This window comes from Lathyrus oleraceus, chromosome 4, assembly GCF_024323335.1.
Source record: "Lathyrus oleraceus cultivar Zhongwan6 chromosome 4, CAAS_Psat_ZW6_1.0, whole genome shotgun sequence".
Classification (NCBI taxonomy): Eukaryota; Viridiplantae; Streptophyta; class Magnoliopsida; order Fabales; family Fabaceae; genus Lathyrus; species Lathyrus oleraceus.
This window is the reverse complement of record NC_066582.1, coordinates 24,316,906-24,388,994: the sequence shown is the minus strand read 5'-3', so window position 1 is coordinate 24,388,994 and position 72,089 is coordinate 24,316,906. Positions and strand designations below refer to the sequence as shown.

At 34.9% G+C, this 72,089-nt stretch overlaps 2 protein-coding genes and 1 long non-coding RNA gene across 3 annotated transcripts; 2 read left to right on the top strand and 1 right to left on the bottom strand.

Moving 5' to 3' along the window:
* The first annotated feature begins 25,257 nt into the window (after positions 1-25,257).
* On the top strand, positions 25,258-27,183 carry LOC127138529 (flavonoid 3-O-glucosyltransferase). The gene is made up of 2 exons (XM_051064998.1): positions 25,258-25,933; positions 26,188-27,183. The coding sequence occupies exons 1-2, from the start codon at positions 25,423-25,425 to the stop codon at positions 27,042-27,044; spliced, it is 1,368 nt and encodes a 455-aa protein (XP_050920955.1). The 5' UTR covers positions 25,258-25,422; the 3' UTR covers positions 27,045-27,183.
* An 11,152-nt stretch (positions 27,184-38,335) lies between these two features.
* Positions 38,336-38,953, top strand: LOC127135111 (uncharacterized). The gene is made up of 2 exons (XR_007808423.1): positions 38,336-38,492; positions 38,575-38,953. It is a non-coding gene; the product is annotated as an uncharacterized LOC127135111 (long non-coding RNA).
* A 2-nt stretch (positions 38,954-38,955) lies between these two features.
* On the bottom strand, positions 38,956-40,902 carry LOC127135110 (flavonoid 3-O-glucosyltransferase). Its single transcript, XM_051061917.1, has 2 exons — positions 40,202-40,902; positions 38,956-39,906 (listed from the first exon to the last, which is right to left on the bottom strand). The coding sequence occupies exons 1-2, from the start codon at positions 40,749-40,751 to the stop codon at positions 39,047-39,049; spliced, it is 1,410 nt and encodes a 469-aa protein (XP_050917874.1). The 5' UTR covers positions 40,752-40,902; the 3' UTR covers positions 38,956-39,046.
* Positions 40,903-72,089: the final 31,187 nt, after the last annotated feature.

The window sequence follows — 72,089 nt, the reverse complement described above, 5'->3', positions numbered from 1 at the left end:
GCCTGCCGGATTCCCGTGGGGAATGCCTCCGAACTTCGTGCCTGAAGGCTTTGCGCCTACATTTACTTCTATGCCGGCATCTAGCCCGGTCATGTTTGTGCCACCGCCCATCATGCATATCTTACCTCATGTGGAGGACACCATTTATCATTCTGAGCCGTCTGAGGCCCCGGATGTATATGAGAAAATGGATGAAATGAAAGATCAATTTCTTGAGCTGCGCAAGGAGTTAAAGACTTTGATAGGTATGGAGTTGTTTGGAGAGAGTGTTGCTGAATTGTGTCTGGTGCCGAATGTGAAGATTCCGGTGAAATTCAAAGTGTCTGACTTTGAAAAATACAAAGGGAACACATGTCCGCTCAGTCATTTGGTGATGTATGCCCGTAAAATGTCTACCCAAACAGATAAAGATCAACTGTTGATCCACTACTTTCAAGACAGTCTGACCGGCGCTGCGCTAAGATGGTATATGGGATTGGATAGTGCAAGCATTTGCACTTTTAATGACTTGGGGGAAGCATTTATAAAGCAGTACAAGTACAACGTTGATATGGCTCCCGACCGAGATCAGTTGAGATCACTATCTCAGAAGGACAAAGAGACGTTTAAGGAGTATGCGCAGAGGTGGAGAGAACTCGCTGCTCAGATCAACCCTCCTTTAGAGGAAAAGGAGATGACCAAGATTTTCCTGAAGACCCTTAGCTCATTTTATCATAAGAAGATGATCGCCAGTGCCCCCAGTGACTTTACCGAAATGGTAAATATGGGGATGAGGCTAGAAGAAGGTGTCAGAGAAGGATGGTTGTCTAAGGAGGAAGTATCGTCCAGCAAGAGATACAGCAGCAGTTTTGGTAAGAAGAAGGACAGTGAAACCAATGCAATTTTCAGTGGGAGGCAGAGGAGGCCTCAGATTAGAAGAATTCAACCATCTCATCAACATCATCATCAAGTATCATCAGTAAGTCCTATATTTTCAGCAAATCAGTCAACACCAGTTCAACAACAACAACGTTAACAATAACAACCACAGCAACAAACAAACACCTACAACAACAATAAGACCAACAATCATCAACAACAAAATTTTGAGAGGAAGAAGGTCTCTTTCGACCCGATTCCGATGACATGTGCAGAGCTTTACCCATCGTTGGTTCTCAAGAACCTACTCCAACCAAGAAATCCTCCGCAAATACCTGAACCACTTCCATGGTGGTACAAACCAGATCTCCGTTGTGCTTTTCACCAAGGAGCACCCGGACATGATATTAAAAACTGTTATCCACTCAAATATGAAGTTCAGAAGCTAGTGAAAAATGGAATGGTGTCCTTTGAGGACCGCGCACCCAACGTGAAAGAAAACCCACTACCAGCCCATGGAAATTCATCTGCCAATATGGTGGACGGTTGTCCAGGGAAGTTCAAGGTGTTCGAAGTCCGTTTCATTCGAAGGTCCTTGGTAATGATGCATAGGGACATTTTCTTGGTTAGTCATTGTGAGCATGACCATGGTGGTTGTGCTATATGCAGTGTTAATTCAATGGGTTGTGAGATTGTGAAAAGAGACATCCAACGGTTGATGGATGAGGGTATGATTCAGATTGTTCAATCCCGACACATAGATAACGATGTCAATGTGATTGTTCTCGTGTTCAAGAATCCCGAGAGAGTAGTAATCCAGTATGATAGTAGCAACAGTAACAGTATCAACCAAAGATCGGTATCGCCGTTGGTTATACGGTTGGAGGGTCGAGTCCCGTACGCATCCAATAAGGTTGTTCCTTATCAATATAATGCAACTATGGTGAAGGATGGTGAAGAGGTTCCATTACCTACGACCAATTATGTTGAGAGCATTGCTGATGTTACCAAGGTGACCCGCAGTGGTCGAGTGTTTGGGTCGGTGTTCCCAAAATATATGGAAGATTCAACAGGTTGTAAGAAGGTGGAAGTGCCCGCAGTAGATCCAGTTAGTACTTCAAAGCGTTAGTCTGGTGAATCCAGCAATTTGAAGACTATCGATGATGATGAAATGCTTAGGCTGATAAAGAAGAGTGAGTTCAATATGGTGGAGCAGCTGCTCCAAACCCTCTCAAAGATTTCAGTATTGTCTTTGCTTATGAATTCTGAAGCGCACAGAGAAGCACTGCAAAGAGTTATAGAGCAAGCGTTTGTGGAACATGATGTTACGGTGGATCAATTTGATCATATTGTAGCTAACATCACTTCCTACAACAATCCCAGTTTCTGTGATGAAGAACTTCCTGAGAAGGGTAGGAATCATAACTTGGCTTTGCATATCTCCATGAATTGCAAAGATGATGCTTTATCCAATGTACTTTTTGACACCGGATCCTCGTTGAATGTGCTGCCAAAGTCAACATTATTAAAGTTGTCATATCAAGGAGTGCCTATGAGATATAGTGGTGTAATCGTCAAAGCTTTCGACGGTTCGCGCAAGACAGTGATAGGTGAAGTGGACCTTCCGGTGAAGATAGGTTGGAGTGATTTTCAAATTACTTTTCAAGTAATGGATATCCACCTGGCCTATAGTTGTCTGTTGGGAAGGCCATGGATCCACGAGGCAGGAGCTGTTACCTCCACGTTGCATCAGAAGCTCAAATTTGTGAAGAATGGCAAGCTTGTCATTGTTGGTGGGGAGAAGGCACTGTTGGTTAGCCACTTGTCATCTTTCTCTTATGTTGAAGTTGAGGATGAGGTTGGAACTCCGTTCTAAGCCTTCTCTATTTCTACTGAGAAGAGAGTTGGGGCACCCATGTCCTCATTAAAAGATGCAAGGAAGATTGTTGAAGAAGGAATTGTTGACCAGTGGGGGCGACTGTTAGAGGTCGCCGATAACAAGAGTAGGAATGGTCTGGGTTTTCAGCAAGATTCGTCAGCTGTTTGATCAGAGGATATGCTACCCAATTTCCATAGCGAAGGGTTCATTCATGTAAATGAACAACACTTAGCTGCTGTGCTAGAGGACGACGAAGAGGAAGACTACACCAATTTTGTGACGCATGGAAAGGCTTGCAACAATTGGACTGTTGTTGATATTCCTGTTATTATGCATCGATCTAAGTAATTGCTTTTATTTGTTTTCAAAAATCCTTCTCCTATGCCAAAGGGAGAAGTGAACATTGTTTGGTATTTTCAAATTTGATCATCAATAAAATATAATTTTATTCATCCAAATCTATGATGTTTTGTTTTTACTTTTTGCTTTATTCTGAAAATGGTAATCACAAAAAACATAAATAAACAATATAATTGTCCATCTGCATAATATTTGGTCACAATTCACTTCTCTAAAATCAAAATATCAAATCATTATGCAGGTTGGTTTCTAACCCCATTGAATACAATGATCCTTCTCCTTCTCCAAATTTTGAATTCCCTATGTTTGAGACTGAGGAGGAAAGTGATGAAGAAGTGAGTGATGAATTGTCTCGTCTTCTTGAGCATGAAGGAAAAGCCATTCAGCCATTAGAAGAGCAGATTGAGCTAGTCAACTTGGTTTCCGAAGATGATGTGAAGGAAGTCAAGATTGGGTCTCGACTGTGTCCAGATGTTAAGAAGGGGTTGATTGATCTTCTTCGAGAGTATTCAGATGTGTTTGCTTGGTCCTATCAAGACATGCCTGGTTTGGACTCTGAGATAGTGGATCATAGATTGCCATTGAAGCCAGAATGCCCGCCAGTCAAGCAGAAGTTGAGAAGAACGCATTCTGATATGAAAGTGAAGATCAAAGAAAAAGTGCAAAAGCAGATTGACGCCGGTTTCCTTGTGACCGCTGAGTAACCGCAATGGGTGGCCAATATTTTTCATGTGCCAAAGAAGGATGGAAAAGTCCGCATGTGTGTTTATTATAGAGATTTGAATAAAGCCAGCCCGAAAGATGATTTCCCTCTGCCACACATTGATATGTTGGTAGCCAATACTGCTAAATTCAAAGTCTTTTCGTTTATGGATGGATTTTACGGATATAATAAGATCAAGATGGCACCCGAAGATATGGAGAAGACCATATTCATTACACCCTAGGGAACATTCTGTTATAGAGTGATGCCTTTCGGTTTGAAGAATGCTGGTGCAACTTACTAGAGAGCAATGACTACTCTTTTTCATGATATGATGCATAAAGAGATTGAAGTATATGTTGATGATATGATTGCTAAATCTATTGATGAAGAGGAACATGTTGAGCATTTGTTGAAGCTATTCCAGCGTTTGAGGAAGTATAAACTCCACTTGAATCCCAATAAATGTACTTTTGGTGTTCGTTCTGGTAAGTTGTTGGGCTTTATTATCAGTAAGAAGGGTATTGAAGTTGATCCTGTCAAGGTCAAAGCAATACAAGAGATGCATGCGCCCAAAACTGAGAAGCAAGTCAGAGGTTTTCTCGGCCGCTTGAATTATATCTCAAGATTCATTTCACACATGACTGCCACATGTGCACCTATATTCAAGCTTCTTTGGAAAGATCAGTCTTGTGATTGGACCGAAGATTTCCATAAAGCTTTTGACAGTATCAAAGAATATCTGCTTGAACCACCGATTTTGTCTCTACCTATTGAAGGAAGACCGTTGATCATGTATTTGACTGTGCTTGAAGACAGTATGGGTTGTGTTCTAGGTCAGCAAGATGAGACTGGAAAGAAAGAATTTGCAATTTACTACCTCAGTAAGAAATTCACCGACTGTGAGACTCAGTATTCTACACTAGAGAAGACTTGTTGCGCATTGGCTCAGGCTACTAAGCGTCTGTGTCAATATATGTTGAATCACACCACTTGGTTGATATCCAAAATGGATCCAATCAAGTATATTTTTGAGAAGCCTGTTTTAACTGGGAGGATTTCCCGTTGGCAGATGTTGTTATCAGAGTATGATATTGAATACCGATCTCAGAAAGCAATCAAAGGTAGTATCTTGGCTGACCATTTGGCTCACCAACCGATTGAAGATTACCAGTCAGTGCAATATGATTTTCCTGATGAAGAGATCTTGTACTTGAAAATGAAAGATTGTGATGAACCATTGCTTGAAGAAGGGCCAGAACCTGGTTCCACTTGGGGCATCGTATTTGATGGAGCTGTTAATCAGTATGGTAATGGCATTGGGGCAGTGATTATTACTCCTCAAGGCACGCATTTTCCGTTTACAACTAGATTGACTTTCAAATGTACAAACAATATGGAAAAATATGAAGCTTGCATTATGGGGCTTGAAGAGGCCATTGATCTCAGAATCAAACATTTAGATGTCTTTGGAGATTCAGCTTTGGTTGTGAATCAGATCAAAGGTGAATGGGAGACGAATCAACCCGGTTTGATACCATATAGAGATTACGCGAGGAGGATTTCAACTTTCTTTACAAAGGTTGAGTTTCATCATATCCCTCGAGATGAAAACCGGATGGCAAACGCTCTTGCAACATTGGCATCAATGATTGTAGTGAAATATTGGAATGAGGTTCCCAATTTGACTGTGATGTGTCTTGATAGGCAACCTCATGTGTTTGCTGTTGAAGAGGTCAAAGATGAGAAGTTATGGGATTATGACATCAAGTGTTTCCTCCAAAGTCAGATTTACCCGTCTGGGGCATCTTTAAAAGATAAGAAAACTTTGAGGAGATTAGCCGACAATTTCTACCTGAATGGTGATGTGTTGTATAAAAGAAACTTCGATATGGTGATGCGTGGATAGACACGAAGCAGACCTATTGATGACTGAAGTCCATGAAGGTTCCTTTGGTACTCATTCCAATGGACATGCAATGGCAAGGAAGATGTTGTGAGCAGGTTACTATTGACTGACAATTGAATCTGACTGTTGCAAGCTTGTGAAGAAATGCCACAAGTGTCAAATATATGCAGATAAGATTCATGTTCCTCCGACACTGTTGAACGTCATTTCCTCCCTATGGCCCTTCTCCATGTGGGGAATTGATATGATTGGCATGATTGAGCCCAAAGCTTCGAACGAGCATCGTTTCATTTTTGTGGCAATTGATTACTTCACAAAATGGGTTGAAGCGGCATCATATGCGAATGTAACTAAGCAAGTTGTTGTAAGGTTTATCAAGAATCAGATTATATGTCGTTATGTTGTGCCAAGTAAGATCATTACTGATAATGGATCGAACTTGAATAATAATATAGTGGAAGCTCTTTGCAAAGACTTCAAGATTGCACATCATAATTCTTCTCCCTACAGACCAAAGATGAATGGGGTTGTTGAAGCTGCAAACAAGAACATCAAGAAGATTATTCAGAAGATAGTTGTAACATATAAAGATTGGCATGAGATGCTCCCATTTTCTTTGCATGGGTATCGTACATCCATCCGCACTTCAACAGGGGCAACCCCTTTCTCACTTGTCTATGGCATGGAAACAGTACTCCCCGTAGAGGTTGAGATCCCTTTGTTGTGTGTGCTCATGGAAGCCAAGTTGACTGAGGCTGAATGGTGTCAAACCAGGTTTAATCAGCTGAATTTGATAGAGGAGAAGAGGTTAACTTCCATGTGTCATAGTTAGTTATATCAGCAGAGAATGAAGAAAGATTTTGACAAGAAGGTCAGACCTCGCATGTTCAAAGAAGGTGACCTTGTGCTCAAGAAGATTTTGTCTTCAAACCAGATTCTAGGGGAAAATGGACTCCTAATTATGAAGGCCCATATATTGTCAAGAGAGAATTTTCAGGAGGTGCATTGATTCTTACAACTATGGATGATGAAGAGTTCACTCGTCCTGTGAACGCAGATGCAGTCAAGAAATACTTCGCCTAAAAAGAAAAGAATAGCTCGCTAAGTTGAAAACCCGAAAGGGAGGCTTAGGCAAAAATGAGCATCTCGGTGGATTGAAAACCTGAAAGGGCGATCCAGACAAAAGTTAGAGACATAAAACAGAAAAGAGTTATCCTGATAAATTGAGTACCCCATCTTGGGGCAATTTATGCAAAAATTAGGGATTATGGCAAGTAACTATATCCTGCTGATCTTCAGATTTTGAGATTTTGTTGAGCATAACGGTCGACGGTGATGCATTATCCCCAGTAGCGGCCAAAAGCACAGTGGACATCAAGAGTTGGTAGAAGGGTTAGTGGTCATATGTATTCAATGTACCATTTTTCCATGTAAATTACCATTTTCAACTTTGTAAAGATCTATGGAGTCTTGTCATTTACAGGCTACCATTCTATTAAATAAAGTTGAGCTTTTACCTAATTGTTTCTACTCTTATTTATTTCAGGCAAATAGTTTTAAATTTTATTATGATCATTTTTGAAAATTAAAGTTTTAATCGAAATCATTTTTCTTAAACATATAAAAGCATGAATTTTAAGCAATCGATTTCATTTTAAAAAAATATATCAACAGTGGTTCGAAAGCAGTAAGCCCTAAGTGTGGAGCATTGTCTATCTCCCAAAGCAGTAGGCGCAATTTTTCTTTCATCCCCGTCTGCATGATCAGCACCCGGTGTTTGGACGAGTGATTCTCCGTTATCCCCAACCGAATTTATTCCCAGATGAGTATGGACATTTCGTTATGGCAGTTTGCATGATTTCAACAGAATGTTGGTTTCCACGTCAGTCGCCATCAAATTTGCTCCCAGTCAGAGTTTCCTCCTGGTTTTTGAGCAGTTGTTTATGTTTATCCTCTGGATGGTTGTCTCCCATTTGATATGGTGTTGACCTAAAATTCCCCGCAGACTCGATAATAGTGTTTCCTCAGCAGATATCCTCTTTTCTTCCCCAACTACAGTTGAGTCTTTGTGATATTGATCTCTCTTTTCTTCAGCAGTTATCTCCCTCTTTTGTGGATTGACCGAGAATTGTATCGATGATTCAATTCTACGACACCCTTGTATGCTTTGCAATTTTTTGTCAGCATAATCATATATATATATATATATATATATATATATACATATACACTCATATAATTTCATGGTTGCATCATCCCACTTGTTGACTCATTCTTGTGCTTCTTATTCTCTGTTATGGCGGTACTTTATCCCCATACGAGTTTGGCGTCTGTTCTCCCTCAAATATAGAGTGTCATCCCTCAAGCAGAAATATTTTAACCTTTCTCCTTTCCCCACTGAGTTGTTTCCTCGTGGATGATTAGTATTTCAGTTTCCTCCCCAGTTGATTATCTGGATGGAACCACTCCCCTTGAGTTATATCCTCATTGGGTCGAGTCTCGATTGACCGTTTCTTTCTAGATATTACCTAGACAGATGTTTTGGGTCCCCTAAGAGTTTATTATCCAGTAACTGGTAATATTCTTCTTAGTTTGCAGTTTGTTACTTTTTGTCCAATACCCGACAAAAATACCCCTATTTTCTCCCCATTGGAGTCCCCAGCAAAATCATTTTATGTTTCCCTAGGAAATTTATCCTTGATAGGTTCATCCTAACCGATGACATATATTTTCTTCCCCTGTTTGAGTTTATCCTTGATATGTTCATCCTAACCGATGACGGATACTCTCATCTTTGGTATTCTACCCAGTAAAAAGGTAGTAGTAATCCCTATTTTGTTCCTCAGAGAGTTAATCCTTGATATGTCCATCCTAACCGATGACGGGTTTCCTTCTCTTTGTGGTATTCTACCCAGTAAAACGGTAGTTGTAAATCCTGCTTTTTCTTTCCCCTTGCAGAGCCTATCCTTGATATGTTCACTTTAACTAGTGACAGATATTCTCTCCTACGGTACTCTATCCAGTAACTGATAGATGTAATTCCTATTTTCTCCTCCTAGAGTCTATCCTTGATATGTTCATCCTAACAAATGGCAAATTTTCTCTTTGATGGTATTCTATCTAGCGTTCGATAGATGTAATTCCTACTTTTTGTTCAGTTGGTTTATCCTTGATATGTTCATCCTAACCGATGACGGATATCCTCCTTGGCATCCTTAGTTAAGTCTATCCTTGATATGTTCATCTTAACCGATGATGGATTTTCTTTCCTTTGAGTCTATCCTTGATATGTTCACTTTAATCGGTGACGGATATTCTCTCCGTTTGGTCTTCTTCCCAGTAACTGGTAGTTGTAAATCCTATTTCCGCAGTTTTTCCTCAGCAAGGCTATTCTTACCCAGTAACCGGTAATGAATACACCCTCCTGGTGGCCCACAGTGAGTCATCCTTGATATGCTCATCCTAACCGATGACAGGTGTCCTCTCTGTCAGATCTTTATTATCTCCTTACCCAGTAACAAGTAGTGGATAATAGATTTTTTCTCCTCCTGTGCTGAAGTTTATTTCTTCCCCAGTTGAGTTGAGTGTGTATTTCTTTAGTGAAATCACTTTTCCTGCATGATTCGAGTACTTCAGTTTTATTCTGATCTATTTGTTTCCCCTGCAGAGTTTCTATTGTTTTCCCGACTAAGTCTTTCCATTTTTTATGGAATTCCTCTAGTCCCCCAGCAATTTTAAGTCGTAGAATGGCATACACACAACCTTTCTTACCTCCCTTAGAGTCTCTGTCTCCCCAGTGAGTTTTCCTTACGTTATGCTCCTGCGGACCTTCGGTCTCTCTGATTTCTTTTCCTCTGTGGCAACATTTCCCCACAGAGAATTTGATTTTACATTCATAACATATGCATCATGAGGTCTCTTAGGGACCAAAATTTGTTTCTATATGTTGTTATTTAAGCCCATTCTACTGAGTCGATACGAAGACTTTAACCTTCACCTCCTCAGTTAGAATGTCCTTAAATAGGGGTAGCTGTAGGACCCCAATTTTGACCCTAAGATCCCTCATGCTATTTCATCATATGCATTAGCATTGGGATCATACCTTGGTATCCTCCTTACCCCTCTCTCATTGGGTTTGTTTTGGGAGAGATCACCAAGCACCATGTGATTGTATCATACTTGTATATTATCATTTTACTAACCAAAATACCAAAAATATGTCTTTGCATTTGCCTAACTCTTTTGTAGGTAAGGCATGATCACCATTGATCCATCATGTTCACATCTAGGACTTGAAAACCTCATTGCTAAGAGCACAACCAAGGAGTGATCCACAATGCCCCTAAGCATCATATATGAGTCCCAATGATCTCTACATGTTATTTTGATCAAGTATTCTTCAAGAGTTTGGAATTGGTTTGCCTTGCAAACCCTAGTTCATCTGGGTATCTTGAGTAACTTCTTCAACAAGCTTCTTCACTAATTGATCAAAATTCCTTAAGGGACACTTCAAATTTCATCATTTTTTTCATATGTGATCACCCATGAGCCTTAAAAGTCAAGATAATTGCAATTTATCAAGTTGGTTGATGGTGGTTAGCCAAATGAATTCATCTGATCAAAACTGGGTCTCCCTAGACCCTATCTCCTACAATTTTCATCATATGAAAATGATCCCAAGAGAAACGTTACTCTAAAGGACATTCCAAACAACTTTCATGTTGAGTTCTAGAGCTAAGTTTGCTTGGAAAGTCATTTTCTATGTTGAAACATTATAGGTCATTTTGTCTAAACCCTAATTTGAAAGTCAACTTCCCAAGGCAATAACTTGCTCAATTTTTATGAGATAAAAGATTTCTAAGTTGAACAATAAAATTCAAGATGTCTACTTAAAATTTTATGTTTTGAGGAGATCTAAATCAACTTTTATGAGCATATTATATGAGGATACATTATAGGTCATTTTGGACCAATACCATTGAACAAGTGATTTTCCTCAACTTCAAAAATGCATAACTCTATCATTATAAATCGAAATGATGTCAAATTGGTGACCATTTTGAAGGTCTTTGAAAGAGATAAAACTTTGATGAAGGCACGTTTCTCATTTGGAGCTCACATAAAACGTTTAGTAAGGTGGAACATTGAAGTATATCACTTGACACTTAGAAACATTTTCAACATGTTGAAATTTCCAAACTTCCACCTCAAAATTCACCATGATCCAAGTTCCAAATGGAAAAGTGTTCAACATAAGAGTTGTTCCTCTTGATCTAAGCTTTCCAAAGAGTCCTAATTCATTCTTTTGGATCAAGTTTGTTAGGCCTGCGCATGGTGTTAACAGGCCTGCATCAATTGGTAAAATCAAAACTTCAAATGATCATTTCACATTGCCTTGCCAATCAAGCTTAATTCATACCTTATTTTAGTTGATTTTGGACCTTAGTGCATTGCTTCATTGGCATGTACACGCCCATGCAAGCTTGAACATGACATTGTCAAATTTGGAAGAAATTGCAAGTGTGCAAATAACACTTGAATTTGCTATAAATATAGACCCTCTGAGCCCATTTCAAAGAACCCTTGCGCGTCAACTTTGCCTCCACTCTTCAAATCCTCACAATTCAAAGGAAAACCTGATAATTTTCACTTGAAAATTGAGTTTGAATCTCATTGTTTGGAGATTCAAAAACTCCGGGATCCAAAGCTTTGTACCAATCCTAATCCACTTCTGCAAGCTATTGGAGCAAGATCAAACAAGAATTGAAGCAAGAAGGATCAAGTTCTACACATCATTGAAGGTATTTTCCAGATTTTTTCTTCTCTTCGATTGTCACTCAATTCTCATCAATTCTCTTGGATCTTTGGTTGTTTGAAGTCCTACCAATGTAGGCAAGAAGATTGAGTTGCTTTGAGGTCAAATCTAAGCAACTCAGTTGACACGCCTCAAGATTCAACTCATCATATCTTTCTATATATTCGGAGTTAGTTAAAATTGAGGTCAGATTCGTGCTCTACGGCATTTTTTCTTTCAGATCATGACCTCTTTTTTCATTTTAATCATGGTGATGATTGAACCAGTCCGGCGAGGTTCGCCTGAGAAGGTGACCGACCTTTGACTCCGGCAGTGATGTGGCATGGTTCAGAGCCATTGATTTTATTTAAAATGTTTTAATCACAGGCGTTGATTTTGATTACCATTTGTGTGACGCGCTGACTCAGTTCCATCATGGAACGCACGTTTGTGTCCACTTGATCTGCCACCTCAATTAATGAGGGAGATCAAGTGGTCCACGTTTTTTTGTATTTTCTGATTTTCATTTTATTCCTTTGATTTTCATTAATTCATATTAATTTTAATATTGATCCAAAAAATATGAGAGTTTCACCAAAAAAATTTAAATAAAATCCTCTTTCATATTCTGAATTAAAATTATTTTTTGGATCATTATTAATATTTTTCATTATTTAATTGATTTTGTGATTATTTTTAATTGTTTAAAAATACTTTTAAGTTTCCAAAAATTCTGAAATTTTTTCTCCAAGGTCCTTTGACCTTGTTTGACTTATGATAAATCTCATGGTCATTTCTTTGGTGTTTTGATGAGGTTTTAGTAATTTGACCAACCATATTTAAATTAATGCATTATTTTTAGTATTTTTAATTGAATAAATACCAAATAATTGTGTTGAGCCATTTTGATTGACTTTGTAAGTTTGACTTGTGTTGTTGAGCCTTGGTCAAGGTTGATTTGACTTTGCTAGGTTAAGATCATTGGATTTAGGGGATTGACGGAATGTACATTCCATCTCCCAAAGTGAATGAATGATCTTAATTTGGTAAAAGTCCTCCTTGTGTAATTAAAGTGCATAGAAGAAAAAATTTTAGAGACTAGAGGAATTGTGTTTATCGATCGGAATTAACACAGAGAACCTTAAAATCTCACAATGCAACCAAGATTGATAATCAAATTAAACCAAGGAGACAAACTAGCTTTGCATTGAACAATATTTTAATTACACAAGGAGTGTTATTGTATGATTACCAATACCAATACGATTCTACAACCATGGTTTTAAGCTTAATCGACACTAAGACAAAGTTGAATTACTAATACTAACAAAACCTACAACTTATGTAATAAATCGCTACCAATAGAATCCTACCAGCATGCTATTTCTAGAAAGCATTAGAAAATAACTTAATTATGAAATTAACTACAAAATTAAGAGAGAGAGGGAGAGAGAGAGAGAGAGAGAGAGAGAGAGAGAGAGAGAAGATAGTACGTTGAGATTTATAATGGTTTAGCATGTCCTCGTTTCTTTGTGCCATATCCACCAAATGAAAAATCGTTGGTCTTCCAATATGATTTGTAATAAAATTACAAGCGTTCATACAATCACAAGTCTAAAATAAATCTCTTCTTTTTGGATATTTGACTTGTACGCAACTCCACATATTGAACTCTATGTGAAATTGATACTCGAAATCGCCTCTTTAATTTTCCAGTCCTAACAACATGCTCTTAAGTCTCCTTTTATGGAAATATTTACTCGAACCTACTGGTATCTTAAGCGTTGGTATGTCTGGATATTGAAAAGAACTACTTATTTGTCATTATCCTTCCACACAGTACTATCAAGGTCAACCTGGAGAGAAGAAGCTATTTCTTTTTCACTAGAATTGTCATAACTAGTCACAATATCACACACATTTGCAAGCCTTTGAAATCTTAATAAAATCTTCAAAGAACCGTTAAATTCAAAATGAATCTCCTTAATTAATCACAAAACTTCAAAGATAAAATTCAAATCCATGCAACAATGGAAAAACAATGAGATAGAAGATGAAAGAAATCATTTGCAAGTGTTCAAGAAAGATTCAAAACTCTTTTGAAAAGTGAAAGAACAAGTGGTTTGTCAGTTTTCAAATCATCAATGGAAGTGTATGTTTTCTAACATTGTGAATGATTTTGTAAGAAAATGATTTATAGGTGTTGGAGATGAAGCACAAAAAGTAGTGGCAAATCATGGTTGATTCGAGTCATGAACACTTAGGTGATTTGATTCAAGTGGGGAAGTAATTTGGAACAAGATCTACACTTTATATGAAACCCATTTTGCTATGATTTGAGTCCATTATATATTGTGATCAACTCATGCAAGTTGTGATTCAAGTCATGAAGAATTCATGATTCAACTCAAACTTAGTAGAGGTTGACAAGAGGTTCATGATTCAAGCCACAGAGTTACAGGATTTGAATCATGTGTAGCTTGTGATTCGACTCATAGCATCGCAAACTTCTTGTTTCCCCCTGTTTAGTTTGGTTTGACACACAAGGTTGTGTGATTCAAATCACAGACTCAAATATGGTTCTTGTTCCAAAAACTCGACTAATTGATTTAAAACATACAGTTCATACTCAAACATAAACAATTTTACTTATGCATGCTCAAAGTATATCAATCTAAAACTTGATCCTTAAAGATGCATAATTGAAGCAGATACTTAATGATGTAAGACTAAAAGAGAAATAAAGCTTAAGATACAAGCAACAAAATATTATAGAGACATATAGTCCCTCTTAATATATTAGAGACATGCAACTTCAGTCTCCCCCTTTTTGATCTTTGGCAAGCTTTCACTTGGAATTGAGTTGACTTTAAGCAAAGGAAAAATGTGATCATTGCTTTCCTTCAATTGCTTCTGCTCCCCCTAAAACATTGCACAATACATAACAACATAAAAAGCATGAAACAAATCTAGACTCACATTACAACTTATCCCCCTTTGACAAGATCAAAAAGAGATAGATGTTTAATGATCCTAAACGCAAACATAAACAACAACGTAAACGATATTCTAGAGAGAGAAAATGAGTCAAACATAGCTAAGAAGAATATACAACATCAAAGATTGAATACATAATATGAAGATAAACATGCTAAATGCAACAAATACACAATTATACATGCAACTACAAAACAAAACACAATTACATGATAAAAAATTATATGAATGACCAGTTAAATAATGCATGAACAAATATAATAATGTTCAACTTCACATAATAAATAATTCGCAATTAAAAAGATTTTAAATTTAACAAATAAACAATCATATATCGACTTATGGATGAATGAATGAAATAAGGAATGTAAGAAGTAAACAAATGAACATATAATAAAAAAAATACAAACAATGATATAAAAGAATATGAGAGTTGTTGAAACATACCAATAGGCTTGGTTAAAGTAAATTCGTACAATAAAATGTTAGTTTTTAACATAATACAAATAGCAAACGAAATGAAATATGAAACCAAATCTATTTAAAGCACAAAGAATCTAGGATTCCCAACTACCTATGTATCTTGTGAAAAGGTTGAGAGGATAACAATTTTGTAAAAATATCAACAAGCTGGTTTTTTGTATCCACATATTAAAAAATAACACCACCCTTTTCCACATGATCCCTAAGGAAATTGTGCGTGAGTTCTATATGTTTAGTACACAAATGAATTATAGGATTCTTAGTGAGGCTTATTGTGTTAATGTTATTGCATTTAATTGGAATGCAACCGAGTTTTAAATCATAACCCAATAATTGTTGCTTTAGCCATAAGACTTGTGCACAACAATCACCAACGACTACATATTCAGCCTCAGAGATAGAAAGAGGAACGTTATATTTCTTTTTACTATGCTAAGAAACCATTTTTTCCAAAGAAATGACAAGTACCACTAGTTCATTTTCTATCTGACTTACGACAAGCAAAAACATAATTAAAAAAACCTACTCAGAGACATTCGCTTCCTTTGGAAAACCAAAGATCGTGATGTTGTTGGGTGAGAATATTGATACAAAAAGGTCTATAGGGGGGGTTGAATAGACCTATCCCCAAAAATACAATTTCAAAAATATTTTATCCCCCATAAACGAAATCAGATATTTTAATATACGCGGAAGTAAAATACAACACTAAGAAAGCTTGGAAGCATCTCAATAAATTAAACCACCTTAATTATTACAAGATATCACCAAGAACTTGATTACTTATAATGCAAGTCAATTACAATATAACAAAAATCTCTTTAAACAAAGCGATTTAAAAACACTTTACATAGATGTTCATTCAATACATAATTAAATTTAAGATGATTCAACATGTTTGACGTATCACAGACCTAAGCTTACACATTAAATCGCTATAAGAAAGATCCAACCTACATGACATATAAGCGATGCAATAATGCACTAATGAATAGAAATATTAATGAATGCTGGAAAATAAAAGGAGGTGAGAGAAGATAGATAATATATATATATATATATATATAATATATATATATATATATATATATATATATATATATATATATATATATATATATATATATATATATATAATATATATATATATTGGTTCGGTGTTCGTCCTCGCTTTGCATACTCCACTCTTCAATGGTGTTAAAACCATCGGAAAATAACCACGATCTTCCACTATTTTGACAAGTTTGATACAAGCATTTTGATTACAATGATATATCACAGGATAATTCCCTTTGTTGATGCAAATACTCAAACTGCTAACAAAAATAAGACCCCCAAAGATCTTGATCCAATAACCTTACTATCCACAATAGCCTGCTCAAAGTATTCGTGTGTGGCAATCCATCTTATCCAACCAATTTCTTGTCTGAGCGATTGCCATTAGCTAACCGTTGATTGGATAAATCCCAAATTTGTCTATGAACAGTCTTTACATAACTTAATGCACGTGAATATCGATAATATCTCGATACTTCTCCCCTTTGACAAATATCAAAAAAGCGAAAAGAGAAAGATAAAAAAAATGCAAGTACTAAATCCATGATATTATAAAATCCAAAAATAGAAATGTCATACTAGCGAACTAAACATAAACCACATAAATCACATACGATACCAACTACCACAAATAACACAATTTCAGAAAAGTTATCAAGATAAAGATGGTATATGAAAATCATAGAGACACCACAAAAAATACGTGACTGAAACTCGTCATATGGTATAAAACTAAAAACATAGTGTAAATATCACAAAATAGAAATAACCAATCTAAAATGACAATAATTATCCAAATGAAAATCTCATGAAATGTAATGCATGAAAAAGAAAGAGATCATGGAAGGTCGGTTGCAAGATCAGTAGGAGGGGAAGAAATTGTAGAATCAGATGCAAGATTAGTAGGATCTAGATGAACAACTGAAGGATCAACAACAAAAACAAAAATGGAACTGCGAATAAATTCAACAACACCTTTGACAGTTTCCACTCCAGCCACGACTCGAGCTTCACTTGCTTTTATCTCGACTTTGATTTCTTCCTTCATCTTCTCCCAATCCTCTTCAGCTTCCTTGGCTATAGCTTCAATGTGGCTCATGATCCGGTCTTCTCGAACCTGATTATCTTCCATGATTTTCCCAAACAACTCATTAAAGTAAGCTCTAGCATTTGCAGACAACACACCAGCATCAAATGAACCAGTCTCACTAGTAGAACTTTTCTCTAGCTCCACAATCTAATCAACATAAACTTTCCTGCCTGATTTCTCCAAATAGTAATATACAATGTCCTTATCATGGTAATATGTCATCATAGAAACTCCAAACTCCTCAATAATCTTTGGAGCTTCCAATAAATCATCTTCCTTAGATACAATGCCATTGAGCTCTAGAATCAGTTGAACAAAGGATGTGAAAAATAAGGAATTGTTTGGATTCTCCTTGCAATGAAACATTCTTTCAATGATGAACTTTACCTAATTAAATCCTTTACCGGAAAGAAGTGCCCACATTTAATAAAGGTCAAAATCATCAGCCCAAAACCAATTTTTTGGTTTCCTATAGAATACTTTAACAATAATCCAACGTAGAATCTGCATATAAAACTTAACTTGGCTAGTGTGGAAATTTGCCATGTCAAGATGATCAAATACCGACTTAGAAATGAATTGTAATTAATGTTTCAAGAAATAATCAAATAATGACAAAGACAAGTGAAAACGGTGAAAAATAGCAAAAACAATGTAAAATAACACAAAATAGCCTGTCATGACGGTCACCTAGAAGTCATGACGACCGTCATGAGGAAAAAGGACATGCTCGCCAACCAAAAGTCAAAGAAACAAAGAAAATGAGTCACGGCACCATGACTGGCAGACTATCAGGTCAATTGACTCTCGTTAAGGCCCACGATCTAGAAGCCCCCTAAGAAAAGTCATGACAGGAAGGCTGTCAGCCTAGTTGATGCCCGTCATGACGTCATCGTCCATAATTGTTTCCTAATATTTATAGTTGGTTTTCCCACTTCCCTCACTCGCTTTGCACGATTCAATCACTTATAGTACGAATCTCAGCCTATAAATAGACCCTTAGAATCAGATTTTTAGGAAGAAAAGCTTAATTCGAGCATAACTTCACTTGTAAAAAGAAATAATTTCTCACATTGAATGATTATTAAAACTTTAGTTTCTAAGCTTGGAGCACTTTACTTTAATTTCCAACAGCTATTTCCTGCACTTTTACTATATAATTTCAAGCTTTCTGCAATTGATTTCAAGTCAAAGTTGTACAGGATCAAAAGTCTCCCTTCATAGAAATTATCTATTCAAATTCTCATCATTTATGTTATTTCCAGGTTCTTTTTATTTTATGGATTTTATTATGTCTTCCTTGAATATATGCATGTTATTTACTATTTTCTAATATGTCTGAGTAAACATATTGGGTCCAGAACATGAGGACCATTGTCGCATCTCAAAAAAATGAGAACATGACTTAGCGAAGCGCAATCGCACGCACGCATGATGGGCTAAACAGAGTCGCCACCGAAATTTATTTATTCCTAAAAAGTAAAAGGGAAATATCGATAAAACTCAAGAAAGAACGACAATGATTATGGTTGTCGCAACCAAATCAGGGTTCAGAAGTCGATTACGAAATGGGAAGGTATTAACACCTCTCACGTCCGTTGTACTCAACGGAAACCATTAGGTTAATTGTGCGTGTCAGTGTTAGCTTAGAAATGTTAGGCTTTTCCAGTTATTATGAAGGAAAGAATAACAGGATCAAAAGAAAAGAGAAGGTGTTTTTGGATTTTTTGCAACGAATGGGACTAAACCTAAGTTTTTTGTTAATAGGTCTGACAAGATTTACAAATTCTGCTCATACGTATTTCCGATTGCAATAGTGAACTCAAGGATTACGTAGTTCTGGATAGAAAATATTTGTTTATTGGTCGATTTTAGTAAAAGATATCTTCTATTAATCGATGAGAAACATTGTTTTACCAAAAATAGGTGAGGAGTGGGCATATGCATCACATCGAATACATTTACAAATCAACATTCGGAAAAACGTCATTTATCTCAACTCAATCATTATGGACGAAGCATTGCTTTGCATCATCTTAAGACAAAATGTCTTTCATTTAAGAATGGTTTTTCCTGACCAATCGCACGGAGGCGAAAAAAGAGTTTGATTGGTTGAGTGTATTTTGGGGCTTGAAAGACGAGTATTTATGACTTGCAAGCTCTTACAACTTGGGTCTAATACTCGGGACTACGTCTGGATCTTTCACCCTGGTAATCTTTTTCTTCTAATTTTATTAAGAAAAGAAGTTTGAATATTTACAAGTTTTTTAGAGGGAATACGAACACATATGGCTTGCAAGCTCTTACAACTTGGGCCTAGCATTCAGGATTACAACTGGACCTTTCACCCAGGTAATATTTTTCTTCCAATTTTAATTAAGAAAATGGTTTGAAATTAAATTAAAAATGATTAATGTACAAAGGTTTGAAATTATTGAAAATTAAGTTGATATTGTTTAAGAGCTCATTGTAAGAAGGCCCAAGAGTAAGTCATTTGAAGAAAATAACAAACACAACAAGTTATATTTACAACACACTCAAAAATTAAATCAAAAGAAATGAAATCGGGACGTACACGAATCAAAATCGTGATGCGAGAATGCGAATCAAAGTCACATAATGCAAGGACGTGCAAGGCAAATGGAAATTGAGAAGCAAACAAAAACCCTAGGTAATATGCTCAAAAGTCAGTTTACGCATATTGACAATAATCGAAATATCGTATGCGATGAATCAAAATGCGGCGAAGTACTATCAATATATCGACAAAATAATCATGGAATAATAACATATGGAGTGTTGTATCCATAGATCAAGGCTCGATTTTTAATCATGAAAATAAATTAAAGAAAAAGTCAAAATTTAATCAAGTATTAAAAAAATAGGGCAAAACATACAAAGGTGAAAAATAGTAAAAAAGTGATAATAATAATAATAAAAACTGGCAGAAAGTGGGGCTTTCAAGGGTCAAACCCATGACCTTGTGGGAAGTATCAAATGCCTAAACCACTTGACCACGGGTGATTATTCATAAACTTAATGACCCCATGGATATATAACATAAATTCACCCGGAAATGGAAATTATAAAAAACGAGTTTAAAAAACTGAAAAATGATAGAACCAATGATCAAACTCATGGCCTTGTGGGAAGCACTAAATGCCTCTACCACTTAACCATGGGTGATCAATTGTTAATATATCATGCCCACGAATATACATATTAAAACATGGCGCTGAGATTAAAATAAAAATGAAAAAAACCACAAAAACAGTAACATTGCAATATCAGTATTTCTTTCTTATCACATCAACCATAACTACTCCTGTAATGCATAAAGTTGCAGAACAAAACTAGTGCTCAGATACAAAACAAAAATAAAGCGGATGAATCGGAATCAATAAGCAAAGCCAGTATCAAAACAACACGAAACATAATGTCATCGAAATTAAATCGAGACTGCAATAAAAAAAATCTCAAATCACAAACAGAACTCAAAATGAAAAAATGCAGTAAAGAAAACGCAAACCAACCGAACACTAACACAGTTAAAAAAACTTTAACGAAGTCACCCAAAGAAAACCTCGAAATCCAACAACGGATGCGGAAAAAAAACAACAACCGAGACTGTTGCTTTGCTATGAATGATTGTGACGTGACAGAGCTCGCCGGTGTTGCGTGGTTGTTTTCCAAGGTTGTTGGTGGTGGTGGAATGAAAGTGGAGTTTTTTTACATGACAACTTTTAGTGAAATTTCTGGTGGCATTAATGTTTCAAGAAGTAGAAAAGGAACAAGGAAAAGGTTTGTATGGTATTAGATGCACAATAGCAAACAAAATGAAGAGTATAGGATATTGCTACAGGAAGATGGCCTTGGAATAAACTCAGAGTGAGAATTTGTTTTTCGAAATTAGTGTGCCGATAGGTTCTCCTTCTCCTTATTGGCCTAGGTTTTTTCGTTTTTTTTCTTTGTGTTTTTTGTTTGTCTCCTTTGAGCAACGAAAGAGGGAGAATATGATAAGAGGACACCGCTGCTTTTGGTTTGTGGATTCCCCTTCTCAATTGACCAAATGGATGGTTATATAGTGGACACATTAGGGTTACCAATTTATTGAAAAACCTAAAATATCCCTAGACATATTTCTAAGAGTTAAAATAACTTAAAACTAAATAAAATAAATAAAATAAAATAAATTAAAATAAACCTAATAAAATCAAAACAAAATTATAGTTAATTCTAAAAGAAAAGAAGTGTCTGAAGTAAGATCTATCAAAAGGATGATGTTATCAACCAGTGCTCTGGACAACATCAGCTAGCTTAATTTCATTATCATCCTCTACTTTCCTTGCCTTGGAAAAGAAGGATTTCAAGAAGATATCTTATTTTTCTTCTTTAGCCTTCTCTTTCTTTTTGGTGTTTACTACATTTGCAACGAGCCTTTTTAATTCATTTTCATGTTCAGTCAGCTTTCCGAGTAATTTTGTGACATCCTAATTATTGAGATCATTTGATTATTTAATGGTCGTAACCTTTGACTGTCATTCCCTGGACATATATCTTAAAATTTTGTTAGCATAATCTTTGTTATGAATAGACTTTTCTAAAATTTCTAACTTGTTGATTAAGTGAAGAAAATGAGATTGCATGGATTCCACGGTTACACCGGGTTCCATACAGAATAGTTCAGACTCCTCTATCGTAGTATTAATTTTAAAATCCTTAATGTCTTTAGTACCCTCATAGAGAACTTGAGAAGTGTTCCACATTGATTTTGCACTCTAATTTTATGAGATAAATTAATATGCTTTAGGGCTTAATGCATATATAAGTATATTCCTCGCCTTCAAATCATATGATATCTTTTTTATTTCCTCATCTGACAAATCCTTTGAAAGTTTTTCAGTAAAAACACCAGTGACTTCACTTTTAAGAATACAAGGTCTCTCAAAGATAGTCACCCAAAGAATTCCGTCTATTGACATTAAGTGAACGTACATATTATCCTTCCAATAAGCATAGTTTTAGCCTTTGAAAATTAGGGCACTACTATACGCTCCCTTCAGATCATCGTTACCCATATTCTCAACTTTTTGAGTCGATTAATCCTGATCAAAACACCAACTCTGAGGCTAATTGTTGGGCGAGAATATGAGAATACAACAGTCTAGGGGGGGGGGGGGTGAATAAACTTCCTTAAAAATTTGACTGATTAAGATTTTGTTTATTTCAAAACAATTAGAGTTTGAAAGTATTTGCGCGGAAGAAAAACATGCGTACAACATATATGCTTTTAGACGGAATATACATAGTACTCAATCGGAATACAAAATTAAAAGTAGATGAAATAAATAACTAAAGCAATTAATATGGTTTATTGAATTACAATCGGTTTGCACGAATTATATAAACAAAGAATATCAATATAATTAGAATTATCAAATTATAGTTTCAAGGTTTTATCAACAAAAAGAATGATTCGAATTCCAATTAAAACAACACCTACTCTTATGAACAAAATCACTATCAATGAAACAAACCTAACCACATGTGATTCTAAGAAAGAAATAAACCTAATTATGCAATCTTAAATATATATATATATATATATATATATATATATATAATATATATATATATATATATATATTATATATATATATAATATATATATATATATATATAGAGAGAGAGAGAGAGAGAGAGAGAGAGGAGAGAGAGAGAGAGAGAGAGAGAGAGAGAGAGAGAGAGAGAGAGAGAGAGAGAGAGAGAGGAGAGAGAGAGAGAGAGAGAGAGATTCGACAATTCGTCCCATTATACCTACTCTACTCTCAAATGGTTGCCCATTGAAATTTTGTTGCTCTTCAACTATGACTTTGGCAAATATTACTGTGTTTTTTAGTACAATCACAATCCGAATAACAATGAAAATATAAAATATTCTATTTGAATCCCCTTTGACTTGTAAATAGTATCTAACACTGAGCTCTTGCAAAACCTTTACTCGAAATCAACTTAAATCTTTCAGCTCCAAGAATTTTTCACTAAGTCTCAGTTTTGCAATGATCTTTACTCGATCCTCCCGGTATCTTGATCCTTGTCATGTCTAAAGATGAGAGAAAATGTAAATTTGTATGTATACTTCTACACAACTCTACCAAAGTAATTATGGAGAAACGAACCTCCTTCTTTTCTGCTAGATTTGTCAACCCCAACCTCAACCACACAAATAGTTGCAAACCCCTTAAATCCTCAAGAAATCATCAAAGAAAAATTTAATAACAATAATGATCCTTCTCATATATCTCACACCCTAATATGAGAGCTAGATCCAAACGACAATGTATGACGAAAGTGGATAAGGATGAAATGATTTTGTTTGCAAAACTCAAAACAAGGTTCAAAACTCTTTTAAAAATTGAGAGAACAAATGTGTTGTGAAATTTAAATCAAAAATGAATGTTTATGTTTTCAACATGATGAATGGATTTTGAGAAAATGGTTTATATATGTGCTAGATATCTAGTAAAAAATGAGATAAAAATGCTATTTGATTCGAGTCATATAAAAGAGTATGAGACGATTCAAGAAATTAAATGATTTGAATCAAGATCCAAGAACCAAGAAAAATTAACTATATGATTCGAGTCATGCTTTCTGTGATTCAGGTCATATGATTCAAGTCATGAAAGTCTCTGATTGGTATCACATTCACAGAACAAAAAGTCCAAAAATTGCTAATTGTGAGTGATTCTAATAAAACACTATGATTCAAATCAAACCTCTCGGATTCAAAATATGGAATGTCGTGATCCTTATCACTATGATATAAGAAAATCCCACTTTTAAAAAATGTGATTGATTCGAGTAAGGATATTTGTGATTCGAATCTTGATAGCATAAAATCAATTATTGGTCATTATGTAACTTTGATCAAATCATATAAACTTGTGATTCGAATTACACTTTCAAAACCTTAATTTTTGCAAAATATGAAATATTTTTCATAATCCAAATTTGTCCTGACTTGAATCATTCTCACACGTGGGTCTTGATTCAAAACTTTTGCAAAATAATTAGTAGCATATTACTTGGACTATAATCAAATAGTTTGATTTATGCATGCGTAAAGACAGATTATTAACTCAATCCTAAGATGCACAATCATGCGTGGAGACTCATTAACGATTGACACGAAATCAAAAGTTAAATGAAAAGCAACAACAAATAAACCCTTAGAAACTTCAAACTGTAGTCGACATACAAACTATTTAGTGTGTTTCCGCCACCAAATCCAAAATTTGCCAATCTCTACGTTTCTTATCGTAAATTTCAATTGTGTTGTGAATACCTTGGAATTTCCTCTGCCTCTTCATCAACCTGCTGTATTTATTACCAATGTATTGACTTTTGTACTCGCTTGTGTAGGAAATCCATAACTCTATTGTCTCTCTTCTTGTAACACCAAGTGAAGAACCTTACTAATTCTTGGAAGTGGCTCTCTTAACCAGACTTATTATCTAACTCCTTGAGATTCTTCATTTAATCCCATAAGGAATTGAATGGCTTTCTCCTCCATTTAAAACAATCTTGCATGACTCATGACTAAACATATACATGTATTTGAAAAAGTGTGTGGTGGCATAAGCTTGGATTAGTCTAATTCTTTTGCAAATTTTGATAATGTGCAAACACTAAATTTTTTAAGGCGGCTCTTTTTGTTCTTGTTTGTGCACTTCACTTTGAAAATCTCTTTTTAATATAATAGTATGACAGATACATATTCCTTTTCAATGTTGATGGTACATATTCCTTTTCAATCTCTTTTTAATGGACCTTTGATTTCAATGTTGATAAAACATATTCCTTTTCAATATTGATGGTACATAGTAATTTTAACGGGTGTGTTTCCTATTTCTAATCTTCCAATCACATTCTAAATTTAAATTTTCATTTTAGATGAGCAAGTGAAGCAATTAAATGATTATTTGTCATTATCTCTTTTAAATATGCTAGTATTCATTAGTAATAATATTTCTTTAATTAATTTTAATTGTTTTGAATTAGATAGACAAGTCAATTAAGAACTCTTACACCAAATTATATTTTATACATTCCTTTTTTCGAAACCTGTTTATGAGGTTAGATGCTCATGGCACGAGATGCACATGGCACACTTCTTTATGAACAAAAATACATAATATCATCTTCTTCTTCACTTCTCACTGAAATAACATTTTCCTATAAATATTCTTGTTATATTTTTCACTTCCTCACAAACCAATATCACTACTAAATGTCGAACTTGAAAGGTGAAACCAACGTTGAAAAGCCACTGCATGTTGCTGTTTTAACATTCCCATTTGGCACACACGCAGCCCCACTTCTTAGCCTTGTGACAAAAATTGCAGAAGAAGCTCCCAATGTCACTTTTTCATTCTTCAGCACAGAGAAATCAAATGCAACCCTATTTTCTAGTTCAAATGAGTTTCTTCTTCCTAACATAAAACACTATAATGTTCATGATGGGTTACCGGAAGGTTATGTGCCTTCCGGCCATCCAGCTGAACCGGTTTTTCTCTTCATTAAGGCAATGCAAGAGAGTTTTAAAAGTGGTATAGATGAAGCTGTGAAAGAGACAGGGAAGAAGATTACCTGTTTGGTTACGGATGGTTTTTATTGGTTTGGTGCTGATCTTGCTCATGAGATGAATATCAAATGGGTTCCTTTTTGGACTGCTGGACCTCACGCCCTTCTTACCCATTTCTACACAGATCTTATCAGAGAAAAATTGGGAACCAACAAAGGTATCAATATTTTGTTTTATTATGCAAGAGTTACTTATACCTTTATTCTAGTCTCATCAGATGTTTTAAAGGTTTTTTTTAGATCTGATATAAATAAGGCTAAGTTTAATTTAGACAAATTAAGTAGAGTTTATATTTAATTAGGGTTCAACTGTAATACACATTTCATTAGGAAATATATAGTCACAGTTTAATAACGATAATTAGGGTTCAACTGTAATACACATTTCATTTGATTTTTTCTTGTTTGGCAGTGGATGATGTCAAAACTGCCAATTTTGTACCTGGCTTTCCTGAGCTAGAGGCTTCTGATTTGCCTGAAGGGATAATAGATGATATTAATGGACCATTTTCAATATTGATACACAAAGCGGGAATAGAGTTACCTCGAGCAACTGCGATTACAATAAACTCATTTTCTTCCATACAGCCTATTGTTGAGAATGAGTTGAATTCCAAGTTCAAATTGTTACTTAATGTTGGTCCTTTTATCTTGACAACACCACAACGTACGATTTCCGATGAACATGGTTGTTTATCATGGTTGAATAAACACGAGAAATACTCAGTAGTGTATATAAGCTTTGGAAGCTCGATAATACCCCCGCCTCACGAACTCGCTGCATTGGCGGAGTCTTTAGAAGAATGTGGATTTCCGTTTCTTTGGGCCTTTAGGGGCAATCCAGAGGAACAGTTTCCAAAGGGGTTTATAGAAAGGACAAGAACAAGAGGAAAAATTGTTGCATGGGCTCCTCAAGTGGAAATCCTTAAACATTCATCGGTTGGTGTTTGTTTGACGCATTCTGGTTGGAATACAGTGTTGGATTGTATTGTTGGTTGTGTACCAATGATTAGTAAACCGTTTTTTGGAGATCAGAAGATGAATGGAAGAATGATAGAAAGTGTTTGGGAGATTGGTGTCACCGTTGATAATGGACTTTTGACTAAAGAATCGATCATGAAAGCTTTGGAAGTCACCATGTCAAGTGAGAAAGGGACGATTATGCGGCAGAAGATAATGAAACTTAAAGAGTGTGCATTGGAAGCTGTTGGAGAAAATGGTTCCTCTACAAAGAATCTCAAGGCTTTGATACAAATTGTCACTAGTTAAAGTTTTTTTAACATTATTTAGGGTTGTTCAATGGTACAAAATTGTCACTTTGTTCACTAAATGCATTTGTATCACCTTTGAAATTATTAGTCTTTTGAATAAACCATTTTGACCCTGAACAAAATTTATAAATACTACATATCTTAGTATTATATTTGTAAAGGACTAGGGTGAGAACTATAGCTAGAAACAACATTGTGCATGTTTATAATGTTTTTCTCTCTTAAAATTGGAGTAAAATGAGAGGAAGGATATCTTAGTATTATATTTGTAAAGGATCGGACTAGGGTGAGAACTATAGCTAGAAACAACATTGTGCATGTTTATAATGTTTTTCTCTCTTAAAATTGGAGTAAAATGAGAGGAAGGAACGATCGAGTTCAACTTTAGAGAAGAAGCAAAATTGTGTTTTCGGTGGTTCTTTTTCAAAATTAAATTAGATTGGCAGTACGAGAGAAAGGGATTAGTCGCGTCATTCTCTTAATTTATTTCTTCTTGTAAAAAAAAATTGGTAGGATTTATTGATTTTTAATACCTCTTCAATTTTTTCTCCTTAGTCACGTAATTCTCTTAATTTATTTCTTCTTGTAAAATTTTTTTTTGTAGGATTTCCTAATTTTTTCTCCTTATCAGGACAAAAAACGCATCCTGAATTAAAATTTTCTAGGGGATAATTTTCATTTTAGATGAACAAGTCAAGGAATTAAATTATTATTTGTGAACTTAAATTGATATTTGTCATTATTCTTTTAAATATGCTATTCATTAGTAATAATATTTATTTAATTATTTTTAATTGTTTTTAATTAGATAGACAAGTCAATTAAGTTATCCTGGTTGGAATGATGTTTTTTTAGAGAGAGAAAGTCCTCATTCTCTCTAGTATTGTAACCCTAATTTCCTTTGTAGCCCCTTTCTTCCCTTCTGCCATAAACGATTTTCATACCTTATTCCCTGAAACAACGCACCAATCCAAACCTTCAATAAGCAATTCCACCACTTAAAAGCCCACCAAAACATTTGTTGAAGCTATTGGGAATGTGTACAATATCCCATAAGCCAACTTCTCATTCCTTGTGTCAAAGGAGATCGTTTGTCCATTTCGATCCCAGAAGATAAGTATCTCATTGGATTAGATGCTTGTAAGCACAACCTTCATGGAAGAGTGCTCTGGCCAAAAGGACATTCTCTCTTTAACTGTGCAGCAATTAAAAGTAAAGTTGCAATCTATGTGGAGCTCCATTTCAAAGTGGGTTGTAACGTATTGGGTTCACCTTTTTTGTCAACATAAAATATGAGAAAATCCCTAATTAGTGCAGTTTCTGTATGTGTTTGGGACAATTGGAAACCAATTGCAAAAGGAAACAAAGCATTGTTTCGAAACCCATTGTTAAGAAAGTTGTAACACCCACATATAATATATGTCTAGAATACATATTATACATAGTGTAAACTAGTACTGAAATACATAAGCGCCTAGCAGCACAGTGTACATATACATACATGCCCAAAAGAAAACATAACATGGCATAAAATATACACGAAAGTGCCCAAAATAAAACTACTAGGAGCTAGATCATTAAACAATGATCCCAAAAATATCTACACATCGGAATAGCCATCTAGTTGCCAGGTAAGCAAGACATCACTCTATCTTGTCCTTACCATTCACCTGCTCATAACCACCTGAAAAATAATCAACAACATGGGGTGAGATAATAATCTCAGTGGCTTCCCTATCTTATGGGTCCACTCGGCTTTATAGGGTTTTCTAATCGATATTCAACTCATATTCAACTCAAGTCAACAAGGGAACGGGGACGTGAGCGATGGGGGAACTAACTCGCAATGTATGGCAACATGCACCTGAGTTCTCACAACTCAACCACGATCATTATTCAGATCATGAAACATCAATTCCCGAACGGACTTACGTCTAAGTCAGGTCCGGTTCATGCATGCTTGTATGATTCGATTTTCGCGGTGGATACCGGGTCCTCTATCAGGCTTAATTCCTAGTTCAAGCAATCATCACACGTATGGGCCTCTAACCCACTTAGGGTATCTTTCACCGTATGAGCCTCTAACCCACTTAGGTGTCCACCTTTCCCCCACGTCCTCCGTGGTTGGGACTCAAACCCAATTGAGGCTCAAATCATCGGTCTCACATCTCAATGCTTACTCATCTAAGCATACCAAATAGAGATGTGCACCATCGCAGAAAACACACATTCTTAATACATGATCGATTCCACAAATCATCGGTTCCACGAACCAAACAAAATTCATCAATCACAGGTGACTTCATTCACCACAATACACAAATAATAACATGGCATGTTCCATACGATGCGTCTCATTCTCAATCATGGCAATAATTCGTCAACGACCTCCACATAAACGTCGTACGAATGAATACCGTCATCCAATGTTATCTAAGTTATAAACCTCACTCATGACCTAATAACAATCCTAGGTTAACTTAATATATTCATCATGTAATTTTCACCATTAGCATGTATTCAACATAAGCATAGCATCACAAATGATTAATGGTTGGAAGAATGCATTTAGAAACACTTAAGAAATGGATTTTGAAGTTTTTAACATAAGTCAATCGATTGGTTGGGGAGGCCCAATCGATTGATTCCTCTCACATTTCTATTTTTCAAAGTTTGTTGAGGATCAATCGATTGATCCTGAGTGTCAATTGATTGGCTCACTAAAATTTTCCACTATTCATATACAGAAAGTTTGTGCAATCGATTGTAATGCACTGTCAATCGATTGGTCCTGTAAAAATCACATTTTCTGCAAAACAAAAGGATTGTGCAATCGATTGGTTACAGGGACCAATCGATTGGTCCACTCATATTTTCAAATTTCCAATTCACAGAACACCATGTCCTCTGTTATTCCATTTCTAATAAAACACCACTTCTTCTTCCAACAAAACCCATCATACTACATGTTCTTATACACATTTAACTCAAGGATTCCAAGCTCATAATCACAAGGATTTCAAGGTCATAATCACAACCAATCATTTTACCACAACCATAACAAATCATGTTATCACAACAATCATAAGAACACATCAAAGCACATGTTCATGGAAATCAACAAGAGCAAGAAAAATATTCATCATATAGAATGGATTTTCATGATTTATCTATGATTCTACAACCCTAATCTTCTAGAAATCTAGGGTTTCTAACTAGATCCCACCTTAAGAAATAGAAAAGGAGAAGTTGTTGAAGATGAGATGATGATGGTGTTGGTTCCAAGCTTTTCTTCTTCTTCTTCTTCTTCTTCTTCTCCACTAGCCTTGTTTTCTCTCCTTCACTTGAGCTTTCCTCTTTCTTTCTATTCTTTCTGATACATAGAGAAACAAATGGCATGTGGTAGGTAAATGAGATACAAACATGTGGACCACAACCCATGGAGCTTTTATGTGGTTAGAAAGTGGTGGAAACAAATATCTTAAGTGGCACTACCTACCATATTTGTTCTACTAGGGCTATTGACTCATTATTAGTGTTAGCAAAATGTCCTAATTAATAAAAGGTCAGTCCCAATTGACATTAATTAAGTCAACCTGAACTCACTATTTACTCTATTTATCCCAATTTACAACTTTTAGAGCACATAAGAACTCAATTGACCTCAATTAATAGGAATTTAAGTATTTAAGGAAATACGGGGTATTATAAAAGTCGAATCTACTAAAGATCGTATCAATGTTCATGTCCATAACTCCAGCAAAGTTGTGGATACGAATGGATTGGAGGTGAGTCACAAACACACGAGATTAGGAAAAGAGACCTTTGATGTTCCCTTAAACTCTCTGATTGTCCCTACAACAGTTGGTGTCGTTGTTATTTAAGAGAAGTTGATTCCCAATCCTATTAATGATCATTTCTCTAATGGTACCATACATATCTCTGATGAAGACAATAACTTTGGTTTTGAAGAGTGTATTGAAGAAACTGAATGGAATATAGCTATTATTAATAATGATGATGTGCAATTTAATAGTGTGCAGTTCCTAAAGGAATCCTGGGCTAATATGACAGACCAATCTGACAAGGATGTTGATGCTGGATACCCCATCTTCCAACCTGTCATTACTAAATCCCAAAAAGAGAGAGTTGGGAAACAATCTCTAAAATTCAAATAGGCTTTTGGCACCAGATCTTCTTCTAGTTTTAAAAAGTCATCCTTATGAAGTGCCTATATTGGAACATTGGGGGTATTGCTAACTCCCCATAAAAGTTAGCCCTTATAGATTTTCTTAACCAACACAACCCCATTTCTACTTCATTGTTGAACCTTGGATGGACCACTCTTCCTTTCCTGTGTCTTTCTGGAATCGTTTAAACCTTAAATTATTTGTTGTGAATAACAGAGACTCTTTGCTTCCCAACCTTTGGTGTATTTGTTACCGTAACCTTGACCCTCAAATCCAAAGCTCTTATGATCATCATGTATCTTTTAATGTCCTAATTGATAACATCCTCATTGGTATTGTTGTTGTTTATGCCTCTACTTGTCATATAAAAAGAATATCACTATGGAGAGACCTCTCATCCTGTACCTCTTCTATCAACATTCCATGGTGTCTTATTGGGGATTGTAACTCGATTTTGGGGGCTCATGAGCATAAAGGAGCCCACAATCCTTTTAGAACCCCTATGGAGGATTTCCTTGATTGGTCGAATAATAACAACCTTATGGAGCTCCCTTTTAAAGGTAGAATTTTCACTTGGTATAATTGTCGTGCGGGTAGGGCTGATGTGGAGAGGAAATTAGATAGAGCCTTCTACAATGTTGATTGGAGCAATGCATGTTCTAATATGGTCTCCTTAGTCCTGCCTAGATTCAGATCTGATCACCATCCTTTATTGGTGATTTCTTCTTTCAATCAAGTTAAGCTGAAATCCAAGTTTAAATTCCTTGCTATGTGGACTTTTCATAACTCATGTAGGGCCTCTGTGGAGGATTGTTGGTATGTCAATATTGTGGGCTTCCCTATGTTTATTTTGTTTACGAAGCACCAAATCTTGAAAGATAAGCTCAAGGCTTGGAGCAAGATAACTTTCAGTAATATTCATATTATGGTGCAAAGTAAAAAATATCATCTTTTGGATATCTAGAACCAAATCAGCAGAGACGACTCTCTTCCCCCTCTTAGGGCTAAAGAGAAACAATTTCAATTAGAGCTTAAGAAGGTGCTTGATCAAGAAGAGGCATTTTGGGCAGAAAAAGCTAAATTGGAGTGACATCATTCTGGTGATAGGAATACTGCCTTTTTTCACCGTATTGCCACAATCAAGCGTTCTAGAAACGTCACCCTCTCTCTCTCTCTCTCTCTCTCTCTCTCTCTCTCTCTCTCTCTCTCTCTCTCTCTCTCTCTCTCTCTCTCTCTCTCTCTCTCTCTATATATCTATCTATATATATATATATATATATATATATATATATATATATATATATATATATATATATATATATATATATATATATATATATATATATATATATAATATATATATTATATATATTAGAATAAAATTTTATTCTATTTTAAGAGGTTCAAAAAATACATCTTTGGATTAAGATAATAGGGCCGTATCAGAGATGCATCTCCGGAACATCCCTTGATATAAGATAGAATTTTATAGGTTCATATTTGTCTACATCTAGTATAGGTATAAGCTCTTGCCTCATGTTTCATACCAAAACTCATTACACCAAAATGAACATCAATTGACATCTCACATATGTCTACTTCAACGACGTGAAACCCTTAATTGAATTTAAGTTTAATGAGTATACCCCTCTTGCGGATCTGAAATACATATTGCATAATCTTCTATCTTACAAAGACAATCGAAAAATTATAAAGCTCGAGTATGGTTCACCATCGATTGACAATGAAGGAAATATTGAGTTCAACAACTTTGAGCTGAAGACGGGTGTAGATGTAAAGGCTAAATGAAATACTTTTTTCCGTTTAGAAACAAAAGTTTTGATAGAGGTGGATGCGACGATTTCGAGATCAGTTGAAGATATTATGAAGATGTTGAAACGTCCATCTAGATATTAAAATATAATGTTTGATTTATGTTAACATCACCTATGTAATGCTTATTTTATGTTATCAATAATAATTTTATTTTGTCAACCTACACCTTGTTGATTTTTCTGCTTTTCTATTTCTACTTCACTATGATACGAAAACGCAAACCCGTAAGATTTACGGAGATGCATCTCCGGATGCAAAATACACACAAACCTGAGACATGACTCAAAATCATCTTTAGTTGTATATGTTTGGGATATGTCCGGAGATGCATCTTTGAATTTTGAAAGTATTATTATATTTTCACGAGGTGTGTTGGTAATATATTAAAAAAATTTAGAGTTTATAAAGCATACACAAATAACACTAAATGACCACTTGTCGATTGAGAAGATCTTTTAATGACATGTGCCTTAAGTTCAAAAAAGTTCTTCTAAATATTTAATTAATAATTTTTAAATTAATTTCTAAAATAAATTAATTAAACTTATCAAATAATTATTAATTTATTATGTAAAAAAAACTATTAAATTTTTTATAATTTAATTTAATTTTTAAAATTGTTAAATATAATCATTTATTATATTATTAAATAATATTATAAATATTAATTAATAATATTTTTTATAGTTTCACTTTATCAAAAATAAATTTTGTATGCTGATCATCACTTTCACAACAAACAAAGGGAACCAAAAAATATATTTTTTTTAAATAATCATATTTTTTAATTTAAATTTTAAAATAACTTATTTTTCAAAATAATTACAAAAATAACCACCTTTCATTACGTATGCGTCAATCCAACTGGCACATCTAATTTCCAATGACAGGAGGCGCAAATGGCTTGGGCGCATGCATGCCTTAAAAAATTCCAAATGAACACAAACGTCATTTGGTTGGGTGCATGCATGCCTTGAAGCCAATTACATTGGCGCATGCATACACTACATCATGTATATGCGCCAATGCATGTGGCACATGTACTATGCAATATTTTTTTTAATTTTATATTTTAAATTTATAAATAATTAAATTAAATACGTAAATGAAAAATAATGATTAATATTATAATATAAAGTTAAAATACATAACAATTGACAAGAAAATCAATGACCCGCCCGATTGAAACGCCCCCCGTTCCACATCCAGGTGTGTTAGCCTGTCTTTAAGGTCTCCATGATTTCCCTGAGGTGTTTGGGGGTTTTTGAGTGCTGACATGATGCAATGGTGGCTGGTGTGAAGGTCTGGTGGAAGGTCCAACGGTATTTGATAAATTTATCATCATTTCTCTCCAATAGATGGGGGATTGTCGCCAACTGTACTTCCGTAATTGAGTTCGGTGCACATGTTGTTGTAGTTGGGTGGATTATGGACGGTATGGTTGCCCAAATTGGGACATTGGATCGTTTTGGAAACGAAGCAATGATTCTTATGGTGTACTAAAGTCAAACAATTGTTGGGTGTTGTTGCGATGAGATGTTTGGGTGTTCATTGGTGGGGGGCTACGATGGCATGACGTTGAATCGTATGAATCTTCCGGGTTGTAGACTATTATGATGGTTGTATATGGTTGTTGGTGGTTAGGGTTTAATTCCCGGTTTTGAGTTTGGCCGTGTGGCATGAATTGGTTGCGAGGTTAGGTGTTTGGTGTTTCGGTGTATAAGGTAGGGTGATGGTGTGAGGTTGGTCATTGGGTTTGGGTGGGTTGACATTGTTCTTGGACGGGGATTTGTTGTTGGGCGTTTGATGACGAAGCCCGTTGTCGTGGATCAATCAAATACCTTGGCTCAGACATAAACTGTGGCATTGTAACCAACCTAAACCATGTCATATAATGTTGAGTTTGTCTAGCACCATATATGGTTGGTTCGTTTAAGATGTGTTGTCGTCGATTCCTCCAATGACGGCACATCTCTTTTATGAAGTCTCTCCAATCGGAATAATCCCATTGGTCATCGACTCTTTGTTAATGCCAATCTCCCAAACACGTCGGAGGTTCTAGAATTTGTTGTTTCATTCCGAACTGCAGTTTTACACGGTCACTCTGGTGCATATCCACAGTAGTAAATCGGATAATTGGTGTTTTTGCTGTCCAAACTGCAACATCATCATGGTTAACCTAATGATCAAGACCCAGATACGGCCTCCAGATAAACTATAAGAATTTGACATGATTAGAGGATATGTAATTGGATAATTTTTTTAAATCAAATGTAGAGTTGTTTAGTAATAATACATCGGCTGGTCCAATGTGGTCTAAAAGATTGCGATAGACTACTACAACGTGTTTGAGACACTTGTTGTAGTTCATCCCTTTAACTGACCACCTAGATCGAAAAGATTGAAAATGTATTAGTTACAGTTAGTTGTAGTATAAAGTCTAAAAAATTAGAAGATTAAATATAAACTTACTTTGTTGCATAGAGGAATGTGAATGACTTCTCGTTGACCGGGGCGAGTGACGACAATCTTGACCAACCTCATGCTTGTAGCAAATAGGCGCAAGAATAAAACGTACAAGTATTTTTTTTTTGGCATTTTTACACAACAAACTATATAGATGGGACAAAACAGTTGAACTCCAACTATATGTGCCTACCTTATTTATGTTTCGTAACAACGACAAATACATAATATTTATCGTATTACCAGTACTTTCAGGAAATAAAAATTTACCAAATAGAATCATAATATAACACTGATCTTTAATTATCTGTTCATAGTCGGTAGATTCTTCGTTTAATTTTATACTTGAATAATACTGTTTAAGATATTTTAAATTAATACCTTGACCCCTAGGTTGACCCGAAGTCTGTCCCATAGTTGTGTCTTCACGCAAAGGGGCACCTAACAATTCCTCGCATATAGAGTTATCTTGGTTAACTCTACCATTAACGGCCTTACCATCGATAGGTAGAGCTAACAACATGTAGACGTCCTCAAATGTGATGGTACACTCACCGAAAGGAAGGTGAAATGTGTGGGTCTCGGGTCTCCATTTTTCTAGGACTAAGGTAGTTGAAAAAGTGTTTGTCAATTGGGAGGAGTCATACAAACAACTTACAAAATACTTGATGGCTTTTAAAAATTATGCTCCAGGGACTATTGTCAATTTGGAAACGTTATCGGCGTATACCTCAGACCGACACCCTTCAATAATGAGTGCCTACAAAAACATTGATAATGGCTGGTAGGATCCTCCTTCGACGCATGTCTACTGCATTAGACATATCGCTCAAAATTTTATGCGGAAGATCACAGACAAAACGTTGCGGAAGAAGGTTGTCAACGCAGGGTATCCATTAACAGAACCTTCTTTCAAATGCTACCGCGAAGATATCATATTGTCAAACGCAGATGCAGTAAGGTGAATAGAAAATATTCCATTAGAGAACTGGACTAGGGCATACGACAACGATCAACAATGGGGCCACATAATAATAAATCTTGTGGAATCAATGAACTTTGTTTTCGAAGGTATCCGAGACCTATCTATAACCGTTTTAATGCAAGTAACCTTTTTCAGACTAGGGGTGATGTTTGAGACCAAACGTTCCAAATGGAGTTCAGTGTTACAATTTGGGCAGTTGTTCAGTGATGCTTCAATGAAATTCATTAAAGAGGAAGCTGCCAAAGCTAACACACATGTGGTCATGGTGTTTGACCGTACTAAAGGTTGGTACAGTATTGTTGAGTCAATGGATCACAATGAAGGTATGCTGAGAGGACACTATCGAGTGGAACTAGATAGAGGTTGGTGCGACTGCGGAAAGTTCCAAGCCTTTCGTATGTCCCACTCCCATGTCATAGCGGCATGTTCAGAGGTTCGATGGGATCCTTCCAACTTACTATCCGATGTTTACAAAGTCATAAGCCTTTGCAATGTTTACAAAATTATCTTTTCAGTGGTAGCAAAAGAGGATTAATGGTTTTCATATCAAAGGGACATTCTTTGGCACAATAAAATTATGCGAAGAAAGAAAAAGGGTCGCCCAAACAGCACCCGCATTTGAACCAAAATGAATACGACGAGCAAAATGGTTAGATTATATAGTTCATGTCGTCAGCCCGGTCATAATCGTACTAACTGTCCTAGTGTTGGAACAAGCATAACAAGATGATTGTAATTGTAACTCTTTTGCTTTATATTAAAAATGACATTCATTTCATATGATACCTTTGTGAGGAAATACCAACACAAACAAATACAACACAAGAAACTACAACAAATAAAATACCATCACTAACAAATACAACACATAAAGAACATAACTATACGATTACAACCATCAAAATAATTTTGTGAGGAGTATACATCATCCTGTGAATGTCTCTGTCAGTTCTAATATTCATCCAAAAACAAACTTCTCCATTTTGGTTGAAAGTCGTATCAAGCCATTGAAATCTTCTGATCCTTTAACCATCTGCAAAGTTTCCATCTAACCAACGGTTCAAGATCCTGTTAAGATGTTCGAACGTATATATATTCCAAAGTCGGATAGTCACCAGAGGTTGCACTACTGGAAAAATTAAATCGACATTTCTCTTGTGAATAAATTGACACAAATATGAATATACAGACAATTAAAAGAAAATTGAAGGAGATTGAAGAAAAATGGAATGAGGGTAAGAAGTTCTTTGAAAAATGATGGGAGAAATGAAAAATGAAAGAAGGGTAAGAAGTTCTCTGAAAAATGATGGGAGAAATGTTGTATTTATAGATGAGTGCACATGCATGTGCCATTGCTCTGGGTGCCCACACACATGACTACATGCATGCGCCATTGCTTTGGACGCACACACACATGGCTACATGCATGCGCCATTGCATGTGGCGCTTTCACATGCATGGTCCAATGCATGCGTCCAAGCCATTGGCGCCTCCTGTCAATGGAAATTAGATGCGTCAGTTGGACTGACGCATACGTAATGAAAGATGTTTATTTCAGTAATTATTTTAAAGAAATAGGTTATTTTAGAATTTAAATTTAAAAATATGATTATTTTTAAAAAAAATTATAAAAAAATATAAAATTGAAGGATCTCAAAATCGAGTTTTGAAATAGGAAGGAGAAAAAAAAAACACCTAAATAAAAGAAAAAAATACATTTAAACTTTTTTTTTATTAACAAAAAAAAAACTTTTATTCACTAAAAATGTCATTTGAGGTGCACTTATTCTAAATTTAGATAAGAAGAAAATATGAATAAAAGATGAAAATGTAAAAAATTCAATGAAATGTGTGCCGCCATTTCTCACTTTTTCTCAGAATTCAATTAAGCCTTGAGAGCAGTTTCTATTGAAGGTTTGATGTGTCTGGTTGTAGTTCATCCATCAAATCCTCAACTTCAAATTCAAAGGTACAAATTTTCAATCAATTAAAACTCAAATTTCACTTTGATTTGGGATTCTTTATATGTGATGTTGATGTTTTTTGTGTAGTTTTCATCTAGGTTTTCTCTACAGCTGCAATGAAACCACCGTCCAGCATACAATCATTGGCGTGAAATTGAAAATCTTACGAGAACCTTATGGAACAAGTTTTGCATTGTATCGGTAAGATAAATGCTACAATCAATTTAATGAATAACCTATGTATCCGGTGAAGTTTATTAAATAATTAATGTATTTGATCTCTTTTAGGTTTATTGAATAATCGGGGCTTCTGGTTTTTGTTTGTTAGGTTTATCGAATAATCGATGTATCTGATCTCTATCATGACTAAATACATCGATTTTGAAAAAAAAAACTTTGTTTGTAATTGTGAATAGAGCAACAATTCATGAAATTAAAACAAAGGTGAAGTCATTGATGAAAATAATTGCTTGGTCTATCTAAGTTTGTCTTATATACAACATAGATGATTTAACACTAGAAAGTATACAAGTTAAGTAACTAGAGATCTTAAAAAACTTTAACTAGTGACAATTTCTATCAAAGTATTGAAATTATTTGCAGAACTACCATTTCTTTCAACAGCTTGCAATGCAGCTTCTTTAAATTGCTCAACTTTCTGTCTCATTATCTTCCCTGTCTCACTTGACATAATCAACTCCAAAGCTTTCATAGTTGATTCTTTTGTCAAAACACCATTTTCAAGACCTACACCAATGTGCCAAACACTTTCTAGCATTCTTGCATTCAATCTTTGATCTCCGAAAAACGGTCTACTAATCATCGGTACACCACCAACAATACAATCCAACACCGAATTCCAACCAGAATGCGTGAAACACACACCGACTGATGAGTGTTTAAGGATCTCTATTTGAGGAGCCCATGCGACGATTTTTCCTAACGTTTTTGTTCTTTCTGCGAATCCGTTTGGCAATTTTTCCTCTGGATTTCCCCTAAAGGCCCAAATAAATGGATATCCACCTTCTTCTAAAGACTCCGCCAATGCAGCGAGCTCGTGAGGTGGGGGTACTATCGAACTTCCAAAGCTTATATACACAACTGAGTAATTCTCGTGTTTGTTCAACCATGCTAAACAACTGTGTTCATCGTACATCATACGTTGTGGTGTCGTCAAGATGAATGGACCAACATTTAGTAGCAATTTGCACTTGACCTCCAACTTACTCTCAATAACGGTGTGTATCGAAGCAAATGAGTTTATGGGAACTGCAGTTGCTAGCGATAACGCTTGTCCCATTTTGTGTAACATTGTTGCAAACGGTCCATTAATATCATCTATTACCCCTTCAGGCAAATCGGAAACCTCTAGCTCCGGAAAACCAGGAAGGAAATCGACACTTTTGCCATTATCGGCTCCTGCAAGACAAGGTAAATCAAATCAAATTTTTATAAATCGTAGATTATAAAACATTTTTACCAAAATCGTTTTAGTTTTCAGAGGCTCTATGTAGGTTATACACGATTTAGCTCTGATAAAACAAATAAAGACCCTATTTGTCATAGTTTAACCGTATTGTATTTTAGACTTAGTGCAGTAGCCTACCCTTGAAGACGTAGCTGATTTTTACACATACATCTAGTTATTTGTAGAGATATGTTAAACATTATTTCATAAAGAAGATGTGTTGATCAAACAGTTTGTGTATGTTACCTTTATTGTCTCCTAATTTTTCTCTGATAAGATCTGTAAAGACATGGATGAGGAGAGAGTGAGCTCCAGCAGTCCAAAGAGGAACCCATTTCGCATGCATTTTCTCCGCAAAATCCGCGCCAAACCAAAAAAAAGCATCAGTAACCAAACAAGTAATGTTCTTCCCCGACTCCTTCACAGCCACATCCATAGCATTCTTAAAATTCTCCGGCATTGCTTGAATGAAAAAATGAATAGCTTCCGCCGGAGATCCTGATTGCACAAAACCCTCCGGTAACCCATCGTGCACATTATAATAAGTTATGTTAGGAACAAACTCGTCTTGATTACCCGAACCAGAAAACAACGCCTCATTTGATTTTTTCGTGCTGAAGAATGAAAATGAAACTACAGGAGCTTCTGCTGCAATTCTTCTAACAAGGCTAAGAAGTGGAGGTGCATGTGTTCCAAACGGGAACGCCAAAACCGCAACATGTTTTTCATCATTGTTATCGTTCGGTCCTCCTTTCGGAGCGGACATCCAGTTTTTCAAACGCGAAAGCGTAAACATTTTCCTTAATTATGTCAAACACAACAACTAAGATCAAATTAAATTATAATTTGATGTTGTTGTGGCACAACACTAGTTAAGGTTGCATGCATTTGGTTGAAAAGTGTTTATAACAATCTGTGTTGTTATTATACAGGTAGAATTAGCATGATAGAAGTTAGGTGTTTCATAAATAAATGTTAGTGAAAAAACAAGGTAAGGTACACATGGGATCTTTTTATTTCTCACTAACATATGTAACTAATCTCTAAATGTGTTTTGTGTTTTTTTACAGAGACAACAATGATTGTGTGTTGTTTTCTCAGAATATGCATAGTTCCGAAATTAACGAAAATAGGCTAAATATAGGTAGCTATACTAGCCACATAAAAATATATAGTCAATGAGACCTTAAATTTATCTCGTTCTCAAGTTTTTTTCTTATAATTCTATTTCATAGTTTATATATTTTTTTTATATTAGCAGGTTGGGTGTGTACAATTCTTAATCTGCTAAGTTATTCATGAGATTTTGTAATTAAAATAATAAAACTAACTGATACATTTTCAATTGGGGAGCGGTGAAATAAAGAACCATTTCCCTTTTGTTGGACTCCTTTTCTTGAATCTCCTTAGTTACATGTATAGGGTGTTAGGCAGGCTATTGTGCCATGGGTATGGTAACAAACATAAGTTGGATAGTGAGAGTTTGAGTCCCGGAGGTTGAGCCATATAAACATCTTAGTTTAGTGACCCTTAGAGAAATGCATTGTTCACATCGTGTTGATGCATTTGCCATCCTCTTGCCAAAGCAATTGTGAGAATTAATTTAATGGTTTGAGGTCTGACTACATGTGCAAAGGTTTCTTTAAAAATCCACCCCATGCTATTAGCTTTTTTGCCATCAACCTTGTTTTGTGACAACCTATGGTGTCATCGAGATTTCATTTGATTTGAAACAACCCCTTACAATTTATAATGTTTTGACTCTTTGGTGTTGGGACAACCGAGGCAATATCATGAGTTTTTTTTTACAGATAATGCTCCATAAACAAATATACATATAATCATTCAAGATGAGTTAGTCATGCGTTTACACAAGATTAGTAGTCAATAGTCAGAGATCAGAAGCTACTACTAACACATATCAACATACAAGCTTGAGGTCAGATACCATGTCATATGCTTCAGCATGTGTTCACACATAAAAGCAGTTAGTACTAAACACATAAAGATATATTAGAACAACAAAAGATCCTCATACATCACAAAAATAAGTAGTCAAGCTAGTAGTCACCATTCTACTACATATACCATTACTCCCTTTTTCCCTACAATTTGGCAAAACTCTTCTTTTAGAAGGTCAGTCAATCAGTCAAAAGGTTAGTATGTTAGCACGAACACAACACTGAATAGAAGTAAACAAACAAGATGTTGAACCTGATGCTTGAACATCAATCCTTGTCATTCAATAGTTGGTGATATTGGGTTAAAAAAATTCAAGGTTACATTACCATTACAAGAAAATATTCCTGCAAGGGCTAAAGAACAAAAGAAAATGATGTAGTATAATCAGCCTTCAACTACATCAAATGCATGGCACATTCTGGTTGACAACAACAAACAACTTATTCTCCAGAGTTGTCCTCCTCCTCTTCATTTTCATATTCACTTCCAGATTCCTCTTTCTCATTGTTGTCTTCTTCTTCACTAGAGGATTATGAGTTGTCATCATTTGCTCATTGAGAAAAGCTATCATTCCCATTATCAGTACCATGCTCTTCTGCAGCCTTCTCCTCATTTTTCATGAGGCTAATTAAGGCATTTATCTTTTCCTTCCTGACTCTAGTAACAATTATTGTGTCTTGTAAAGCGTTGACTCTTCCATTAACTCTATCAACACATTGTTTTTGGTAGCTTTGGAGATATGAGGGTGATTTACACCAGTAACTTCAAATTGAGGCACCACAATGTCTGAGACACATGTCCCAATAAACAGTTTCCTGTCAAAAGTTAAGGGCATAGCTTTTTTCTTCTTAACATCTTCTTGATTCACAATATCAGAGTGTTGTTTAAAGATGATCCCAAAGATCATATTGTTGGAACAAGTTAGGTTTTATAACTATCCTTGAGTTTTGATGATAACAAAGTGTATAGAATAATTTTGTACTCTAACTATTTTGTTAAGTGCGTAGGTAATAGGAAAAAAAATCTGACTCTGAAGATGTCCAGACTCTGAAGTCAAGAAGCACTCTGAGCCAAAGAATCAAATCAAAAGCATGTATACAAGCTAGTCAAGCATCTGAACTATTTAACAACATTTCTGCTAAGAAACTATCTAGATAGACTCTGATAAAGGCTATAACTATACAAGCAGCTGAAGTCTCAGGACTCTAAAATCTCGTTCTCAACGGGTTTTGAAGACAGACTCTGAACTTTACTCAAGCTTCATCAACTTTTAAACGAAGCCTCTGACTCGAAGTTTACTTCCAAAAGTTAATGAATGATTGAAGTGACAGAGGTACAAACGCAAAATCTACTTTCTATGTAAAGTATTGTACTATGTACCTACGAAGTTTCTCACGTCCCATCATCCTCACAAACTCTATGCTACAAGTGCCACTCTAATATTATAAAATGAAATGACCTTCATACAACTATTACATTTAAGATAATTCCAACTTCACTCTCTAATGGATCTATTATTTCCTATATAAATATATATATAAAGATGTCTTGGAAGTTTGGAAGTATAACAAGAACAAAAAAACATACAACATTGCATAAACGCCCATACATGAAAAGAAAAAGAAATGTGTTTTCATTGTAAGAAAACTAAAACATTCATACACGCTTGAACACTTTCTTGATATATTTCTTAAGTGTCTTATTTGATTTAAACTTGTGTATCTGCTTGTTTAGAAGCATCTTGTAAACACAAACCTTGTTTATTTCCTCTGGTTAATTTCCTTGAGAGACTAAGTTTAGTATGAATTCTCAAGAAATCATTGATTGTTAGTCTTTGAGTTGTATTTCCTTAAGAGACTATGGTATAGTCATAATTCTCAAGAAGTCTTAGACAATTGGTCTTTTAGTTTTTGTAATCAGTTTGATTATTGGATTAAATGCTTATTGAGAAGGCAAAATCACTCAGGCGGGTGGGTTGAACGTAGTTTCGTTAACAGCAAACCAGGATAAAAATACTTGTGTTATTTTTCTTTATCATTTTAGTTGTTGTTTGAGTTCTTGGGTGTCATAAGTTTTATATCTAGAAACCCATTTCAAACCCCTCTTTCTTGTGTTTCTTGAACCTTCACATGCAAAGAAAACTATTCCAAGTTTTATAGCAAATGATTTATCATGCTCCATTGTCTGTTAAAACACAAATTTACCAAAGTTTATTTTGGCTTTTGTTCCAATTTAAAAAAAAATCAACTTGGCCAATGTTGATGTAATACTTAATTTGTGATTTGTAGGTGTCGAGTTTGCTGCACCAATTTTGTTCAGCATAACATATTTCATAGTTAAACTCCCTGTGGGAATACCATTTTTCTTAGACCATTTCTTCACTTGCCCACCGGTGATCTCCATAGTAATTTAATCCAAGGAAGGGAAGATACAAACTTATTTAAAAAACAACAATTATTTATTCCCTTAAAATGTTTTGATGATAACAAAGTATTTAAAGAATAAAAGAGTTTGCTAACATTTTGTTTAAGTGTGCAGGCATTGAACTAATCCCGATTGTTAGCATATGTGAGGAAGTATTTTAAAGTCTGATTCTGATTGGTCAAAATTTGACCTAGTTCATCGCCTCTGAAGGCATCATACTCTGGTGTCATGACCCAGCTTGTGATGACAACTCAGACTATGTAGGTGTAAAAAATAGTTAATCCACACCCTAAATCAAAGTGGTATTGTCTTATTAAATCTCTAGATTTCTAGATAAAGTCAATCAAGGTTTTCGTTTTACAAAGCTTAAGAAAAAGGGATTTGACACCTTCATATTATTCTACCTTTTGGTAGATACCTAGTACGATGAAAGATATTGAGAGAAATACTATTATTCAATGGATAAAGCTTTTGACCAGATGCAAGTCTCCAACGTCTCTCTTGGCATACTTCTTCACTAAGTTTGTTGTTGCTCAAACCTCCAACGACTCTTTTTCTATCTCTATAAAAGGAAGCTGAAGACTCAAATGAAGGTTACAACATCACAACATATAGAAAGTTCTTAGCATAATGTCGCACCTCAAAAAAATGAGAACATGACCCAACTAAGCGCAATGACACACTCGCAAGATGGACCAAATAGAGCGTCATTGAACTTTATTTATTCCTAAAAAGGAAAGGGGAAATATCGATAAAACCTAAAAAAGAATGACAATGACACTGGCTGTCGCAACCAAATCAGGGTTCGGGAGTCGATTACGTAAAAGGAAGGTATTAGCACCCCTAACGTCTGTTGTACTCAACGAGAACCATTAGGTTAGTTGTGCGCGTTAGTGTTAGCTTTATAAATGTTAGGCTTCTCGAGTTATTAAGAGGGAAAGGATAATAGGACCAAAAGGTCTATTTTTTATTAGGGTGTCTAACGAGACTTTGAATCTCACTCCTACGTATCTCCGGGTGCGATGGAGAACTCAAGGCTACGTAGTTCTGGATAAAAAATGTTTGTTTGTTGGTCGATTTTAGTGAAAGCTACTTTATTTCAATCAACGAAAACATTGTTGGCTACCCAAAACAAATAGAGAAGGGAACGTTTGCATCACGACCGAATGAATTTACAAATCAACATTCATGGGCAACGTCGCAAGCTTACTCACACGGAGGAAAGAAAAGAGTTTGATTGATTTAAAATATTTTTGTTGATGAGAGAGTTCGGAGAGATGAGAACTACATCTCAGTTCCTAACTCTTTGGAATTTGTGGGCTACACCCCGCTTCTTTTCATCTTATTTGCAAAAGGGTTTTGATATTTCTTAAATATTTTGAGATTTGATTGAGAAAAGGTTTGAAGAAACCGTATTGACAATTTTGAATGATGGCAAGAGCTAGGATGGGCGAGATATCCATCTTGAAACTTAGTCTCAGGAGTTTGTGGTATCCACCATGTTCCGTTTCCATCTTTATTGAAAAGTATTTGATAAGCATTAAGTATTTTTTAGGTTTTCATTGTAAAAATGGCTTGAGGTTGGATCAACCGTTTGATGATCTATTGCAAAAGAGTTTGAATGAAAATGTTTGAAAGTTTGTAAATGATAATGGGTTGAAATGGAGGTTTGGAAATGGTTTGATTTAAGAAAATATTCGACGTTGGGTCGAGTCTTTATTTTTGTTCTTTTTGAAAAAAAGTTGATTTTATTCTTGTGTTAGAACTAGCTAAACAAAGCAATCAAGAAAATAAAGCGATAAAATTATTGCACGTCACGAGAATGTGGGTACATTTTGTCGAAAGAGGATATGAGATAATGAAACAATTAAATCGAAACCCAATCAAACAAACACAAGTAAATGAGTGGTCGTGCACAAGAAAATTCTCTCATTGTAAGGAGGCCCAAGAGTAAGCCATGTGAATAAGAGATAGCAACTCAACAACATATGTACAACACGCGTTCATAATAATAAAATCGAAAGAAGTAAAATCGAAGCGTGCACGGATTAAAATCGTGATGTAAGGATGCAAATCAATGTCATATAACGCAAGGACATGCAAGGCAAACCAAAATTTATAAGTGCAAGCAAAACCCTAGGTATTATGCTCAAAGTCGGTTTGTGCATATTAACAACAAATGAGACGTCGTATGCAAAGGGTCATAACGAGATGAAATACAACCAATGTATCGACAAAAAAATCAGCGGCCTAACGACATGAAAATATTGAATCCGCATATTAAAATCTGATGTTTAGCAATGAAATGACTCAAATAAAATGGAATAAAATCCACATGCATCACACTCTATTAATCAATAATAATTACGAATTACAATGAATCGGGATCGAAACAAAAATGGAAAAATAAATACAAAATATAAAATTACAAATTAAGTCAATATCAAGAACTAAATTCTACGTAATTATAAAAAAGAATGACAATTTAAGTTGATTAAAAAATGCGAGAGAAATAAAACAAAAATAGAAAAAGAATGGAATAATACACAAAAAAAAAGAGAAACTGCGGCATGAATGTGACAAACTCAGAACATGGGGTTGGGAGGCGTGAGCATTAACCACTCCACCCATGGTCATCATCTGCTACAACAAAACCATGATAAATATATATGGGAAAAACATTGAAAAATGGAAAAGAAAATAAAACAACAAAAATAATAGAAAGGGGGGCACAAGGAATTAAACATGGGTCATGGAGGTTGGTAAACCAAAGTCTCAACCACTTCTCCATAACACTCTATTTGTCAAGTTATGGATACTAATAACATATAAGAGAAACAAACACGATAAATGGAAAAGACAAAACAAGCAAAACAGTACCATGCATGCTTCATGAACAAACTACACTATTCATCTTCTTCCTCATGTTGCAAACAACAAACATATAAATTTAAAAAAAACAAATTAAAACCAATGTGAATCGTGCGCAACTTAAATCAAAACTTAATCAAAACCTAATCAAAACCACACAACATGTTAAGCATTCGGATTTGGTTCATACAGATAGCGCAAATGAACAAAATCGTACATGTCAAACAAGAATTAATAACCAGAACAAACCATAACTAAAACATAAAAGGAACCAACTGACATCGAATTATTGGTGTTGATTTGTTGCTCGGGATTTTGACGGAATCACGAGCAAAGTGATGAGGGAACAATTGTTGCGGTGAGGTTGTTTGTTTATGGTGTCTGCCAACGTTACAATTTGGATGATTGTTGGCCGGAGTGAGGTGGTGTACGACTAAAGCTTGCTGTTGTAGTGGCGATGAAATGGTGGCGGTTAACAGAAAAGAAGAGTGGTTATTTGAAAACATGCAAGTTTTATTGTTTATGAGAGGTGTTTTGGAGTGATTGTTAGGGTATGCAAGTTTATGAGAAAATGAAACGTGGAAAGTGAAGATTTTATGCTTATGTAAAGAGGAAAAGTGAAGCTTTTTTATGTAGGAATGTTGTGTTTAAGATGTGAAGAAAAAGTAATATGCAGGTGAATGAAAAACAAGATTCATAAATTTGAAGAAAAAAAATCTTCGTGAAGACTCCTTCTTTTGGTGTGTCTTGATTGGCTAGCTTGTTCTTTATTTCACCATTTCACTTTTGGGGTGAACAGAGAAAATTCTTTAGAAAGTGGCAAATGAATTAGTTTGATGAAATTGAGAGGAGGGTTGTGTCGTTTTAGTGTTTAATGGTCTAGGTTTTCTCCCCCTTTTCATTGAATGCCTCAAGCTTTTATTTTATATCATAAACTTAGAGTTACAATAAATAAAAAAATTCCATAACACCCTTGTATTTTATTTTATTTTTAAATCAAAAAAATAACACCAAAACTAAATTGAAAGAAAATTCAAAATTCATTTTACATAAAATAATAAAGAATCAAATGAAAATGTAATTAATTTTAGTTATTTTTTTATGAACGTTTTGACTAAAAAATTCAAAATGAATAAAAGTGAGTGCAAAAGTACCCATAAAATTAAAGTAAATGCACCTCAAATTTTGAAATAGAAAACGTCTGGTTAAAATGCTCAAACGAATTAAAATGCGACCGAAAAAGTAGCCGAAAAATAAATGAGCACACCAAGTTAAGCTACTGAAATGTAGATTAATAAAACTGATGTCTACAAGCTCGATTTGGAAATTTTCCGTCCATTAATTTGACACATATTTGAAAATTGATTCAACCGGTTCACCTGTAGATCCGAAGTTTTATTTCGACTTACATTCTAGGCATTATGCGGTATGAAATGCATGTTATGCTATTGAGAGATGCAACAACTATGATGTATGTATCGAATCAATGATTCAGGATCAAAATTGGAGTGTGACAGTTGCCCATATTTAAGTATCTTCAACCAGAGAATATGAAGCAAGACACTCTTCATATGATCATAGTAAGAGATAGTTAAATATTAAGAAGACTCGGATTTTGATCCCGAAGTGCACATGACATGATATGATATGATATGCATGTGTGCGAGACTCTTTTTTTATTTATTTTGATTTTTTAGGGATATGGGAAGACATAGGACGAACCCTATCAGAATGCTTCATGATGAATGATGAATGAAAGACATGTATGTGGGGAATGATGGGGACAAGGTAAATGTGACCCACAAAAAACAAAAATAATAATAAGGTGGGTGAAGACTCACTGGGGATAACAATCCTGCTGGAGAAAAGACATTTAGGAGATGCAAAAGGATTTTATCAACAAGTTCATACATGACCTACGACACTTGATAAAATACAAAGAAAATTTATCAGCAACAGGTTCAAACATGACCTGACAACTTTGGAACATACAAAGAAAATTTCAACAACAAGTTCAGACATGATCTAACAGCACTTGAAAATTCAAAGAATTTTTATCAATCGGTTCATACATGACCTGACAACACTGGGAAACATACAATGAAAGTTTCAACAACAAGTTCAGACACGACCTAACAAGACTAGTAAATTCAAAGAGAATTTCAACAACACGTTAAAACATGACCTCAACATTGGAATAATAACAGGTTCAAACATGACCTCAACAATGGAACATTCAAAGAAAAGTTCAGCAACAGGTTCAGACATGACCTGACTACAATGGAATATACAAAGGAAGGTTCAATAACAGGTTCATACATGACCTGACTACACCTTAGAATTGAATTTGACAATTTAATCAACAGGTTCATACATGACCTGACAATACTAAGGGATAATCAAAAAGCTCCATCAACATGTTCAAACATGACATAACAATATTGGAAAACATACAAAGAAAGTTTAATCAACAGGTTCATACATAACCTGACAATACTGGAAAACATACAAGGTAAGTTTAAACAATAGGTTCAGATATGACCTGACAATACTTGAAAATTTAAAGGGTTTCATCAACAGGTTCATACATGACCTGACAACACTAGAACATTCAAATCAATAGGTTCATACATAACCTGGAGACACCTTAAAATATTCAAAGAGAATTTCAAAAGCAAGTTCAAACATGACCTGACAACACTGGAACATTCAAAGAATTTTTTTATCAATAGGTTCATACATGACCTGACGACACTTGAATATCTAAAGAGTTTTACTAACAGGTTCATACATGACCTGACGACACCCTAGAATGTTCCTGACAATTCTAGAGATTTCTCACAAGAAAATCATCCAATCAAAGATTTTAGAGATTTGTAACACAAAATTTATCCAAGACAAAGATAAACGGGAGTCTTCTTACGAGAAGATCATCCACAAAAAATATATTAGAATTTTCTCACGAGAAAAAAACATCCAATCTTATGGGAAATCCTTTCAATGAAAGAGTCAAACCGATAACTTTCTAGGAAAAATCATGACAAAATAGGGTATAATCTCTAAATGTGCTAGAGAAAGTTGGACTTTATGCCAATGAAAACTGAACTATGGCTCAAAGGCGCCAAATGACAATCGCACCTTTGAAGATGAACTACCAGACGAGAACTGGACGTGAAAATATAAACTTCCAGACGAGACCTGACTTGAAGGTTAGATTATTATATGGGAACTGGTGTTAAAGGATAGATTACCACACGAGAACTGGTGTTTTGTTTTGCTTTTGTTTGTCAGACGAGAACTGGATTTTAGATAGTCTACCAGATGAGAACTGGTTTCTTTTGATTTATTGTCAGACGGGAACTGACTTAAAAAGGGGCTACCAGACGGGAACTGGTTAAAAATAAGCCACTAGACGAGAACTAGTTAGAAATAAGCTACTAGACAAGAATTGGTTTCTTTTAACTTATTGTTAGATGGGCATTGACTTAAAAAAATGGGCCACCAGACAAGAATTGGAGTTAAAAACAGGTTATCAAACATGTACTGGTTTTAAGAAAAGACTACCAAACAGAAACTAATTTTAAGAAAAGGCTACCAGGTGAGAACTAGTTTTAAGAAAAGACTACCATACGAGAATTGGTGTTAAGAATAGGATACCAGGTAAAAACTAGTTTACAATAAGGCTACCAGACGAGAACTAGTGTTTAAAAACTAAATATCAGACAAGAACTGACTTAAAAATTGATTGTCAAACGGGAACTGACTTTTAAATGATATACCAGACGAGAATTGATTTGATCTTTCATGTTATAGGCATATGCTCGCTGAATGAGATGATATGCATGACTTAACGCTAGAGCGAAGCGACATGATTAATGTGTGAGAGTGATTTATGCAATGACTTGAAGACTTCCAGAAAGATGCCCATGTGGTGGGTAATGGATAGAAGATCCCTTTATAGCAAAACTCCTTTGATAAAAGGCAAAATGTTATTTGACGAGGTTATAACATGATTTCCCAGCATTTGTCTTCAACTTATCAATTGATGACGTATGGAATAAGCTTGAGCATCTTGAAAGAATGGAGATGACTTGCCCCTCTATGGCTCATCTTGCCCTAATCTGGGTCTTTGAAAAGGTTCACCTTGATAGGAGTTTAGAAGCAGCTTACCCTGACCTTGAGGTGACTTTTCCCAATGCTTGAACTTTGAAGGATTCTACGTCTAGTTAACCGACTCTTGGAATGGTAGACTTATGATTGACTGACCTTTGGAGAGTTGAACTTAACTGAGCTCTTTAGGTGGCTTTCCCTTGTCTCGACTTCTTTCACGCGATTAAGTTCCTCAACTGGCTGACTGCGCATTGTTGGGATTCCTTGATGTTAAATGTTGACTTGCAAGTAAAATTGTTCATTTAAAAAAATAGCAATTTTAATACAGTTCTTATGCAAAATTTGAAATCAATAATTATTGAAATGATAGTGAGACACAGTGAACGATGTCGCATCTCAAAAAATACGATTCCTCGCGATGGTCGCGGAAAATAATTTACGTTCGAACAGAGTCGCCACCGAACTTTATTTATCCCAATGAAGGAATAGGAAAATATCGATAAAACCTTTAGGAAATAGAATAATGGTCATCGCAACCATATTCGGGTTCGGGAGTGGATTACGCAAGAGGAAGGTATTAGCACCCCTTGCGTCCGTCGACTCAATAGGAACCTTTTAGTTCAATTTTGCGATTTGTGTGTTAATTTAGGTTGTTTGTTATTTTTGGGTTATAAAATATTGAGAATAGAAGTGGATGACAACCTCAGAAAGGAGAAAGGGGAGGTTTGTTATTAGTGTGCTCGCGAAGATACAGCAATCTCCTGCCTATGTATCCTTATGGTGTAATAAGGAAGTCAGAGCATTCGTAGTTCGGGGGACTATGGTTGGTTGGTGTTTTTTAATGAACAACTGTTTAGATCGCATCCTAAAGGCTAAATGTTGGCTTGTCTACTCTCGGCGGAGGCTTAGGCATTAGTTTGTTGTGCGCATTAGAAAAGATTAAATAGTGTTCTTTTTGAAAAGAATTTTGATCACACGGAGGTGACAAGTTGAATTAATGTGTTGGGTGTTTTGTTTGATTGGTTATGATCGCATGAGGGCGAGAAAAGATAGGTTTGATGTGTTGAGATATTTTTGGTTGGATGTCGATTACTCGGATAGTCGAGTAAGACAACTCGTATCCTAACAGTCGGGAAAGGGAGTAGAAGAATCTAGACCACTTTCTTTTTCATCCTTAATTACAGAAAGGATTTGATAATAATTAAGATGTTTTAAATGGATGACAAATACTCGGATAATCGAGTAAGACAACTTGTATCCTAATAATCGGGAAAGGGAGATGAAGACTCTAGACCGCTTTCTTTTTCATCTGAGTGATTATGAAAATAAGTTTATGTATGGTTGATGTATTTTTAGAATGAACGACAAGTACTTAAATAGCTGAGTAAGACAACTCGTATCCAAGCATTTGAGAAGAGGAGTTGAAAGCTCAAAACCATCTCCCTTTTCGTGTAGTTAAGAAAGCGATTTGATTAAGTTGTATTTGCGAAAAAATGTCAATTGTTCGACTGACCAAGTAAGAGAACTCGTATTCGTCCAATTGAGGAGTGAAGTTGAAAACTCAAAGTCAACTCCTTTTTCATTCAACTTATTGTAAAAAAAATGTTTTGATTTAATCGGGGTATTTCAATTGAGTTTGAGAGAAAATACTCGACGTTGGATCGAGGTTTTAGATTGGTGTTTTGAATGAAGTGAATTTATTTAGTGTATTGCTCTTCTAATCGGTTAATGAAACCCGAATAGGTCTCATTGTAAGAAAGCCCAAGAGTAAGCTATGTGAGGTTGATGGCGATACTTTTACAAGTAATCGACGCGTGAAGGTGTTTTGAATTGATTATGAAAATGCCACTTGACGTTGAATCAAGGGTTTGTTTTATTTTGTGCATATGAATTGAATTATGAAAATGGTCTCAAAATGAGATTGCTTATGAATTTTCGCTTATGCAACGTGAATGCAAAATAACCAACAAGAAAATAAAGAGTCTCATTGTAAGGTAACCCAAGAGAAAACATTTTGTGTGCAAAAGTGACCTATGCTAAGCAAAGGATAATGGTCTTACAAACATGTTCCCCTAAGGTGGTGCCATGATGTCATTCTTACAATATGCATATAAGTTATAGATGAAAATCCAAGTGCTTACAAAATAGCACAAAGAGTAATGAAAAGGCCTCCAAGCAAAGGTCCTAAGATGAAATCCTCTAAGTCCAAGTTGATTAAGAGTGGAGTGAATATTTTTGGTCTTTATCATTTTATCATGTTTTTGTTATTTTTAATGTATTATGACAATAAAATAAATAACAAGTAAATAAACATGCACGATGAGTTTGTACAATGATGATGATAATGAGTACTTGAATGTAAATTACAAGGTAATGACATAAAAGTAAATCACAAGATAAAGAATGGTAATGTCACAATAATAATGGTTAGTGAATGTAAATGAACAATAAAATAAATTGCAAGGAAGTAAAGTGCAATAATGTAAATGTTAGAAGTTAGTAGTTAATGGGTAGTAATAATAAAATAAATTGCAAGGAATTAAGGTGCAATAATATAAATGTTAGTAGTTAGTAGAATAACAATAAGAAAATGGATTAGCAAGTTAATATAGAGAATATGGTTTCATCTATGCATCAAATGACTCAAATATGGGTGAAATAGAGGCAATCTATCAATGCCTCAAAGTATCATGAAGGATCTATTGATCAATCATTAATAGGTTTGAAACATTGAAGGTTTTATCAACTCCAAACAATCATAGTCATGATCTAATAGATCTCATCAACCAAATAAATGTAAATGATAACAAGAAACAAAGTTTGATTGAAAATGGTGGATAAAAAGTAGTAAGAGCAAAAAATCCCCAAAAGGGTGTAAACCCAATAAAAACCACTTGTCTCAAAGTTGACTCAAATCTCTCTCAAAACACAACCCAGGGGTAAAAATTCATTTTCAAACATAAAACAAAACCAAAAATGTTAAGGAGTTTGAGTCCAAAATATTACCAAGAGTGTGGTGTCAAAACTAGGTTATTGTTGTGTTTGGGTTTGAGAATGAAGCAAAAAGCTTGGAAGGGGGTGGCTATGGTTGTTGTAGTATGAAAATGGAAGAGAAGGAAGGTGTATGTTTATATGGTGATGGTGAATGATTATGTAAGTGAAGGTTACAAGTTTGCTACTGTTTTGGTTGTGTGGAGATTGTGGATTTTTTCATGGTGGTTGAGTGGTTTAAAGAAGAAAAGAGGGTTTGGGTGAGTTAGTGTTTAGGTTGAAAAGAGGGATCTTGAATGTGATTTGGGAAGAGGTTTTGTGGCTTTCAAGCTTGAAAAATGAGTGAGGATAGTGCTCTATTTATAGGGGAAGCAAAGGGGTTGAAGTGGGTGAACCAAAGGGTCTTCTGGGTAAAAAAACAGGGTCATTTCTTCTATCTGCGCAGGTGTAATCGGTTACCCTTATTAGGGTAATCGGTTACACAGTCCCAAAATGGCCAAAAAAATAGCTTTTGGTCTGGGTAATCGGTTACCCTGATTAGGGTAACCGGTTACCCAATTTTTTTTTTATTTTTTTTTTTGAAATAATGAATATATGAATGTGCGGTAGGGTCATGGATCAGATGAAAATTGTATCGGGCTAGGGACAAAATTGGGGTATGATAAACGGATCCATGATCAGGACACAATGTTGATCTAACCATTCACATGGTGAAAGATGATATGATCAATACAAATGATTATCAAATATCTTTTGGAGTCAGGTAAACACAACCTTGATATAACATGCTTTCAAAATAAAGTCTGCCTCAATTAGGTCTTTTAAGGGTTATAACGTGGTTTGGTTCACAGTTTTTTGAAATAATAGGATATAAGGTTGCCCCTTCTTCTTAATGATCTTCAATCCTATATTCAGTTTATTGACGCACGCATTTAACTTCCAAGAGGGTTTGAAAGTGTGATGGTAAACATGAGGGTTCAAAATGAGATTTTCTTTGAAATGACAGCCAACTTATTTTTCTTTATTTTTGTTGAGGACTTGATGACCTCTTTTGATTGATTTTTATCCATAATTTTGCCTGGACCGCTTCTTTGAAGTTTTTGATCCATCAGGATGCCCTGATTTTTTCCTAAGTCGTCTTTTGTGGTGTTCAACTTAGCAAACTTTTCTTTCTTTTTTTTCTTTTTGAAAGATTGTGATTGTCATGATATTGGTTGATGAGTAACAACCACTATGACTTTTTGGCTTTTTCATGACTTCTTCGACACTTTAAGATGTGTGTGAAGTGTGTGGTTGATCCTCAGGTGGGATGTTTCCTCTTGCAATTTGAATGCAAAGTTAGATTAACATAACAAACTACCATGCCCCTGGTTAAGATTAAGGGTTTTTAGATCCGAAAGAAACACTAACTTTTAGGCTCAAAGTGGTTCACTAGGGATTAACTCCTTATCTCCTCAGTGTTTGGGGATTTGAAACAATGCTTTGCATCATCGGCAAGGTTCTATTCGAAAGCATACTACAATAATTATGGGTAATTCGTTTTCATCATCCTCCCTCCAATCTTGCAAAAAAAAAAGCGTGATAAAATGAATGGGAGTAATATATATATATTAATATATATATATATTATATATAATATATATATATATAGATATATATATATATATATATAATATAATATATATAATTTATATATATATATATATTATATATATATATTATATATATATATATAATATATATATCTATATATATATATATATATATCTATATAATATATAATATATATATATTATATATATATATATATGTATGTATGAATGGATTAATTAAAAATGCATGATTACTTCATTAATATTACCATTAAAAAAACTAGCATTTAACAGACAAAGAAAATACAAATGCAACTGATAACAATGTCCAATGACTACCAATGTTGAGGATGACTTCCTGTCTGATCCACTAACTTCAGGAGATGTCCCTTGAGGTCTTCACACTAATCAGGGCGAGAGGTTGACATGCACTACCAGGTTTCCTTCTGGGAAAGATATGTACTTTTTGTTGATCAACTGTTGAACCTTATCTTGGAAAGCGTTGCAATCTTTAGTTGAGTTCCATATTGAGTCGACATGATATCCACATTGCACATCGAGATCATACCTGAGCGGGTATGGTTGCGGAACAAGCTTCTTAGGTTTGGGATCCACCAATGAGCTTTGAATCAGAGGCTACAGAAGTTGACTGTACGTCATAGGTATTAGATCAAGAGGAGTATTCCTTCTTTCCAGGTTGTTGTGAGGCCTATGTTGGCTATGATGCCTATTCTAATATCTTAGGCCTTGAGATCACTGATTTGAATGAGGAGTGATCCCAAGGTTGCTGGTACGGTGCTCTGGGCATTGCTGGTTACCCATAAGGATAGCATGGCGTTGGAAATGATGGCTACTGAAAAGCTGGGGGACCATAAGGTATTGTTGATGCACCATGAGTATGCTCAACATCTTCCATAACTACATTGACATCCTCTTCTTCCTCTTGGGAACTGCTAAGGGATTCATTCTCGCTAGTTTGGCAACTCGATGCACATTAGATTTTTCCACTTTTGAGATTGTTCTCGATGAGTTCTCCTACTTTCATAAGTTTAGAGAAGTCTAATGACGCACTACCTACCATTATTCCAAAGTATTCACTTTGCAAGGTATCCATGAACATGTTAACCAATTCCTTGTCTAAGAGTGGTAGTTGCACTTGGGTTGCTAATTCTCTCCACCGTTGTGCATATCCTCTAAAGGATTCGTTGCTCTTTTGATACAAGCTTTATAGCCGCCTTCGGTCTGGAGCCATGTCTAAGTTATATTTGTAATGGTTCAAAAAGGAATTGGCCAAGTCTTCCCAAGGTTGAATGTGGGTACTTTCTAGTTTCATGTACCAACTCAAAGATGCCCCACTCAAGTTGTCTAGAAAACTGTGAATCATCAACTTATCATTGTGAGTATGAGAAGTCATTTTTCGATAGAACATCACCAAATGTTATCTTGGGCATCTATCACCTTTGTACTTCTCGAAGTTGGATACTTTGAATTTTGGGGGTATAACCAGGTTTGGTACTAAACACATGTCATCAATATTTAACGTGCTAAAACCTTTCATAGCTCTCAATCGCTTCTCTAGATCACGATCTATTTCTACAACTTCATCCACTTGAGAACGCTCCACTTTTGTCACCAGGTGGACACTTTGAGAATTTCGCATGTTCCTTGTGAATTAAGGATTTCCTTCATTATTGTGAATAGTATGGGTCTTATGTACCATGAGGACTTCATTAGATACCGGGATATGCACCGTCTGAGGTAGAGTAGGAAAGTACACTTATTGAAGAGCATAGTCATGAGGGAAATCATATGTTGGGTTAGTCACCACAGTAAAGCCTGGTGGGGGACCAACATTAGGGTTCTCACCAGGTATGATCTAAGGTTTTTACAAAGGATCTTAGAGTCATGGATTCACAAGAATGTTTGACGCTTGCGAAAAATGCTTATCGATCATCAACTCCTTCAAGGGAATCTCTTATGGGTGAGGTTATCGTACCGACCCTTACGAAGTATTCACCTCAGGAGTCTGCACTACGTAACCATCAACTTCGGTTCTAGACAGGGTACTCAGAGTCATGGATTTGCAAGACTGTTTGCTGCTTATGACAAATGCTTGTCGGGCGTCAACTCCATTAAAGGAATCTATTATGAGCGAGAATTTTGTATCGATCCTTACAAATTATTCACCTCGGGAATCCATACTACGTAACCATCATTCCTAGTTGGCCAAATGTTCAATGTTCTAAAAGGTCCTTATAGTCATGGACCCCTTCATTGAAGCTTACGAGGTATTCACCTAGGGCGACAATATTTTCAAAAGGATCTACTCTAAGTGAGGTTCTCATACCGACCCTTACAAGGTATTCACCTCGGGAGTCGTACTACTCAACCATCATCTTATCTTATGTTTTCACTCTAGACTCGGGTAAAGAGTCCTTCCCACAAGGTTTTCAATCAAAGTAACGATCCAATACTGCAACATAATGGAACTAATACAAATAATTATATTAATATAACAACAGAGATAACAAAAACAATAAAGAAAATCCACACAAGTAAAGCAAACAAAGACACACAAATGACCTAGCTAGGCTTGACTCACTTATGGAACATGAGTTCCCCATCAGAGTCGCCACCTGCCACACCTCGAAAAAATGAGAACACGATCTAACGAAGCGCAATCACACGCTCGCAAGATGGACTAAATAGAGTCTCCGCCAAGCTTTATTTATTCCTAAAAAGGAAAGGACAAATATCGGAAAAACTCAAAAAAGAATGACAATGATATTGGTCGTCGCAACCAAATCAGGGTTTAGGAGTCGATTACGGAAGGGGAAGGTATGAACACCCCTCACTTTTGTTGTACTCAATGAGAACCATTAGGTTAGTTGTGTGCGTTAGTGTTAGCTTAGAAATGTTAGGCTTGTCAAGTTATTAAGAGGGAAAGGAGAATATGACCAAAAGGTTTATTTTTTTATTAGGGTGCCTGACTAGATTTTAAATCTCGCTCCTACGTATCTCCAGGTGCGATGGACAACTCATGGCTATGTAGTTATTGGTAGAAAATGTTTGTTTGTTGGTCGATTTTAGCAAAATATACTTTGTGTCAATCAACGAAAATATTGTTGGCTAGCCAAAACAAGTGGAGAAGGGAATGTTTGCATCACGGCCGAATGAATTTACAAATCAACATTTGTGGGTAACGTTGCAAGCTTACTCACATGTTCAAGTGGACAAAATATTATTTTTCATCGTCTCGAGACAAGATACATTTCATTTACAAAAAGGTTTTGAGGATCAATCGCACGACGACGAGAAAAGAGTTTGATTGGTTTGAAGTATTTTTATTGATGAGAGAGTTCAGAGAGATGAGAACTACATCTCGGTTCCTAACTCTCGGGAATTCGTGGACTACACCCGCTCCTTTTTAATCTTTTTTGCAAAAGGGTTTTGATATTTCCTAGATGTTTTGAGATTTGATTGAGAAAAGGTTTGAAGAAACCATATTGACAGTTTTGAATGATGACGAGAGCTAGGATGGGTGAGATATCCATCTCGAATCTCAGTCTCAGGAGTTCATGGTATCCACCCCATTTTGTTTCCGTCTTTATTGAAAAGTGTTTGATAAGCATTAAGTATTTTTGAGTTTTTTATTGTGAAAATGGCTTGATGTTGGATCAAGCGCTTGATGATCAGTTTTAAAAAAGTTTGAATGAAAATGTTTCAAAGTTTGTAAATGATAATGGGTTAAAATGGAAGGTTGGAAATGGTTTGATTTGAGAAAATACTCGATGTTTGATCGAGTCTTTATTTTTGTTCTTTTTGAAAAGAGGTTGTTTTTATTCTTGTGTTAGAACTAGCTAAAAGAACCAATCAAGAAAATAAAGCGATAAAATTATTACACGTCGTGGGAATGGGGGTACATTGTCGAATGGGGATATGAGATGATGAAACAATTAAATCAAAACTCAATCAAACAAACACAAGTAAATGAGTGTACATACACAAGAAAATGGTCTCATTGTAAGGAGGCCCAAGAGTAAGCCATGTGAATAAGAGATAGCAACTCAACAACATATGTACAACACACGTTTATAATAATAAAATTGAAAGAAGTAAAATCAAAGTGTGCACGAATTAAAATCGTGATGCGAATCAATGTCACATAATGCAAGGACGTGCAAGGCAAACAGAAATTGAGAAGTGCAAGCAAAACCCTAGATATTATTCTCAAAGTCGATTTGTGCATATTGACAATAAATGGGATGTCGTATGCAAAAGTTCATAACACAATGAAGTACAATCAATGAATTGATAAAAAATCTGCGGCCTAACGACATGAAAATATCGAATCTGCAGATTAAAATATGATGTTTAGCAATGAAATGGCTCAAAGAAAATGGAACAAAATCCACATGTATCACACTTTATTAATCAATAAAAATTGTGAATTACAATGAATCGTGATCGAAACAAAAATGAAAAAAAAATACAAAAAATAAAATTACAAATGAAGTCAATATCAAGAACTAAATTCTACATAATTATAAAAAAAAGAATGAAAATTTAAATTAATTAAAAAATGCAAAAGAGACAAAACAAAAATAGAAGAAGAATGGAAAAATGTACAAAAAATGAGTAATGGTGGCAGACAAGTGTTGAATTCAAGACATGGGGATTGAGAGGCGTGAGCCTTAACCACTTCATCCATGGTCCTTATTTGCTAGAACAAAGCCATGATAAATATATATGGGAAAAACATTAAAAAATGAAGAAAAAAAACAACAAAAATAACAGAAAGGGGGTGCACAAGGAATCAAACACGGGTCATGGAGGTTGGAAAATCGAAGTCTCAACCACTCCTTCATGACCCTCTATTTGTTAAGCTATGGATACTAATAATATATAAGAGAAACAAACATGGTAAATGGAAAAGACAAAACAAACAAAATAGTACCATGCATGCTTCATGAACAAACTACATTATTCATCTTCTTCATCCTGTTGCAAACAACAAACATGTAAATTCAAACAAAACAAATTAAAACCAATGCAAATCATGCACAACCGAAATCAAAAATTAATCAAAATCACATAAAATGTAAAGCATTCGGAATCGCGCGCAAAGGAAAAGGAACTAACTGACATCGAATTATTGTTGTTGCTTTGTTGCTCAGGATTTTGACGGAATCACGAGCAAAGTGTCGTTGATGTTCGGTGCGTGGGGCTACAATGTGATGAGGGAACGATTATTGCGGTGAGGTTGTTTTTTTTATGGAGGCTTTCAGTGTTACAATTTAGATGATTGTTAGTCGGAGTAGGGCGGTGTACGACCGAAGCTTGTTATTGTAGTGGCGGTGAAATGGCGGCGGTTAACAGAAAGAAGACGGTGCTTTGAAAACATGCAAATTTTAGTGTTTATGAGAGGTGTTTGGAGTGATTGTTAGAAGTATGCAAGTTTATGAGAAAATGAAAGGTGGAAAGTGAGATTTTGTGTTTATGTAAAGAGGAAAAGTGAAGGTTGTTTGTGTAGGAATGTTGTGTTTAAGATGTGAAGAAAAAATAATATGCACGTGAATGAAAAACAAAGTTTAAAAATTTGAAAAAAAAAATCTTGGTGAAGACTCCTCCTTTTGGTGTATCTTGATTGGCTAGCTTGTTCTTTATTTCATCATTTCATATTTGGGGTGAACCGAGAAAATTCTTTGGAAAGTGGCAAATGGATTAGTTTGATGAAAATAACACCAAAACTAAATTAAAATAAAATTCAAAATATATTTTTCTAAAAATAATAAAGAATCAACTGAAAATGTAATTAATTCTAGTTATTTTTTATGAATGTTTTGACTAAAAAATAAAAATAAAATAATTCAAAATGAATAAAAAACGGGCGCAAAAGTACCCAGAAAATTAAAATGAATGCACCATAATGATCGGTGTGAAATAAACTTCTCAAAATCATACAGGTTGTTGTTAAATTTTGAAATAGAAAATTCCTAGTTAAAACGCTCAGACGGATCAAAATGTGACCAAAAAATGACCGAAAAATAAAATGAACACACCAGGTTAAACTACGCAAAATGTAGATTAATAAAACCGATGTCTGCAAGCTTGATTTGAAATTATTTCACATGCTGATTTGACACATATTTGAAAATTGATTCAACTGGTTCGTCTGTAGATCAGAAATTTTATTTCGACTGCCATTCTAGACATTTTACGGTATGAAATGCATGTTATGCTATGCTGAGATGTAACAACTATGTTGTATGTATCGAATCGACGATTCAGGGTCAAAATTAGGGTGTGACACATAACTCTGAGTTGTTATTGTAATTGTTATAGCATAAGATCTTAATATTTCTTATATTAGATTTATCTTAGATATCTTAGAAAGGTTGAAAACCATTATGGTTGTTGCATAATTGTTATACTTTTGATTATGTATCAATGTATAGCAGTTGCATTGTTTACTAAATAGTTTGATTAAAGTAGAAAAAGTCTCTTGCCTGCATGCTTGAGCAAGGAAGTCTTGGACTAGAGGGTTAAACATGAAGTCTTGAGCAGTGGTTTAAGTAAGGAAGTCTTAAACCAGGTGGTTTAAGCAGGAAGTCTTGAACTAGGTGGTTTAAGCAGGAAGTCTTGATCAGTGGCTTAAGCATTTGTAGTGAGTTTGGTTATAGTGAAAATATCTTGTTGAGGCAAGGGGAATGGACTACTCTCAGTTGAGGAGAGGAACCGACATAATCTTTGTGTGTTGCTTACATTTACTTACGAGGCTTCCTATATCTAGAAATGTCACTTTCCAAGAAAATATATATATTTTTGGATCACATCATGACATCGTCTCTTCTGCATTTTCTATTTTGCCATTGTTTTCTAACTCTCATTTAGGTCAACAATCTTCTAAACCTCTCTTGACCTGCAAAATACGTAGTACTGCCACTTAAAATCAACCAACGAATGGGCCCCCTCAAGATAATTCTTTGGTTGTCGGTCCAGTAGAAGAAGAACCAGAACCAACTCCTCTACGAAGCATCTCATACGATAGAAAACCTCAAGAAAGGTTTATCAATTGCATGACAACATCATGATCTTCTATTCCTATTACTTTATCTTATAAACATGCCATGGAGAATGATTGTTAGCAGAAAGCTATTGAAACAGAACTTCTTTCCCTGGAAGAAAATCAAACTTGGGATATAGTGCCATGTCTCTCATCTGTTAAACCTTTTGGCAGCAAGTTTGTATTCTCCATAAAGCTGCGTTCAGATGGGTCCATAGATCGATACAAGGCTCGCTTAGTTGTGCTTGGAAATAAGTAAGAAGATGAACTAGACTATGATGGGATGTTTGCTCTGGTTGCCAAGATGACAACCGTACGCACTATTCTTGTTATTGCAATTATATTTATACATATGCGTAAACATGTGCCACAATGGACACCTTCCGCGTCACATTGTGGCACATGTTTACGCATATGTATAAATATAATTGCAATTTTAACATTTATTCCTAATTTTATTCCTTTTTTCAGCCTTCTTCTTCAATGTAACTAGGCAAGGAAGTTTGAGTTAATAGGGTGGAACTTGATTTGGTTCCCTCCTTTGTGTTTCGGTTCTTCTGAACCATTCCCTTTCATCTATAAGTAATCCCTTTTATGAAACTTTTATGCTCTACTGATGTTATACTCCTATTCTCCTATTCCTCCTTGAATGGGTAGAGACCAACACCATGTTTGACCTCCACTATATTATAGCATTAGTTCATCATAAAATTTTATTATCATCTTTTTATCTAAGCATTTTAGCATGACTCCGCTTATCTCCAAGTGGATGTTGGCTCTAGAAGTTAATTAGAACGGTCTATCTCAAATTATAGGAATCTCTACTTCTTCTATAACCATAACTACAAAATCAACCAAAAGAATAAAGTTTCATACCTTACTAACACATCTTCTCTTATTCCAAAAGGGAATACATAAGACCCGATTTCCAATGTGAATGTCACGTTGGTTAGATTCGCATATCTACCTAATTTCCTCATCATTGAGAGCGGAGTATGGTGATGGGATCCTCCAAATCACAAAGCGCTCATGGAATTTGAAGGTTTTCTACAACATAGGAAATATTTAAATTATCTAAACCCGATAATTTTTGTGGAAGTTTCCCTGGATTATAGAACTATATGTTTCAGATAGGTTCACTGTTTCACAACACGAAAGTCTTCACTTCCTTGTTATACGCTCTTTCAAAATCTTTCCACATGTGGTAATTTATTGTAATGTTTGTGCAAACTAAATGGTTACCAATAGGCTATTGAACATTTAAGGAATTTTTGAATCACCCTTCTTTCGATTTGTTTTGTTTAGAAGAGGATAAGGAGATTTTGTAGGGTCTGGAGCTTATTTCTCTTTATTTTCTTCTATACTCGCAATTTTCCCCACTCTTTCTTTTTCACTATTTTCTTCATTTAGTAACGCATAATATTTTCCACTGTGGGAAACTTACTTTTTCTCATGTAATTCTATAATACAAGAATACAATCTTTCATTTTTATTCGATTTATCAACCATAATACCTTCATAATTTTCATTGGATTGAACATATACCTGTTTGGATAGGTATCCAATTTGAGTTTCAATCTTTTTCTGTGGAAGCTTCATTATTCTTGTTGGTAGTATCCTAATCAATTTTATGGCTTTAAAGCTCTCATGTGTCACCTATATAAGTTGACTAAAGACTTCCTCTACTTATGAAGGCTTCCTTGTTTGTTGTAGTTGAGTTTGATCTTGGTATTGTTGTTGTAGAGGATCATTCATATATCTTTGTTAAGGTCTCTATTGGGGTAAATTCTTGTATTTGTGAGGTTGTCTCTAATGTTGAATTTGGTATTGTTGGGGTTTAAATCAATGTGTAGTGTTTTTGTGCCATCGAAATAACACAAGTGGTTAGTGAATATTATTGATCCGCAAAGATTGTGAATACTAAATCAAGACATAAATGATTATACTTGTTATTAGACGAAGAAAAAACATAATTATAAAATGGGGTGTATTCATGTTTGAACATGTATTGATCCCTCTTAAATCAAGATTGTTTAAAATACTTACCAATGATTTAATCATCGAGTATCCTGTTTGTAAATACATTTACCCCATTGACCTGACGTAACCCCAAGAAGGTTTAACGCATGTAAAACATCTCATGTCACAATTGAATATGCTCTATTTCTAGAAATCATACACAACTTCACAATCCTATTTAATTTCAGCATGAAAGTCTACCATTAATTTTCTTTGCTACCTAGATCATTTCTATCAATTTTGTAAACAAAAGAAAAACATTAAGAACAAACAAAATTGTTAATAATAGCGAAGGAGATAACAAAGTTCACAGATTTATTTGATCAAGTGGAGTTTAAGATCGAGAGAAGGGCCACTAATGATGTGGCCCATATGTCATATTTATCTTTTTATTTTATTTTTTGACCAAGTAATCTATTGGTTGGAATTTTATCATTTAAAGATGAATAAGTAGAAATCTACCCTTTTAAATTTAAAGTCTTTTTTGCCCTTATAATTTTTTTTGGGATCACATCAAAATAAGTTTTTCCATAATTTATTTGTGGCTTATTCGTGAGTAAATCTAAATTTTCATGGATAAAATTATTTCAAATGACTAAGCTTTCCAAATTATTTACCGGAATACTAGCGAAAAAGATTTCAGAAAACTTACCCGCGACTTATTCATAGTAAATCTTTGATTTTGTAGGTAAAATTGTGTATCAAAAAACTTGTACAAAAGATTTTTGAAATTTTACCCGTGTCTTATTCGTGATAAAGCTATGTTTTCACTCAGATTATTAAAAATTTTAAATTATGTATTGTAATATAGATTTGAATTTAATTGATATACATTGTCAGTGTATATTAATTAATCTCTATAGTTTTTAAAAATTATCTTGTGTTGTAATTTTCTTTTAATTTTTTTTATATTTATTTTAGTGTATAATTTTACCCAAAGAAATATATATATTTATCAACGAATAAATTGTTGGTAAAATTCCAAAAATATTTTTTATAAATTTTTTGATAAACAATTTTACCAAAAAAAAACTTAAATTTCCTTACGAATATGTCACAAGTAAAATTTTGAAAGTTTTTTTCAAAGTAATTCAAAATGTTTGTCTTAGGGTGTAAAAACTCTAAATTTGAAACAGATAGATTTGACATGTCTTTATAATGAGATAAAATTTATTAGATTGTACATCTAAATTGGCATTTAGGCAATCGTAATCCAATCTTTCTGATTCAAAATAAATAAGTTAGTCATATTCGTCAAAACACTAAAAACATTTAACATTATTTAAACTATTTTTAAAGTTATTCGTCTAATTGAAAACTGTTGATGAAAATTTGTTTGTACATTAAAATCCATTGGTCAGACTAGTCAAATTATCAACCAAAGGGGTATGATCAAATAATTGGTGTAATCAGACAAATTCAAAAATACAAATATATGTTTTAATGAGTGAAAAAATTTAAAATTGAAACATCTCTTTTATTATATGTCAAATTAATATAAAACTTTTTAAATCTTAAAATTTTACATCTTTTTCATTAATTAACCTCAAATCAGTTTCCTTCTTTATTACTCATTCTATCCCTCAAATCAAATCAATTTTAATTTTCAAAATATTTTTATTTAATATTACTTTTATTATTTCTAATATATAATAAAAATAGTTTATTAAAAATATTATTTTTTCTCTTTTATTTATTTTATTTTTTAAATTATGTGAATCGCTTGTTATGGAACGGAGGAACACTGTATACGATTAATTTAGTTAATTAATTTTGTTACTACATTAGATATTCCCTATTTTGGCTCCCTAGTATTCCCTATGTGTTGCTTAGTTCTCACTCTTCACTACAAAGCACAATAATTTCACTACAAAGCACAATAATTGGTTTTCACCACGTTGAATTGAAGTACATCGAGAAAGAGATAATTTCTAGGCCCACAACAAACCATGATTCACCGGTTTTCTCTCCATTAACAAAGGTGAAATTGATATAATAAAAAAATACAATTATTACCATGAGGTAGGTAGGTAGGATTTGTTTTCTTTCTTTGTGCGATAACTTAGGCGGTAATTAAGATTTTAATCCGGAGATTAATGCATTAATGCATCTCAGCTCACTTCACTACTTTCTACTTTACGCTATTGACATTAATCCTTGTAATTGTTGTTAGACGTTAAATTATCAATTATCATGTCTTATTTTTCAAGTTTGGTTTGAAGTGTTGCATTGCCCTCTTTAATTGAAACCGTAAATTATTAAATAAATAGACTTGTTCATGGACGCGGGTCGATCCACAAATCCATTGATCCAATCCAACATAATTTATAAATTATTTGAACTCATTTATTTACACGTATATTCAACCTAATCCATAATAACCCGTATAATTTTGGTTTTGATTTCAGATTTTAGATCTGTTGACTCAATCTCATTGATGTGATTTTAGTAATTTTTTATTATTTTTATTATAATTTTAAATAAAAATATAAAATTAATATCTCAATAATAACCATAATTTTTCCAAAAAAAAATATTTTCCACCAATAATTGTACTAGATCAATGAATTTATGTAATTCTAAGATTAAAATTTGTTTCTTATCTTTTTTTTATATCATTTCCAACTTATGTATTTTATGAAAATAACATATCTTGTTGAATTTTATACTATTATAAAGTATTATGTCTTGTTTATAAATTTTATTAGATATTATATTATGTGTTTTATTGAATGTGGGTGTTATAAATAAGTAAGATTGTCTTAAGTTATCTTACATTTTTTTAAAACCGACAAATTTTTTTTATAATTTTTTTTTATTTGAAACACAATCCGCGAACTCAACCGAACTCAACCCATTAATGAACTAGTCGATTTAGGTCGGTTTTGACAATAAAATGACGGAGTGGATAACGAATTAGGTCAAATTCGATCCAACCCAACTCGCGTGCACACCTAAAATTAAATATATACTATATCATATACCCTACTACTGCAGTTGCACTTTAAGTTATATAATGGGGATTAATTATTGTTTATATTTTCTTGATTGGTGGCCATCACTTAACATCATTTTTAATCTCATATATGCTCTTGGATTAGGACATTGACTTCAGCTAATGACTAATTTGCATGTTTGAAAAAGTTTGCAAATGAGTTTTTGTTTCCTCTTCGATTAAAATAGAATATATATATATATATATATATATATATATATATATATATATATATATATATATATATATATATATATATATATTGTTGAAGTTTGATGAAGTAATTCAAGTGTTGTAATCGTTTATCATGGGCGGGTAATCGGTTCTAACTGGTTCTAAAATACTTTCCAGTAATAGAAAATTGAAGTTTTCGAAGGTCTAACCCGTTACCAGAAATGGTGTAATCGGTTACCATTGAAGTTGAATTAGTTTCTTTTATTTTTAGTGTCAGGTGTAATCGGTTACAAGTCCAAGTTTTGTATTTGCTGCTATTGTACTTGGTCAAATTGAATCCCAATTGATTTGTAACTCATATATAAGTGTTTAGGATGCACCCTCACCCTAGTTAGTGCAAGTATAACATCTCACCCTCAATTCTCTCTACCTCTCTCTAAATTATCCTCTTTCACTCTCCACATCCAAAATTACTCTACCATTGTTTCATCAATCATGTGGTTGCTTGTTCTAATATTTGGCATAAAGAATCTGGTTCAGATCCACAAAGATCTAGTGTGCAACATGAATTCAATTTCTAAAGAAAGAATCCTTGCAAATTTACCCATTTTTGATGCGAAGAACTACGACAAGTGGTGCAAGCAAATGAAGGTGTTGATTGGCTACCAAGATGTTCTTGAGGTGATCAAGAATGATGTTACTCCTTTTGTTCAGAATGTTAGTGAAGCGCAGCAAGCAACACATAGAAGAGAAGAAGAAGGATAACAAAACGTTGTTCTTGATTCATCAATGTGTTGATGGCGACAACTTTGAGGAAGTTGATGATTGCGATTCGTTGAAGCAAGCTTGGGAGATCTTAGAGAAAGTTTATGCAGGGGCTGACAAGGCGAAGGTGGTGAGGTTACAAACTCACGAACAACAACTCGAATTGATTCAAATGGAGGAAAATGAGACAATCAACGATTTCGCAACGAGAATCACTCGGTTTGTGAACCAAGTGAAGGCATGTGAAGAAACCATTACAGAGCAGTATGCTGTTGCTAAGATCTTGCGTTCTTTAACACCAAGATTCGACAACATAGTTGTGGCGATTGAGGAGCCGGAGAATCTTGTGACGATGAGCAAAGAGGATCTGAAAAGTTCTCTTGAGTCTCATGAGCAAAGGATTGAGGAGAGGAACAATGATAAGGCAAAGGCAGAGATCGCTTTGCAAACTCGTTTCAATGAGAAGGATAAGAGATCAAAAGGAAAATGGCGCATGAAAAACAAAGGAATTTTCAGAATTTTGGTGGAAAAGAGTCCCAAAATTCAAAGAATTTGACTTGTCAAATGGGTGAGAACAGCTAAAACAAACATGGTGGTCATGGAAACTTTAGAGGTGAAAGGAAGAGGTTTGACAAGAGCAAGGAGCAATGCTACAAGTGTCAATGGTTCGGTCATTTTGAGAAAGAATGCAATTCGAACAAGAAGGAATATCAAGGGGATGAAGCCAAGGTTGTAAGACAAGAGTTTGATGAAGAGAATACACTCTTGGTCATGATCACATAAGCGAATTATAGTGGCAAATAGCTACGGGACAGAAGCTACAACAGCTCAAAGAATGCTGAAAAACGAGTTATGACCAGTTGGATGATACGATTGACCAGTTGCATAAAGAGGAAGACGCCATGATGAGTATGAAAGGAGTTAAATGCAGTGGGGAGTGGTATCTGGACTCGGGTTGTTCAACTCATATGAAGGGAAGAAAGGATTGGTTTGTCAAAATCAATCGTGCCATGAAGAACAAAGTAAAGTTTGCGAATGACATCACTCTAATGACTGACGATATCATTGATGTTTTGATCATGAGAATGGATGATGGATATTCCTTGATCAAAGATGTCTTGTATATTCTGGGAATCAAATGTAACCTTTTAAGTATTAACTAATTACTTGAGAAGGGTTACCAGATTCATATGGAAAAAAAGGGATGCACGTTTTGGATGCAAAAGGAGTTTTGGTCCTTAAAGCGCCTATGGATACCAATAGAACCTTCAAGGTTGAGTTGAAGGTTATGGAGCATAGATGTCTTGCTACTACAGCAAGTAGAGAAGAGTGGATGTGACATTATCGTCTTGGGCATCTCAATTTTAGAGATCTCAAATATTTGCAAAAGAACAGTATGGTAACGGTTATACCAGCTATTTATGAAGAATGTGTGCAAGCTAAGCAACATAAGGGAAAATTCAGAAAGGATGCAGACCGGATAACCACGAATCACCTTGAGGTGGTGTATTCAGATATGTATAGACCGATGCAAGTAGATTCCGTTGGTGGCAATAAATATTTTGTCACATTTATCGATGATTATAATAGAAAGCTAATCAAGATAATTGATGAGGTATTCAAAGTGTTTAAGAAGTTTAAGTCCATGGTTGAGATGCAAAGTGGTCACAAGCTCAAAGTGCTCAAAATGGACGGTGGAGGTGAATATGTCTCAAATGAATTTGGGAGGTTTTGTGATCAAGAATGGATTGTATATGAGGTAATACCACCCTATATAGCACAACAAAATGGTGTGGCCGAAAGGAAGAATCAATCGATTATGAACATGGTGAGAAGCATGTTGAAGGGGAAGAACTTGCTGAAAGAGCTATGGGAAGAAGCGATATCCACATCTGCCTATTTGTTGAATACGTGCCCTAAAAAGAAGCTAGAAAATGTAACACCTGAGGAAGCATGGTCGGGGTTCAATCCAAATCTGAACCATTTGAGAGTCTTTGGTTTCATTGCATACCAGAATGTTTTGGGTTAACTTAGAAAGAAGTTGGATGACAAGGGAGAAGTGATGATACTTGTTGGATATCACTTTACTGATGATTACAAATTGTTTGATGCTGTAAACAGAAGGATCATGATCAATCGGGATGTTATAATAGACAAAATGAAGCAGGTGCAACAGGGTTTAACCAGTTACCAGCAAACTGTAACCGGTTACAAGAGTCCTGTAACCGGTTACAGGTTTGAAATTCCAGATTCTCAGGTAAGAGGAAGTGCATAACACTATGCGTCGAAGCCCGAAATGAAGGAAATGTCAGAAGGTCAACAAGGAAAAGGGGTTTGCCTCAGAGACTCCAAGATTATGAGTTTTTTTGTGATAATCAAGTCAATGATGATTGTGATTTCGTCCATTTTACACTCATTGCCAAATTTGAATCCGTTAATACGGAAGAGGCCTTAAGTGATCCAAAGTGGATTTGCACTATGAAAGAGAAGCTGAAATCCATTGAGAAAAACAATAATTAGGAGCTAGTTAATCTACCAAAAGGGAAGAAGCCAATTGGTGTGAAGTGGGTGTTCAAAGTGAAGGCAAATCCCAAGGGTGAGATAATCAAGCATAAGGCTTGATTAGTGGCTAAGGTTTTTTTTCAAAGAGAATGCATAGACTTTGAGGAGGTATTTAGACTGGTTGCTAGGATCGAAACCATTAGGCTTGTTGTTGGTATTGCAAATAACCACAATTGACATATCTATCAAATGGATGTCAAATCCGCGTTTTTTAATGGACCACTTGAATAGGAGGTATATGTAGGACAACCCCTTGGTTTTGTTGTGAAAAACCAAGAGCTAAAGTTCTACAAGTTGAGGAAAGCACTATATGGTTTGAAGAAAGCTCCAAGAGTTTGGAATAAAAGAATTGATGGTTTCCTAAAGGATATCGGCTTCAAAAAATATGTATCGGAGTATGAAGTATATGTGAAGACGGATGCGAGTGAAGGAGTAATCATTACTTGTCTATATGTGGATTATTTATTGATCACGGGCAACAATGTTGAGTGCATTTCAAAGTTCAAGAGTGAACTTATTGATGAATTTGAGATGACGGACCTTGGTCTCATGACTTATTTTCTTGGCATTGAGTTCCACAAGTCCAAAATGGGACAGCTCATG

Bases quoted from the DNA above. Each gene is read 5' to 3' on its own strand.
- LOC127138529 (XM_051064998.1), top strand. From the start codon at position 25,423: ATGTCGAACTTGAAAGGTGAAACCAACGTTGAAAAGCCACTGCATGTT. The intron at 25,934-26,187 runs GTATCAATATTT...CTTGTTTGGCAG, and splicing joins AAAATTGGGAACCAACAAAG to TGGATGATGTCAAAACTGCC.
- LOC127135110 (XM_051061917.1), bottom strand. From the start codon at position 40,751: ATGTTTACGCTTTCGCGTTTGAAAAACTGGATGTCCGCTCCGAAAGGA. The intron at 39,907-40,201 runs GTAACATACACA...CTTGTCTTGCAG, and splicing joins AAAATTAGGAGACAATAAAG to GAGCCGATAATGGCAAAAGT.